Genomic DNA, 72089 nt, shown 5'->3' on the forward strand with positions numbered 1-72089 from the left:
TTAAAATAATATACAATTTCATATTTATAACGAAGAAATATAATGTGTGGATAATATTCTTTATTTTTTAAGCTTTTTATCTTTTTAGAGATAGATTTGACTTCCAAACTTTAGGTTTATTTACATTGAGTTTTAGTTTGACCCTTAGATATATTTATCAAATGCTACATATGATTCGAATGGATTAATAGGTCAATCTAGTAAAGATTGTACTCCATAGGACTTGTCAGAAAAATTGGATTAATATAAACTTTTATAACATAAGTTTTAATGTAATATTTTGAAGTAAATTTTTAACTAAACTTCATTAGGCAATATGTTAGATTGTGTATTTTAATCTTTTTGATTGTATATTAATATAAGAAAATTTTACATAGAGATATTTTGAGTTGGGTTGGATAAAATTTAGACAACTTATTAATTAATCTATTAAAATAATATCGGATTAGATTGAGTTAAGTTTTTAATTATTAGATTTGATTAGTCAAACTTTTGAACAACATATTTTATTACAAAATAATGACTTTCAAGTATTAATTTAATTAAAAAAATAATACAATGTTTTCAAAAATTAATTTAGAAGGTTTTAAACAAGTTAATAAATCAAATCATAAAAAGGTTTTTCAAAGTAATTACATTGTGAAAAGAAAAATATAACATAATGTATTCATAATACAAGGTTCATAATAAATCTATTACGTAAATAAAAGTAGGTTAGCTTAGAGTAAATTAAATTTAACCTAACAGTAAGTGAAATTCAATCTAACCTAACTGAGTTATATTGAATTATTACCTAACCGTACTAATAAAGAACGTTACTTTTGTAAATATATGTATATTTTTATTACATTAAAATAGTATAATTTAAAAATATATAATTTTATAAAGTAATGTCATAAAATAAGTTATTTTAATTATTTATTGTATTAAACGAATACATTATTTTGATTTCTTAAAATGTCAAATTGTTTAATTAAAATATAACACTAAAATATGTATTAATTATTAATTAAATTAAAACAAGATATAAATTGGTTCAATGAGTTGTTAACAACTAAAAATTTGATGGCTACATTGGCAGCAACAAATTTTTTGAATTTTAATTTTCAGCACAAGGAAGCGTCTAAATTAAACTCCACACCACACTATTTTTGCACACACAAATCTATCTTATTTTAATCGATTCATGGTTTCTTGCAATTTGATTAAGAACTTTTGTTTTTAATTAAGAATACAATAATATAATATTAATAAAAAATTATAATATACGTGACTCTACTGACGTATAGATATCAACCTAATTAATCTAAAAAATTATTGAAGTAAACAGAATATAGTAAAATTTCAACTATCACAACTATAGTTTGAAAAGTTTTGCTTGTTATCTCAGATTGTCTTTGCTTATATACGTAAAGAATATGTTTAAATTAATTTTAATATTTTTCTATGCGGACAGGTATCATCACATGATATATATTTGAATTTTCTTTGTATATCTGAAAACGACGCGTTTTTACAATATTTGTTATCTTGTGAAGTGAAATGTATCATAAACAATGCACAAAAAATACAAATATAATAATAAAAGGTTTAAAGAATAATTCTGATGTATTATTTTAAATACTACAGGAGATAAGATCCCATTGACATTAATAATAACAGTTTTAGAACAATTAGAGAAAAAATTAGTAAATATAGAGGATCACAAGTCTTATGATCAGTAGCACCCGAATCAATTATCCAATCACTATTCTTAGTAACAACAAAAAGATTAAGGGCATAGTTAGATATACCTTACTTGGTCACAAATCCGGTAGACTAGAAATATAACTCTTGGAAGCAGCGGAAGTTCTAGAATCATGTTTCTCCGATTGATTGTCATGAAGCCATCAGAAATATTCAATAGAAAAAAACAATGATTTCTATATTATAGAGGATATCAGTGTTTGGTTTTTGATACCATAATAAAAGGTTTAAAGTATTATTTTAAATAGTAGAGTACCATATATATACAGGATCCTATAATTTTACATCTATTAAAAGAATAATATATACATAAATTTGTATAAATTATAATAGTATCTAAATTATAACTAACACAATATTTGATTCTCTAATATTCTTTAATAGAATATTCTCATTAAAAAAATATAAAAGTCGGTAATGGCAACTCTCTCGGATACATGTCGTTGACTGACAAACCCAGGCTGCTGAAACAGTGAAAGAGTGCGTCTATATAAAAAAATTCAGAAGAAAAAAAGAAAACATATTAGTATTTTTATTTGATTATTGAAAAAATTATAAAATAATTACTTTTTAAACTTTTCATGCAATGTTATCATATCATATTAGAAAATATTCTTAATCTAAACTCAAAGTCACAAAAGTAATGGTTTATGAGGCGAGTAAGACGTCAAAACAATAATTATTTTGTGAGAGAAAATTATATAATAAAAAGAGTGAAGTAAATGAAAAATGTAAAAAGATCATAAAAGAAATACTTGATAATAATAATAATAATAATAATAATAATAATAAATAAAAATATATATATATTGTTATTGTAACAGTGAATCTTGATCGGATTAATTGTTAATCTTGTTATATTTATTTATATGAAACCTGAAATTCCTTTTGTAACTACATATATTCTCTGTACATAATTTGGGAATTATGATAAGATGTATTATACTATTAATTTACTGTATTATTATTGTATTGTATGACCATCAAGTTATAAAAATCAATAATTAGTTAGATGAAATAAATCTAATTGTAGCCATAAAATCAGATCTAACAGTCTTGTACTAAAGAGATTATAACAGTCTTATAATAAAATGATTATTCCTAATGCTGAATCATTTAAGATAAAATATGATTATTTTTAATTAAGTTATAATTAGGTTACCCCAATAAATATATATAATAATAATAATAAAAAATGTATGATTTTGTATTCATTTATATTTACTGACAAAGCTTTACTAATTTTAACATTAGTATTCCTTTTACAAATAACTTCCAAACATAACATTGTAGCCTGTAAACCAACATCTATCCTTTTATCGCCTATAAGACACTAAACCTTTCACCTTACACTTGAAATAATAATTATTATTAAACTCTGTATTTTTGTCACTATTATCAAATTTTGGTTTTCGAGCTTGTTCATTATTATGAAAAAGAAAAATTTAATAGATTGGTGGAACATTCAGTATATAATACCTACAACTATGCCGCCTGAAAGATAATAAAATTGATGGTTCATTTTGGGTAACAAATTAGAAAAGCTTATCCTATAGTAATTAACTTTAACCAACAGTTTCTTATAATAATAATAACGACGAGTTATATGCATATATTCATATAATAATTTGTACACAGAAAATCTAGATACTTAACTACAAATTAAATATTTTTGTATAATGTTATATTTTATAATTATTTATCTGTTTGTTACATGTATAATGAAAGAAATAAATACAAAAAATAAAACTATATATTTTATAGGTTGACATAATATATTAGGTCAAACTTGTCATCATATTGGGTTGGGCTAGTGTATTAGAATATGGTCCCCAAAGTTTATTACAATGATTAACACATGCACATTCCTTAAGTTTGAAAACTTTACACTTAGACTTAATAAAGGAAAGTACTAGGGATGTAAGTGTAATTTGAGAAACTCTCAAAAGTATAATAATAGTAATTAATTAGCTATAATTTGAAGTTAAAGACATGGTAAAAGGACATAAATAGGTCTTTGAGATACAAGAAACGTTAGAACCCACTTAATATAAGTTTATAATCCATTTCAAAATATTTAACGTAAACAATATTATTTAAGAATACATTCATTATCACTTACTTTTGTCTTCGTTTTTAAGGTTCATGAAACGGTCTCTAACCCATCCTGCTTCTAATAATTTTATGTATGTCTTTTTTTAAGGATAATATGCTTCTTTAACTTTATATAGGGGAGGAGGAAATCTTACTCCTAAGGTCTATCAAAAGTGATATCCTAACTTCAACATTCACTCGTGACCATTTCTTAATTTTAAAAATAATTAGGTTTATCTTTACTATTTTTTTTATTTTAAAAATTGAAATGGGACAGGATTGTTGTAACATCCCAATATCTCACACTGGATAATTCATAATTTATATATTGTAACATTACATTTACGGTAATATCCCGTAATCTCACACTTATAAATTCACCGTTGATATATTTTAAACTCAGATTTCAACTATAAACTCCTAAATATAACTTGAATTCTTCTAACTTATTCTTCGATCTCTTTCTTCCTTGGTATTGTTTCAGACGACATTCCTTCATCTGCTCCCGTATAACGAATTATACGATCATCGCACATACCCAAACAAAACAAACACAAACAAGTAGGGTGAGCTAACATGCAACAAATCATTTATAAAACATATATAATTACCTTGATATAAACATCATATAATAATTATGTTCGACACTCTCATACCACAATTCCTATTAGACACTCGTCTCACAATACCCAATAGACACCACAATACCCAATAGACACTCATCCGGATGATAAGTTGATGAGCGGTCACGGGAGGTTATGCACTTGTAATGACTTCTACTTCTTCTTTTTTTTTTCTTTCTCTCTTTTTTTTTTTATATACAAATACACTTTCAAAATACTTCATACCATTCACAAGGTTAATCCCCTCACTATGTCCAAAACCGGCACATAGACCAGGACCTCCTGCTCCTCTCACCACATAATTCATCCCTCTCTACTTGAGAATAGATGATTATTAGAGTATCAGGATAACCTCCAACTACGGGACCCTCAACATCAACATATACACAAATACCATAACATTTACTTAATCTCTCCACAAGACTCATACCATACTAATATTCCTCAACTCACATTATACCCCTACAAAATCTCCCCATACTACTCATAACATGTTCAGATGCATAAATTCAAATGCAGTATAATAAAATACAATTATCGCATAAATCACAATTATAATTCATAATTTCATATCTACCACAATAACATGAATTAATCAAACATTTTCATTCCAACAACATATTTTGCATAATAATTTAACAGTACAAAATCTGTTCAATAGGATTTAAGTTAAAAACTTGTCGAGTAGACTTCCAGGAAAGAGAGGTGCGTCACAATGGACAACTTAAGTACCAAATCTTTCCTTAGCCAAAGCGTTCCTCAACTAGTTTTTAACAAATTTCTTATTTACAGATTTAAAACAACAGCATATAATATTAACACCGAAATTTAATATAGATATCAAAAAAATCGAAATTAAGCAATATTAAGATCCCTGAGAAGATACGAAATTAATATCTCTAAATCTGTAACTCCGATTTCAAATCTGATTGGTCACAATAATTCACTATTTGTTATAAACTACATATTAAAATTTCAGGTTGATCCAACGGTTAACTAGATAGATATTGAGGTTTTACCGAGGTAACTCAAGTGCAGAATTTTAAGTGGTTTTCGGTTATACTCAAAATGCGAAACTAATTTCCCTAATCACAGACATTTAATTACAAATCTGAACGGTCAAAATGACTTAATATGTCTTATGAATTACATACTAAAGTTTGGGCTCAATCTAACGGTAGATGAAATATATATGAAATTTGTACCATGATAGCTTAAGAACAACAATACAGTGTTCATCCGATTGTTTCACACTTTCGAAATTTCTTTCTCTAAACATAGACCTTCAATTACAAATCCGATCGGTCAAATTGTATTAATATGTCCTAAGAATCATATATCAAATTTTGAGGTTGATCTAACGGTTAAATAGGTCAAAATCTATATTTTTACCGAGACAACTTAGTAACAGAACTACAGGGTGACTAATTTACTCAAACTTGCAGTATTTATTTTTCCAAGTACAGACTTCTATTTTCAAATCCGAACGGTCAAAGTTTAGTAATAGGTCTTAGGATTCACATACTAAAATTTTAGCTAAATCCAACGGTGAAAACAATTAATAGAAAATTTTCACAACAGTAACTCGAAAATAAGAAATTATAATAATGAAAACTAAATTTATATAAGTGAATAGATAACTACCATTACCAAAATTTTAACATACTCATAACTCATATTCATTATCATAACATGGATAAAAAAAATCATAAACAAGAAGGATTAGCTCCCCTACCTCTATTCCAGACTTAATCTCCTGCTCCGAATTTGTTTCCCCGAAACCCTTCAGAACCTCTACTCTTCTTGCAACTAAAAATTTCTCCCTAACTCTTTCTTCTCTATTTCTCAAGCTCTCACTTGATTCCTCTTTTCTTGGTGCAAAATACCCTTCCCTCCCATGGCTATTTATAGTAAAAAAAAATTTACTATTCATTAATATTTTAATATTATTTATTATTTTAATATTATTTAAAAATAATATTTCAATCATTTTCTCACCAAATCTGATCCTAATTTCTACCTACTACTTTCTTCCATGCTAAGGAATCTTAATGCTGAAAATTTATTTTTACTATTTACTTTTTACTATTTACTATTTACTTTTTACTATTCCATTTAAAAAATTTTACTAAATAAGTTACCAAAAATTTGAACCTCTCCTTCTAAAATTACTATAATTTTATATCCAAAATTTACAATTTTCTATCCATTAAAATTATTATTACTAATAAAATACTAAAATTTACTACTATAAATATATATATATATATATATATTTTTTTTATGGGTCTTACATTCTCCCCAACACAAAAAAATTTTCGTCCTCGAAAATTCAAAAATTCGAAATAAAGTTATGATTATTTCACCTTATCTCCTAGTTTCCTTGTAAATTCATTTACTCTACTTATTTTGTGCATCAAATTTCTAGCATGTCAAATTTGAAATGTATTCACGAAAAAATTAAAATCATAAACCTTCAAAACACTTTTACTTGACACTTTTAGCCCCATGAAAACCACCATTAAACATACCTCACTAGTCTCAAAATAATTCATTAATGTTTTAAAAGAACTCATCACTCATAAACTATTAATCACAAGATTTCATAAAACTTTTCATTCCTACTATAACAAGAAAGTAATTCTCCTTATAGATCCCTATTTAAGACTTCCATGACCCCATTAAACTCTAAGAATCATTTTTTTTTTTTTCCGTAACAACTTTCCATTATTTAATACAGTTTCTACTCCTAGAAATCGTACGCCTCCAAAAGCCACTTATGTTTACCAAAATTTTATACTAGATTGCTCCACCTTACCCTATACTTCTATTTTCCGTAAAATTTCTAATTACTCTGATGATTACACGGAGTCCAAAACACTATTACTAAACAATTCATCCTTATGTTTTCTTTTCTATACCCATTTAACAAGGACTTGTCCAAAAATAATACTTATATTGAGTATGCTTTATAACATCCATAGAAACTCTTCCACACTTAAGATTATGCATCATTTCCTTCACTCGTCCTTGATGAACTTATCTGATTCTCGATAATATTGCATTCACCCTTAACTACACTTAATGTTCAACAATCAACTCACAATTCTTGAAGACCATAAACTTCTAAAAACATATTGTAACATGACCAAACTATCCTTTCGATCATACCCTAGACTACAATATCTATCCTTCACTTGCATTGGTCAGACATCCCTAAAATACTCATCCTCATCCTTTACATCACCATTGAGGTTTGAATACTACCACATAACTATACCTGATGAAATTTCTCCAATCACAACCTACAACTTCTTATTTATTCCAAATTCCCTAATCACATTGCAACCCTCCTTTTTATCTATTTCCAAACTCTTCTTCTTCCTTATCTTGTCATGTTCATAATAATATCAATTCAACCTACACTACCTCAACTAACTTTAATATTCCAAAATCAATAAAATTTATAACCATAAATCATGACATTTTAATCCTATCATAAAAATACCAAATATTTGCATAAGCCGAAAGCCAAAATTTTCGTACCTGGATTTTCTCCACTACTCCTCATACCAAATTCACATATTCTCAAATCTTATCTCTAATGCATTTACTGAAAAAATCTAACCATCTCCTTTTAATCATCCATTTAGCTTAGAATCCTTCCAATACTTCATTCTTCTCTAAAGACATCATGTTCTCTTAACTTATAAATTTCTCCTCCTATTAAACTTTCTCTCAATCCTCTTTATGCCTTATACAACTTCTTATTTACTCTTCTTCGTCTAATATTTGATTTATTCTTAATCTACTTCAGTATTCCTATCCCTTTTTATTTTAAACTTTATCTTCAAATCTTCCACCATTTTCTTTCTTCAGATTCCAATCATCGCTGATACATCAATCCATGTTACCAATCTCACACAATGCCACTCTGTTTCTCATCAATACTTCCTTCTCTTCTGACTTCTAACGTTACTGATATACTAAACCAAACTGATTTCTCAAACCTTGCCACATTCCTGCTTATCCAAAGCTTATCTTAATCTAGCCTTTGAACTCAACTCCTTTTTGTGAAACGTAAGATATCTCATCTATTAATTTTGTTCTAGAAACTTCTAAAAAATTTACTTCTAAACACCAACATCTTCACTCATCCATTGAAACTTAAACTCTAGTATTATATCTCCCTATCAAGGCTTTAACTAATTCTAATATATTTCCTCAAACCCTCAGAATTAAGAAAGGAAAATCATCTATGGTAAAAGTCATGGTAATTAGACACAATACTCTACTATCTAGATTTAGAGGAAATGGTAAATTATACCATTTAGACTCAATTCTTCACAGAGAAGACACGGAAGACCCACAACACAGAGGTCATCCTAAGGACGAACTGCTCTGATACCATTAATGTAACATCCCAATATCTCACACTGGATAATTCATAATTTATATATTGTAACATTACATTTACGGTAATATCCCGTAATCTCACACTTATAAATTCACCGTTGATATATTTTAAACTCAGATTTCAACTATAAACTCCTAAATATAACTTGAATTCTTCTAACTTATTCTTCGATCTCTTTCTTCCTTGGTATTGTTTCAGACGACATTCCTTCATCTGCTCCCGTATAACGAATTATACGATCATCGCACATACCCAAACAAAACAAACACAAACAAGTAGGGTGAGCTAACATGCAACAAATCATTTATAAAACATATATAATTACCTTGATATAAACATCATATAATAATTATGTTCGACACTCTCATACCACAATTCCTATTAGACACTCGTCTCACAATACCCAATAGACACCACAATACCCAATAGACACTCATCCGGATGATAAGTTGATGAGCGGTCACGGGAGGTTATGCACTTGTAATGACTTCTACTTCTTTTTTTTTTTTTTCTCTCTTTTTTTTTTTATATACAAATACACTTTCAAAATACTTCATACCATTCACAAGGTTAATCCCCTCACTATGTCCAAAACCGGCACATAGACCAGGACCTCCTGCTCCTCTCACCACATAATTCATCCCTCTCTACTTGAGAATAGATGATTATTAGAGTATCAGGATAACCTCCAACTACGGGACCCTCAACATCAACATATACACAAATACCATAACATTTACTTAATCTCTCCACAAGACTCATACCATACTAATATTCCTCAACTCACATTATACCCCTACAAAATCTCCCCATACTACTCATAACATGTTCAGATGCATAAATTCAAATGCAGTATAATAAAATACAATTATCGCATAAATCACAATTATAATTCATAATTTCATATCTACCACAATAACATGAATTAATCAAACATTTTCATTCCAACAACATATTTTGCATAATAATTTAACAGTACAAAATCTGTTCAATAGGATTTAAGTTAAAAACTTGTCGAGTAGACTTCCAGGAAAGAGAGGTGCGTCACAATGGACAACTTAAGTACCAAATCTTTCCTTAGCCAAAGCGTTCCTCAACTAGTTTTTAACAAATTTCTTATTTACAGATTTAAAACAACAGCATATAATATTAACACCGAAATTTAATATAGATATCAAAAAAATCGAAATTAAGCAATATTAAGATCCCTGAGAAGATACGAAATTAATATCTCTAAATCTGTAACTCCGATTTCAAATCTGATTGGTCACAATAATTCACTATTTGTTATAAACTACATATTAAAATTTCAGGTTGATCCAACGGTTAACTAGATAGATATTGAGGTTTTACCGAGGTAACTCAAGTGCAGAATTTTAAGTGGTTTTCGGTTATACTCAAAATGCGAAACTAATTTCCCTAATCACAGACATTTAATTACAAATCTGAACGGTCAAAATGACTTAATATGTCTTATGAATTACATACTAAAGTTTGGGCTCAATCTAACGGTAGATGAAATATATATGAAATTTGTACCATGATAGCTTAAGAACAACAATACAGTGTTCATCCGATTGTTTCACACTTTCGAAATTTCTTTCTCTAAACATAGACCTTCAATTACAAATCCGATCGGTCAAATTGTATTAATATGTCCTAAGAATCATATATCAAATTTTGAGGTTGATCTAACGGTTAAATAGGTCAAAATCTATATTTTTACCGAGACAACTTAGTAACAGAACTACAGGGTGACTAATTTACTCAAACTTGCAGTATTTATTTTTCCAAGTACAGACTTCTATTTTCAAATCCGAACGGTCAAAGTTTAGTAATAGGTCTTAGGATTCACATACTAAAATTTTAGCTAAATCCAACGGTGAAAACAATTAATAGAAAATTTTCACAACAGTAACTCGAAAATAAGAAATTATAATAATGAAAACTAAATTTATATAAGTGAATAGATAACTACCATTACCAAAATTTTAACATACTCATAACTCATATTCATTATCATAACATGGATAAAAAAAATCATAAACAAGAAGGATTAGCTCCCCTACCTCTATTCCAGACTTAATCTCCTGCTCCGAATTTGTTTCCCCGAAACCCTTCAGAACCTCTACTCTTCTTGCAACTAAAAATTTCTCCCTAACTCTTTCTTCTCTATTTCTCAAGCTCTCACTTGATTCCTCTTTTCTTGGTGCAAAATACCCTTCCCTCCCATGGCTATTTATAGTAAAAAAAAATTTACTATTCATTAATATTTTAATATTATTTATTATTTTAATATTATTTAAAAATAATATTTCAATCATTTTCTCACCAAATCTGATCCTAATTTCTACCTACTACTTTCTTCCATGCTAAGGAATCTTAATGCTGAAAATTTATTTTTACTATTTACTTTTTACTATTTACTATTTACTTTTTACTATTCCATTTAAAAAATTTTACTAAATAAGTTACCAAAAATTTGAACCTCTCCTTCTAAAATTACTATAATTTTATATCCAAAATTTACAATTTTCTATCCATTAAAATTATTATTACTAATAAAATACTAAAATTTACTACTATAAATATATATATATATATATATATATTTTTTTTATGGGTCTTACAATTGTCTCAACACTTGTACAAAAAAAATTTAAAAAAAAATTATAGAAGGAAAAGAAAGAAAAAACAAAAAATAACTATCTTATGAGTACCTGTCCTACAAGACTAAACTAAAACATACATTTATACCGCAATAGGTGATAAAAGTAGATACCCTTGTCAAATCTTCAAAGATTTAACAATTATACAACATCATAATAAAAACAGCAGAGTTTATTGTAAAGGAAAGACTAATTAAGAATCTATCATTGACAATATTTACTTATATGAAATCTATTTGTATTGGTATTTTTATTAGTACATAGTTTTCAACATACTTTTCTAAGTATAAGTGATAATGAGTATAATGTTTAGTGTAATGATTACTATACTGAAATATTTTTAATTATAATCTCCAATATCGCCACCAACACTATTCCTTCTTCAAAATTCAAGTTTAAATTAAGTTAAAGGTCGAGTTAAGTTAGATTTAAGTCAAGATTCGAGTTAAGATAGATTTAAGTCAAGATTGAGTCTAGCTGACATTAGTTAAAGGTCAAACCTAGTTGTCTTGAAATAAAGTTGACTCAATTCAAAAGTCGAGTAGAGTGAGTCCAGTCGAAGTTCAAGTCGAATTGTTCTAATCGAAAGTCAAACTAAGATAACTTGAGCCGAAGACCGATCTAAGTCAGCACAACCAAAAAAATTAAGAAATTCGAGTCAAAGGCTGAGTCAAACTAATTAGAACCAAAAGTCAAGACATGTCAATCCGAATCAAAAGTCGACTTGAGTCAATCTAGGCTGAGACAGCTCAATTAAATGTTAATTCAAGTCAACTTGGTGAACAAATAAGATGTGTGCTTATTTAAGAGTGGGTTAAGATTAGTCTATGAATCATTAGTTAAATTGACACCTTTATAAAAACATTGTTTTCTTATTTTTTTAATAAATTTCAAATTCTATTATTTTAATTATTTGAAATACATTTTTAAAATTCCTAAATTTTATTTTATTTACTCATCCAAACAACTCATTTTGTTTGAAAAGCAAAATGAAATTCACCGAGTAAATATATAACTTTCTTAAATTTTTTTCACTCAAACTATAAAGAAAAAGTTAGTCTTTTGATATTTTTTTTATAGGAAACTTATGGCGATGTCCTTCTAAATTCTTGTCATTATTTTGCATTGCTACATACCTAGATCTGGTTTTGTTGTGCAACAGGTCTTCATGCAATTTTTTAATAGGATGATTACATTAAATGTTGCATTTTGCTCATGGAGGAGTTACACAATCATAATTCTTAAAAAGAAAAATAGTGAAACAATTCATCTTAATCGGTTGGGCTGAATTGAATATAGATTTGAATAAAATTGAATCAACAAATAAAAATATTTCTATACATCTTTCTTATTTCTTTTGTGATAAACTTTTATTAAGAGTGATAATGAAAGCAGGCATGGAATGGTGAGTTGTTGCAGAGAGATATGTATGTGATTCAACGTGTCAAAGAGTGATGTGGGCATAGTTGGAGGATTATGATGAAGTTGTTGCAGTAGACGTAAATGATGAACTTTAGCTTTTCTATTCTTACATCATACTGCAATAATCATTCTTCTCCCACTACCTTCCATTCTGGCCTCCACCTCCACATATTTACGCAATAATTACTCACACCACCAATTTCTGCTGTCACGGATTCCAAGGATTATTCATTATATATAAAGTTAAATATATTTTAATTTTTAAATTTTAAAAATAATGAATCTAATCTTATAAATTAATTATATTAAATTTCTTTATATATTGTATTAATATTTGAATTGTTTACCATATTATTTGAAAAATCAGTTCATATTATCTAAAAAATGTGTTTAATAGGTGAAAATGTTTAATTTAATTGAGTTAAAATGATTGTTTTATTTATTTTTAAAGTGAATTTCAATGGTATATTAAACTTAAGAGCTAAAAATATATTTAATTATATATATATATATATATATATATATGATTCAGGAAAATTAAAAAAAAATCTTATATATTTGGACCACCATGGATACTGTCAGCTTTTCTGCAATTTACATCATGAATCGATTGCATCTTTTTCTGGAATCGATTTCAGGAGCATGCATAGAGTTTTCAGAACCTTGTAAATGCATTTTCTTCGACTTTCAGGATATCAGCGTAAATGAAGAAATCCGTGTATCCCACAAATCATCATCTCTTATTGCTTCCGAATTCCTCCAAACGAACGCAAATACAATTGTAAATCCGTTTCATCCGATATCTGTAAATACAGTGTTAGTTTTATAACTTTTTCTGAGACATGTATGTTAAAATTGTTTATTGATTATATAAGGAGAAAGATTGTTTGTGTTTTCTTTGTATTGTTTATAATGAATAAGAATTTACTGAAAGAAAAAATTGAATTGTAATATTGTATTTATAATAAATTTCTCTTATAGACGTCCGTAGAAGTTTGGTTATACTTCAAACTAAACCATATTATTTTTGTGTATGATTATATTTTTAGCATAAATATTTTATTTTTTTAATTTATTTAAATTTTATTAATAGTTATAACAATTGAATATTGGTCTTTAATAATTATCACACGGGATTATTGAAAAATTATTGCTCAAGGGATTTGTTTTATATTTAGTGATTGTTTAAGGGCTATTGAATATTAACATCAAAGTTTTCTTGAATAAATAAAGTGATAATACTAAAGACAAAATATGTGTTTTATTACCTTAATTTTTTATAAAGTAAAAAATTAATAAAATTAAAGTTTTTGTAATAATAAATGTAATTTTTTTATTGTACTAATTGACTATTTATCCAAAAGTTTATAATCATTGGAAAAATATTTTCATAGTAAAATAAAAAGTGGAAAATTGTATATAAACTAAATAAACTAAAATTAATTTATGATATTCTTTCATATAATTTTTTGAATTTTTACTTTTAGTTCTACATGAATTTTTAAAAGAAGTTATTATTATTTTTCTTCAGAAAATGCTTATCAATTTATTTATAAATTTTGTATGAAAAAATATATTAGTGTATAAAGAGAAATTAATATATATTTTATCTTCCACACCAATACACAATGCAAGAAGTTCCTTCTTTGGTTATACTTCAATAATTTGAAATGCCTAGTTTACTCCAACCTTTACTCTACTCTACTAATATATTTTTGGCAATTATTGAGTTCTTACTCTTTAGTGATATAGTTGTGGAGGACAGATCACCCTAGTTTAGAAAGTGGGAAAATATGATTCAATAGGAAAAAAAAAACCTATGAAAATACACATTTATATAGTAAAAACAGATGAATAATGACTATAAATTTTGTAATTACACAATTAACCTCTGTAAATTGAAGACTTTTATCTTTTGGGTCATATAATTAGTTTCTACTAATGCCATTTTGATCCACTTTATCATCTGAATGTATAAGAAGTAAAACAGATTAACATAATATGTACAAAAATTAAACTAATTGTTTGAAAAATATGGACTAAAAAGATCAATTTTATTCAATTATAGAAATCAAATGAATGATTTAACCTCAATATTTTAATAAAAAGAAGAATAAGACGATAATTATAATGACACCCATGTTTTTTTTTTCAAAATACATTTTAATTACCTTTATCCTCTTACTAAAATCTAAGTGGTGTTTTTAAAACTAAAAAAAAAAAGTGTAATCAAATTAGGTAATAACTTGATGTTCTACAACAAAAGAAAGTTTCTTCATTTTAAAAAAAAATGTAATTTCGATACGATTTGAGAAAAACATTAATGAGTGGGAATCAAATTTACTCTAAAATGTATAATATATAAGAAATCTATATATATAATTGTTCTAAAATTCTTGATTAGATTTAAGAAAACTGAAGAATCAAAAGGAATGTACATAAGTTTGTAATAACACCAAACCGACCTTTCTATCTTTCAAAATTTAAAGCCATTCCTTCTTAGACACTCACATTACCTCAAAAACATATTTCAAACACGTGTGCTTCATTCTCATCAACCCACTTTTAGCTCTTTCTGTCATTCCTTCTCCGACACACATTTATTGGAAACACATTTATAAGGTTTTAAAGTAACAAAAATAATATAATAATAAATAGGCAAAACCCTAGCACCACAAAATAGACGAAGGAATCACATTAAACCCTACATCATGATTATCATTGTCTATAGCGCAATAACATACATACACTCACGACTTTTTAATTTTTAATTGCGTATTTAACTTCCCCTTTTGTTGAAAACAAGAGATTGAAAACAAAATATATATAAAAAAGGAAAAAAAAATAGCATGTCAAAAGTTAAAATGGCAATGGATTTGAGAATTTGCTTCATAGTAAAAGAGTACCTACGTTTGACATTATTGATCATGAACTTGAGAAATGATGAGTGGGATTTATCATAATTGATTATGACAAGAACCATAAAGAATAGTGAAAAAAAAGCCTTGTTTATTTCCTTGTTCAAAGGGATCTAAAGTGAAAAAAAAAAGGAGAAAGAGATGGAAGAAGCATGAACTTTGGAGAAAAGGCAATGGATGGAAGAAGAAAAGGAAAAAAAAAAGTAATGATAAAATGAAAAGACATGGTGGCATTGATGGTGATAGGTTTAAGCCTAAAGAATAATTAAAAGGCAAGAAAAGAAGGAAGGAAGAAGATGAAAATTGGAAAGAAGTTATAGTGTGTAGTTGTAGAAAAAGAGAAAAAGTTGAAAGGAGTCAAAGTGGAAGGAACCAAAAAAGTTCACACAATTCTTTTATATTGAAGATACGTACTTTATACGTATCCGTTTTTCTCTGGGGTATCGATACAAAATTCATATTCGGACGATAATAAGCTTGTAAAAGCTCAGATTCTGATTCCATTAGTGATAAGGATCTCCGGGAAATTTCTATTTCTTCCTACAAAATCATAACGTCAAGTTAATCACAAAGATTAAGAATAAAATTTAGCCTTTAATGGTCTATATTTCACTAAAAAATAAGTTTATGGTATGATGAAACCATAAATATTGTTCATGTAATTTTTAAAGCAATTATTACAAAAAAATATATTACAATTATATATATATATATATATATATATATATATATATATATATATCATGATTAATAATAATATAGATTTTTTATATGTTCAGTATAATTTTTTTAAAATATATATATTGATGCACACATTTTTTAATGTACGAATGTACCATTTAAACATTCTTAGAAGTTTAATTTCTAATTTTGTTTATTCCAAAATATGGTGTTAGGAAATTGAATGGTTAATAACTTTTTCTTAATATACAATATTTTTACTTTTATTTTTGTCCGGAGATTAATCTTTTAACCAAGAACGTCCAAAATACAATATTTTTTTTAAGGAATAGTTTGATATAAAAATAAATCATGAAACGCAAAACAAAGTTGCATCTTAGCAAGCTTTCCTTCTTCGTTGTCTTGTTTATAGTGTTAGTGCCTAACAAATTTTGTCATTCTTTCTGCATATCTTCTTTGTCATCTGTCGTTACAAATATCCTTTTTTCGCATGTAGCACGTATATATTATTTTCCTCTATATTCTTTTTTCTTATATAAAATTTAAATGATTAATTTTTCTGTGAATAAATATTCTAACATAAATAACAAAATATCTAACATTTATTCCTAAACACATTAACTAGTTCCTTAAGGCAAATGATCATCCATTTCCCTTAAAGATTGTTTTTTCCTAAACACTTATACTTAGAATAAAACACATATCCCCATATATAATGAAAATAGGAAAAACGCCATTGCTTTCTTTACCTAATTATAATAATTTGAAAATGGATGAAGAATGGAATATTAAAGATGGAAGACAATGTGAGATATAATAAACTTCCCCAACAACCCATTTTGAGGAGGCGAAATCCAGTACGAGTAATGATTGAACATCAGAAAACATAAATTGTTGGTTTGTAAAAGTGAGAAACATGTGAAAAATGTTTTTTTTTTCAACCAAAACATTATGAGAAAGCCTACAAGCACTTGTTCGGTTCATTTTTTTCTTCGCATGTGGATATCTGTCTCATTTCTCTTATTTATCATCCATTGTTCCACTTTCTATATACTTTTCGTTTCCACTAAGTAACAAATTCTAATACAACAATTTTCACCAAAGTCACACTCTTATTAATTAAATTATCAAAACTCTGCCCAAATAATGATTTCTCAATCTTGGTGGAGGAATTCGCATCAAATAAAATATATTACTTCTATTATTCTTTCTTTATGTTCTTTCAATGCATTTTTTTATTATTATTTTTGTTCTTTCCTCTAACATGTTTTGCTGAAGGTCGACACGTATATATATTGATCATTTTAATGTTTGATTTTTTGAATTGATAAAACCACACCACCAAGCTAAAGAAATAGTTTTTCTTTTCATGAATATACGACCTACGATATTTTAAAAATAATATTTCGTTATGAACATATTTTTTAAGACATAATATGTAAAGAGAATATAATTTTAGTTCTTGAATTGTTTTGCTATATCAGTGCAATTTTTCAATTATTTTAGTGCAACCCATCAATAATAATTTTTAAACTTCATATTTTGTGCAAATTGCCTAAACCCTACTATAATTAAGTCAACGTGTGGATTTAACATGTGTCGAATTATATTTGTATACAGCAGAAAACGATCGTTGAGGTGATATAATTAAATATGCAAGTTAATATATATACAATATTTAATTAGAAAAACCTGGTTTTATGCATAGGGAAAGCAAAAGAATATTGAAGAAAAAAAATAGAACAAAATTATTTTTTAATGGATTAATTGCGCATAAAAAAAGGTCCACCTAGGATGGGAAAATGGTCTTGGATTAATTTGCTCGTTTTTAATTCTAAAAAAAGTATTATATTATAAAATAAGAGATTTTCATTTAAGTTTATTTGAGTAAAATAGTTTTTTTCTTTTGTCAAAGTATTTTCAAAATTGGTGTTAGTCACTACATTTTCCAAGTCTCTCATTATAAATTAAAACTAAAAGCATGCATTTCTATTAAAATAAAGGGAAAAAAATATATCAAGTTCTTAAAAGAAATAAAAAAACTGTTTTTATTGTAAAAACTTATTTATTTTCACTCTTTCATTCATCCAAATTCACAAATAGAAGCATAGTGTTTCCTTATTATTTTTATATTATTAATCCAAACAACACATCTATTTTATTTGCTTCTATATTGTTTTATCCTTTCTTTCACTTTATCACCATTTCGGTTATAATTTAAACCAATTATAAATAAAAGAGTGTTATTTAAGAATAGTATCATGCTTTTTCATTACTAGCAATTTTAAAGGAAACAATAGCAGTGTACTCTTGAATAATAGGAACATCAAATTGAAGAACAAATACCTTTGGCAAAATTGGAGCCATAAAATTCAAGTCTAGTGAGCAAATAATTCGTGGTGTATATTGTACCAATAGTTTGGAAAAATATTTATACAAAAAAAATTATTTTGGTTTTATAGAAGCCACAACTGCAAAATTTATTTTTTTTATTACAAATACATTATTTTACAAATAATGGCAAACATTATTGATTTATATTTATACTGACAAAGTGACAGCCCCAGATTTGAAGACACGAAGAATCATTACTATAAAAATTTTATTTGAAAAAAAGAGAAGTATTATATTATAAGACACCTTTTATGTAAAAAAAGAAAAAAAAATGTATGTTCGATATTCTTATGAAGTGCATATTATTTTTCAATACTTTATATGGAGATTATTCTTTCTTGGTTAAATCCATTCTTTATCTGTCTTGGTAAGATTTGGATCTTCTTTATCTTTATGTTACAAACTAAGATTTGAATCTAAAGATTCTAAACCCAATTAATGATTTCTTTTCATGAAATGCTGTGCAATATAGGAACACGTAAAATTACTGAAAATTAATCACCATTTATTCGTTTATGTGGTTTTTTTCTCTCTCTTCGAGTATGGAATATTGTAGTTCAGTATACTTCACCTTTATTTCTCTCTTCATTTTTCTACGCCCTTCCACCACTAAATAAAAAATAATAATGTTTTCTACTTTTCTAATTGATTGATTTATATTTTAACCTAATATTCATAATATTGTTTTTCTATTGGTATTGGATTAGGATGATAATAGATGGGACATCGAGAGTGTCTACTCCCAATATGAAAAAAAAATTAATTTCCTAGCATGAATAGTAGTTTAAAAAATACCTATTTTAAAATTGGGTATTTTAAAATTAACGAATATCTACAAATATTTTAAAAAAATATATTTCTATAAATTATTAAAATAAAATTTAAATAAAATTAAAAAAATATATTAATATAATATAATTAAATTAAATATAAATTAAAATTAAATTTTAATTAAATTTAACTTTATAAAATATAAATTAATTTTAATTTTAATTAAATTTAACTTAATAAAATATAAATTAAAATTTTATTTACGGATACGGATATAATATCAGTATTCGATTGTTTATAAACAGATATTAAAATATCTATTATCTGTAATCCGCAAATAATAAATATGTATCGATACCAACTATTCGTCCCAGATTTTATTTAATTGTTAATGCAAATTTTTTTTCATTCCTGTATGAATGGAGGTTGAGGAAAACATGAAGTATTTGTGTAACACCACCACCCTTTATTTTATACAAAAAGTGATTTAAGAATATAACGTAGCTAATCATTGAAATCTAACAAAACTATGAAATCCACGACTGAAAACAGCATTGGGCTTTAGGTCTAAAAGTTTAAACAAATTATGGATCAAATTGATCCCAAAATCCTGTTTCACTTTTTTCCAAAACAAAAGATTTAATAATTTTTTCAATTATTACTATTGTAATTTTTTTCTAATTTTGTGTCATCAAACGTAGGAATCAAGATATTCTGTGACAGCAAATAAATAGTATACACAGACACCCAAATGTTAAAAGGTTATACAGTAAATATACAATGCGAAATCTAACATGCATCATCTTACTCTTTTAGTACCACTACAGGAATTAATTTGACCAGATGATCGAGTGAATCAAACTGATTGATGCTTTTGGTCTGGTACTTGAGCAGACTGAGGACTTGTCTGCCAGAACTTAAAGTTCAAGGATCTTGTTTGGAGCATGTTCTCCACTTGCTCAATTGGAAGTCCTTTGGTTTCTGGCACGAAAATAATGACAAAGATAATGGCTGCAACAGTGATGAATATGAAGATCATGAATGTGGATGAGGTCCCAATGGCTTGTGTCAAGGACAGAAAGGACTGAGCCACAATGAGATTTGAAACCCAGTTGGAGGTAGATGCTATTCCTCCACAGATTCCTCTGTACCTTAAGGGATAGATCTCAGAGTTCACAACCCATGGAACTGTTCCCATCCCCGGTGAGAAGAATATGATGTACAGTGCTAGCCCAATTAAAGCTAGCCACCCATATTTACTAGGACATCCCCTACTGTACCATTCCCTCTCCTCTTTGTTGCACTCCTCTTCTGTTCTCTCATTTGAAATCAAGCATGCACCGGGTAAGAGCTGTACAATAATTCAACTAGTGTTAGGATTTAGGACTCAACAAAACAAGTTCAATCACAAAATCTTAGGGTTTGGTCCAAAAGATACCCACAACTCTCTTGTTACTTGTTGAAGAAGTACACAAAGTCTAAATGTCTATAAAAACATTAATCAAGATCATGATTTGTCTCAATCTTCTATTTGCAAGAGTTAGAGGATGAACTTAATATGAAAGGTTTGTGATACATTTACCTTATTGGCTCTAGAAGCACAAAAGCCACACTCTGGAGAAGCCTTGAGGCACGTCATGCAATCCCATTGAGAAGGGTTCGTAGCTCTGGTGTAACCAGGGCAGGTATTGTTGAAGTGAGAGGTTTCGATTGTGCTAACCATCGGGGAGTGAGTGGTGGTCTCATGAAAAACAACGGTTAAAACAACAAGGGAAACTACTACACCACACAAACTCAACAACACAAGCTTCCTCCTCCCAGTCTTGTCAATGAAATATATGCTCAAAATAGAGCCAAATGCATTTAGCCCTGCAGTGATCAGTGAAAGAAGCAGTGCAACCCTATTGGACGCAAAACCAGCCAACTGAACAATGGTGGGGCTGTAGTACATCACAGTGTTGATTCCCACAAACTGTTGGAAGATTTGAAGACCCATTCCTGCATATAGACCTCTTCTCACCGTCTTGGTTTTCAGTAGTTTCATTATGCTCACTTTGTCAGAACCTGCAGCTTCCCTCACTTCCATTTCAACCGATTCCTTCAGAGCATTTATCTCATCTTCAACATGTTCGGGAGGGTAAATCTTCCTCAAAATTTCTTTAGCTTCTTCTTCTCTTCCCTGTTAAACACCAGAAAGATAGAGAAGTGAACACATAGAATTTTACCAGAAGAAATAAATCAGCAGCACTAATAGTAGTAACCTTTCTGAACAACCAACGAGGTGATTCTGGGAGCAAAGCCATCAATATGACTTGTGTCAGAGCTGGTACTGCTGCAACTCCCAACATCCACCTCCATGTTCCTGGTACCTGAATAAATCATCGTTCATGAGAATTGCTAAATTGGAAATGAAAAATATATGGAGAATATATAGTGTTGTGATCTCACAGTTGTGAAGGCCAAGTTGATGAGATAGGAAAGGAATTGTCCTCCGGTGATGAGAAGTCCATTGAGACTAACAAGGGCTCCTCGAACTCTTGTTGGTGATGCTTCTGAGATGTATAAAGGGGATGCCATTGAGGCCATTCCAACACCAAGGCCAACAAATACACGACCAACAATTAAGGTTGCTGGGTTCATTGCACTAGCCATCACGATAGACCCAATGAAAAAGAGGGTATCTGCTACAACTATTGACTTTTTTCTTCCAAATCGATCGTTGATCCATCCACCAACTGCAGCTCCTATGATTGCTCCAGCAAGTGCCATGCTCACTATTGCTTCCTGTTTCATGAACAACAAAGTTTTAACTGATAACGATTAGAAAAAAGATATTTTAATACATATTTTTTATAACATTTTGAATCTGTATTATTTTTTACTTATTTATTAGTTACTATGCTTATTTTAAATCCAATAAAAAAATGACATGTGTACTATGTCAAATCTTTCAATTAAGTTATATAATATTTTTTACAAGAAAATTATTAAATAAACATTAATAAACAAACTAATTATATTTTTCTATTAATATTAAAGACTATTTTAGATATGAATAATTTTTATTTTATGCATTGATCTCAAATTTAATCTATTGATTTCTAATTTAGTATTGTTATTTAATGATTTTTTTAGTGATTTTTTTTTCTTTGTTCCACTGAAAACATTATGAATGGACATTTATGGGTTTGGACAAATTTATTCATAAGAGAGAAAAACATAAGGAAAATAATTAACTTATAAAAATTAGTTTTATCTAAATTTTTGTTTAGTTTATATATAATGTTTGTTCAACAATGTCGTTGATATCTATTTTAACGATCACATAAATATATATATATATATAATATATATATATATAATATATATAAACACAAGAAAAGAAAAAAAAGGAATTATATGAGTTATTTTCCTCTTGCTTTATAACATGATACTATTTTTGAACTTTGCAGTATATTATCATGGTTTTCTTTATTAAGTTGATTGAATTATTTAAAAAAAAAGCGTTACTACTTTTGATTCATGGTAATAACAGACACTAAGAGAAAAATATTTGACAAGAAAGAAGCTAATTGATTATGAGCTTAGAAATGTCACAACCATTTAGGAAAGTTGTTCATGAGATTAACAGAAAAATTGTTGATGGGAAGAATCTAACCTAAATCGAATTATTTGCAAATCTTTGTCTACAAGCATATTAAGGTTATTTTTTTAATTAGTGTTTTTCCATATAAGGGATGGTGCGGCTTCAGAGTGAAACTTGCAAAAATATTATCACCACTTGAGTTTTGTGTTCCTATAAATTTAGAGTTATTGGGACCACACAATTGTGGCCTATATTCAAAACCACAACCTTCTTTCATTAGTCAAAACCTAAAGTTTAACTCCAATTACTTGTACAAAAAATTAAGTAATAAATACAATTTTCACGAAATGGCCATCAAAAAAATTTTCACGAAATTGTGGCCATCAAAAAAGTTTTGATTTTGTGTAAGTCCATGCTACAATGGAATATACTAGTTCATTTTCTCTTTAAGATTTTCACATTAAGCTTTTGAGTTAATTTCTAATAACGGCCTTTATTACATCCATATTTACCATTTTCCTATTGTTACGTCATCACCCAATTTGCTTTATGAGTTGTCTTTTAGGCAAGTTTTCTGGTTAATGTTATTTGCGCTTAGAATGTGACCACCACCATCTTTGTTTTATGGTTTTCTTATGCAAGTTTTTCTAAAAAAGTATAGTAGAAATAATAGTAAAATAATTATATAATAAATAATTTCATTATTCGAATGTAGGAATAATAAAAAACAAATTATTTCATCTACAATGTATGAAACGTGACTGAATATGTATAGTAACATGAAATAATATAAATAATCTAGATAACAAAAGATCTGGTGCAAAAATAATAACGTAAAATTTTATTTTCATAATTCAAAATAATATCATTAAGACACATTTTATTTTTATTAATGCATACCAATTTTTATTTGTTTATCAGATTTTTAAAGGAAACTAGTAAAATATCTAAAGTTTGAATAAAATCCCGATATAAACTTATTTTAAAAAATAAAATTAAAATCTTATTTTTCTCTCATAAATAAAGAGAAAAAAAATATATATAAACTGTGTAAAATACTTGTTATCCAATCACAAACTATCATGTATATTATCTCTGGTCAACGTATGCGGATTTACTAAATCGAATGGCATAAGAAAATAATAAAAAATGAATAAGTGAAAATGTGTTTATAAAGACTTCGAGAAGAGTCTACAAGAATAAAAGAAGTTTCTTTCTAAGTTAAACTACTTCAACCTAAATTAATATATTTTTTTTTCTTAATTTTATTTTCTCTTATTCTTATTATAAGTGTTTCATAAGATTGAAAGTTTCGTATTAATTAAAAAATAAGATTAATTTATAATATATAAATAATTCTAAGTTTTTTTACAAACGAATATTTTATAAAATTGCTTAACAATAAGATATATTAAAATACTACTTATTTTATAAGACATTTTGTAATTGTTATATTATATTACATTTAAGAAAAACGAATTAAGCTAATACCGGCCGAACAGAAAGGACAAGGAGAAAGTGTTAAGTTGAAAAACGAAATATGGGATCCTAAATACCCTGTTTTGTCCTTATTGGAATGGGTGGCGTTCTGAGTATGGTTAATTTGACAGGGGTATAAAAGTCCATAAAAATAAAGGAAATTTGGAAGAAACTAGAAATGTAGATTACCTGAAGCCAAGTTTTTGTATCGACCTCTTTGAAATCATCTCTGATATACAAGAGAGCTCCAGATATGACTCCTGTGTATAATTTTCTAATTTAGTAAATTAATTTTGTAAATGAAAAATAAAGTTAAATAAATAGAAATGAATTTAGTCACCAGTGTCGTAGCCGAAGAGAAAGCCTCCAATTCCAGCAGAGAGAGCAAGGCGAAGAACGAAAGGGTTTTTCCATGAAAGAGACAGACATTCTCTGAAGGCAGAGACATCGGCTTCTGCGACACCTCCTTCCATCAAACACAACACAATACAACGTTGCTACAAACTTCTGTGTCTCGGAGAGAGAAAGCAATTATTGAAGGGATTACTATTATTATTGTTATGAGATAAGACGGGAGAGTTAAGCAGCATATTTATACACCAACTTTATGCGACAATCAATTTGGACGCACATACAAATATAAAATTTGGAATTTTCTATCATCATAAATAATGTTTATTAATCATTTCGTACCAGTATGTAACAATGTGTTCGAAATTCTACCTATAATATATACACTCAGATTACAGTAAGAAAAATGTATTTTTACTCATAAGTTCAAAATTATTTTTAGGAGTATTTTGATTATTAAAAAATAATTTTTTATTTCTAAATAAAAATGGTAATCTTATGTGGATTGAATATTTTAGTGTATTGGTTCGCATAATTCACCGTTCGTGCACATCAACGTTGATTAACTTACATAATTCGATTGAGTTAAATTTTTAAAATCTAGCATGTTTTATGTGTTTCTTCTGACCAACTTATTCTTTTACGTATTTTTTTTCATATAATTCAAAAGTAGTTTTTTGTTTTGCATTTATTTATGGTTTCAATCCATCTCAAAACTATTTCTATTTTTATAAATTTGTACTTAAAAATTTAAAAATTATGAATATTATTTATTTTAAGATATAAGTTTATAAAAATTATTATTTTTATTAATTTAATTAAATAAAAATGAAGTTATTAAATTTTTAATATAAACTGCAGACCAAAAGCTATATTGGACAAATAAAAATAATTAACATATATTTTTTTAGACTTGATCCATTTTTACGAATCAAATATAAGATAGGCCAAAAAAGAACAGGTTAACCTGGATTGAAAAAATTTATAAAATAAAAAATATATGTAGGAAAAATGTATTTATGTCAAAAAAATATTATCTTGCAATTAATATACCAAACCATCTAAACATTATATCATCTCCATGTATAAATAACTGTAAGAGTTACTTTCAAAATCTATAGAGAAAAGGAAAATAAAATTTGTTAATGGAAAAATGTGAATTTCTCTCTCCCAACTACACATATGTTAATAAAAATCTTATAGAGAACATACTTTATATTATTTACTATAATATCATGATTAACTTTGTAAATATTAGAATTTAGTTCATCAAAAACTGAACTTCAACCCTCTGTTGATCAATAACAACAAAAAGAATTTGGAATTCGAATTTTTGAAACCAAATTCTAAGTATTATTTTAATAAATAAAGGCAAAATGTGGTATATGAGTAATTTTCATTGCCATGTGTGTTAATTGGAAAAAAAAAGTGGAAAAATGTTTTATTAGGAAACTTTAGCCTTCTTATTTAGCCGACATAAGAGGAATACTACGTAAGAATGCAAGGCCCAAAGCAGTATTGTTGGGTACCACTCCTTTTGTCATGTTCATGTAAATACATTTTTGTTAAATAAAATAAAGGGAAAAAAATATAAGTATTATTGATTTTACAATAAAGAAATGTATAAATATGTCATAAAAAATATAGATTTTAATTAGATGCGTAAAAATAAAGGTTTACGTGTATTATTATTTTTTGTGTGGCTTGTATGATTTTAATGATGAGTCCTAGTGCATATATGAGTAATAGTAGTAACAATAGCATGGAAATGTTTATGGCTCGGTTTAGACTATTTTAGAAATATAAAGCTATTTGATCATTATTTTTTGTTTGAATGCGATGTTGAAACTAATTGTGCTTTAGTTGAAATTAATTGAATGAATTATTAAACTTAATCAGATTCAACATTATTTTTTTGCCATTGGAATTAGAGTGGTCATTTGGCTTTTATTCCTTTTAAGTATAAGGGCTCTTAAATAAAACTTTAAATACATATAAAAAATAATTCTAGTGGTAAAATCATCCAAAGCATTTATACATATAAATACATGCCCATATATTAACAAGATAGCAAAAATACATATGTGAGAAAAATTCAAAAATTGGTCTTTCTAGTAGTTTAGTCTCATATTAAGTGATTGTATTTTTTTTTCTAATATATAAACTATATAAGAAAAAATAGTGTTAGTTAGTATGCATACATTTCTTTTATTAAAAGATATTGTTCATTCGTATAATACTTAAAAAGTAAAAAAATGTAGTTACGTTGAGTCTGGTTGACTTACTTATAACTAAAAAATTTAATTACATAATAATTTTAAAAACTATATACTATTGTATTGATGGGAATACTTCCTTGATTTAAAATATTCACATACATAATAATTTGTAAAATAATTAATTATTATGTTAGATTTTAGACTTATTTGGTAATTAAAATTGAAAATTATTAATCATTATATTAAGTTTTGAACTTATTTCATAATTAAAATTTTTAATTAAAATGTTCACTAAACAAATAATGTTACCTTTAATTTTTTTTAAAACATTAATCAATAAAAAAATTATACAACCTTGATTTTTTTATAATGAATAAAAATATGGAGGAGAAAGATCAATTTTTGTTTCATTCAAAATAAATATGTTCATACTTTTTCGTAAAAAAATTAGTGTTACTATGGGCTCATAGCTGACGGATCGGGTTCGGTGACGAACTGGATGGAGAGAATCGAGCGATTAATGCACAAGAAAGCGTCTCACTCAGTCCCCACAACAGTTGAACATAATCAATGCGCAGTTAATATTACAATGACTATTGATGAGTGGTTAAGATTTGCATTAATGATCATTAAGAGGTAAATTAATTGGTGAGATTCTTTTAAACTTCATAAATAGGAATTTAATTTGGAGGTTCTACTCACTATTAAATTACAAAAGACCTACAAAGAGACATTCTGACTTAAAGGTCGGAGTGTATTCTACAGGTCACCCCGAACGTTCGACACACAGAAAACTTACACAACGGTTATCCTCGTTCCATGTCTGCAGAAACAATTAGTAAGTAATTTAATTCTCATTAAAATCAATATTTTAATGTTATCATTTTAGAATAGATGTTGACTACACATGAATATCAACGAACATTTGACATAAAACTAACATATCACCTCTAATAAAAATTCCTAAAATAAGAAGTTTTGTAAGTCTTATTTTTATACTCTTCACGTACATTTCTATTCATAACCAAATATATACTTGGAGTCCTGACATATAAATTGCAACTTCACTGAAAACTTTTCAAGGGGTGAAACAAAGTATATATATATATATATATATATATATATATATATATATATACCACTTTTAAATATCAATTAATCGTGAATCAATGCTTAAAGGTGTGCCAAATTTTTCAATTTTTTAAAAAATTGTGCTTTTTATTTATTTATTTATTTGAAAAGCACATATGGCTCCAGTTACAAAATAATCCAAGCCATATATACCTTTTGGCATTGACTAGTACATAATTAAAGCCGAAAGGTGAACTAAAATTTTCACTAATTTTTTTTTTCGAACAAGACCTATAACTTTGCTTTGGTTATTGTCATATCTACTTTTTGCAGTAGTTCACTAAACAACCAATATATTTTTATTTTATTTTTTCTAGACAGAACATATGGCTTTGATTATGTAAACAACTATTGTCGTATCTACTTTCTGCAACGATTCACTAAATAACCGATGTCAAAAGGTTGATGAAATTTGCAAACTTGTCACTTTTTTTTTCTAAGAAGGACATGTGACCTTGGTTATTTGAACAACCAATGTCATATCTACTATTTGCAACGATGGCCAAAATGTTGAACAAAATTTCAAAATTGTCTTTTTTTTTTCTAAAAAGGACATATGACCTCGGTTATTTGAACAACCTAGATCAAAAGGTTTATCAAAATTTCAAAATTACCATTGAAATTTATGATTTTTTATTTTATTAAAACTTTTTTATCATCGATTTTACAAACAAATGTTGTCATATGTCTTCCTAGGATTATATTGGCAAAGAAAACACAGATTACCATTTTAGAGTTTTCTTCTTCCTTCCTCTACAGACTAGTTTTGTCATCTATTACTCGACTCACTTCGTCTCTAGCTCGAAGGCCACTGTCACTCTTGGGCCACCATCACTCTTTCACCACTATCACTGCTTTGCAACTCGTTTTTGCAGTCACGTTGCGTTTATTGTTCGTTGTCGTATCTCTTTTCTGCACTAGTATTAACTAAGTTAGAAACCATTTTATAAACTAAAAATTATTAGCATCTAAAATAGTCTATTATAAATAAAAAATTATAATTGATTTGTGAATTAAAGTTTAAATTGTTCTCTAACCTTAGTTACCAAAGTTTTAACTACTTGTTAGATTTTTAAAAAATTAATAACACGAACGATTAATTATATATAAAATTAGAACGAATACATTTGAATGTGAAAGTATTTTAATATTTTAATATAATAATATGACTTGAAGAATTTTTTATAGGAATGAATAAATACATCATTTTCCCACGGTTAATACCAACAAATGTCTCATTTTCCATCATTATAATAGAGCATTTGAGGTTATAAAAAAAGCTTGTGGTATATATCTATATACACTTTCTTCCATATGATTTCATTTAAGTCACAAACATGCATAAATATTATTGTATTTAGTAGTTGATATTATAATATTATATAGTATAATAAGATAATGGGGCCGTGCAATAATGAAGTATATATTAGTTCTTCATATATGAGATTATGATATCACCCTTAAGATAAATCTTATGATTTAATATTTATATATTCAATTTTCTCATCTATATTCAATGAACTTTAAACTCATAATTCCTAACATTATCACTTAATTCTAATAACTTACTTAATTCTAACATCTATATTCAATTTTATCACATAATGTTTTACAAGCACACCCACCTGCAATGACAACGACATTAAAGAACGAAGAAAAGTGGAACATGTGTTGTTGTGAAATCTTCCTCTTCTTGGAAGAACATATTACATCTTATATTTATTTCGCTCCAAATTATTACTAGACTAGGTCTCATCTTTAAATACAATATAATATATTTTCTTATTTTACAAAACTAGCAAATTTATTTTTGATTCCCGTAAAATAATAATTCCAACTCAGTTTTGTATGGGACTCAATTAATGTGTTGAAAGTGTGTGTGTGTGTGTGTGTATATATATGGCTGTTATTTTTGGGTGAAATTCATGACGCAATAATTTGAGGCAGCGTGTCCTAGATAGTAGATGGTTTCTTGGCCAATCTTAATAACAAGGTCAATATCCCATGATGTTATATGGCAGGGCAGCTTGTTAAGGATACCAACATTTTAGGTCAATGAGAACTACCACCAGGAAGCAAGATCGTTATACATTTGAATTAATATTTTGTCACAATCAACCCTAATTTTGAAAAGCAGAAACTCACGTGAATCCGATCTTGTTCACATTATTTCTAGTGTTGAAATTGAATCATCTTGTTTCAAGGTGTTGTCTACATGAAATGGACATAACACTTTTGTCTGAAGAGATGGATCAAAATTATTTAGGTCTATGAATGTAACAACTTCCCTTCGTATAGAACTATGCCAATTGTATAGTTTGCATTATGAAAATGTTGAATAAATAGATGAGTTTGCTTCTTGATAGGAAAAAATTAGTTCTGATTAACTTTGAAATTATGTTAAAACATTGTTGTTTTCTAAATCATCATAATTCATCCAATATCTCTACAAGCTTTACTTCTTTTTAGAGCGAGAGTATGAGACTAATATTCAAATTGAAACTTCAACGTATTGAAAGATTTTCCCCTTTCAATAATGTTAATAACAAAATGAGCTAGCTTATGTCATTTTATATGAATCCTTATAATATATTATATGTTGTTGTCGCTTAAAGAGTGGTTATGATAACATATGCGAATGATGTGGACAAGAAATTGAAAAAGAAAAATTACTAACAACTTTTTTTAATCAAATCTATGATTTACATAATTAATTATATGCAGAGGCTAAAATAAATTCAAGCAGTTTATAAAGATAAAATTAAATACTCTATTTTGTTTTTTCCTTTTCAACATCTCTAAAACAGACCCGAATGGGTGGATATAATTTTAAAAACAACAAAAGTTTGACTATTTTCAATAAAAATAAATAAAACTTAAGGTTGATATCTTATCAAGATTTGACCCACGTACGAGTCACAATCAATGCCTAATACCTTTTATATATAAATATGAATATAATTCGTATTTCGAATAAATGAATTTAATTGATATTAGAAAATTTTGATATTATTAGCCACCTGTATTTTCATAAACAAATTCATGAACGCAATGTAAAGTTTAAATATTCATAAAAAAGGTAAGTTATTTTGGTTACTATGTGGACCTGTGAGCATTTATATGTTTCTCTACACATACAAACTATACAAACTATATGTAGATTAAGTTATATATATATATATATATATATATATATATATATATATATATATATATATATATATATATATATACGGCATTGGAAATGTTGATTTCTAAGAGGATTATGTCGATAGTTAAATATAACAAACACATGCATCTTCTTCTAGTAAGCAACCTAATGCATAAGAGATTTTTGATCTCTAAACGCAATTAGCACACAATGATCAGCAGCGTCGACAGTTTCAAGGTTTTACTGGCGTTATCATGCAATATCTTCCGTCATCGACAATCGCAGTTGCACAACAATTTTTCCAACCCCAAAATCCTCAAGTTCAAAATCCGTCACACAAAGATGTTCAACTACAACAACAACCACAAGATCAAAAACCAGAAGATAGAAATGATTATCGAGATTATTAGGCATTTTTTAGAACTTATTTGCATTACTCTTGAACTTATTTATAGAACCTGTTTATGAACTTATTTACACAATGTTTAGAACTTATTTATTGGATACTTATGTATTGATTTTAGCAATACCTATGTATTGATGTACAATGCTTCTTTGAGGATTAATTTAAGTGTATGTGAAATGTTTGTTGGTTCTATATGTGAATTGTGCAATATATAATGTTTAGGTTTGACTCTATATGTGAATTGTGCATGTCCAGGTTTTTTAGTAGTGCTACTGATACATGTAGGACATTTATTTGCCTCCTCTGATATCATTACATACAGATATATCCGTATGTAAATACATAGGAATATATTCATATTTAAGTTACATACGAATATATCTCTATGTAAGTTACATACAGATATATCTGTATGTAACATACATACAAATATATATGTATGTAAGTTACATAGGAATATATTCGTATGTAACTTATACGACTATATTTGTATGTAACTTACATACGACCATTTTACATACGAATTTTTCTTCGTATATAATACGTACGTAACACTATTTTACATATGGATTTTGAGCCTTATATACGGGTTTTGGTCGTATGTAACTGCGGTTTTTTTTTCTTGTAGTAGCAGAACACGTGTGACTTTAGCTGTAGGGGTTTCCTTCCAATGTGAGTTTTCTTTGTGGCTCATGCCTAATGCTTCGATGTCGTATTCCCTAAAATAACTTCTTTGAGAATGAGTCTTCATGGCCTTAGATTCAGTGTTTGAAGTTTCCCTTCAATGCGAGTTTTCCTGTGTAGCTCAAGTCTTAAAATTGTTGCTCAACTGCACCAATATCAATTTTGTCTAGAATTGATTGAATTTCCTCCATTTCCTTTATTTTTTTTATTTTGACTCTATGTAAGCATCAAAAATTTCAAAACAAGTATTGAGATTATATATACATATATTTAACAAAATCAATTTAAATTAAGTATCAAATTTATGTCAAAATTAACTTATCCTAAACACTTATCACTCTTTCATAAAGGAAAACAAAAAAAAAACTTGAGGAACATATTTCTATACCCTTGTTAGAAAAACTATCATATACATATCTTTCTGTCATATTTTAATAAATAATTATATTTTATTTCACTTAAAATAACTTTAAAAAAAACACTGCGTATGCGCAGGTATATAAACACAAGTGTATAATAGAAATGACACGGAAATAAGTTTCTAATTGTTTTCCCGTTTTAAATTTTAGATTTTATTAATTTTATTAAATCAATATTATACTTTGTAACGTTGTTTTATATATTTTCTATTTAGGTGTTATGCTCTATGAAAAATCTAAGTGAATGTGATATTTCTAAACACATGCTTCTCATGATTTTGGAACAGAATATGAATGATCCCATGATTCTCAAAGTGCTTGCTTTTAAAGGAATAATGAGATAAGAAAGTTTTACCCGAAACTCAACCCAAAATTAAAGATTTGCTTCCAACGTTTGCCATATCCTTTGTCATATTCAAAGCATGAAATTTCAACATTCATTTCAAATTCATATATATCCTTTGACTTCGCCATGTTCTTGGTACTCCACAAGAACCACATTTATAATTGCCCATGGAACCAAAATAAAGTGAAATTAATGGTCAATTAACATCACAGAAACTTTATGAAAATTTAATCACGTGATTCTTAAACAAAAAATTGTAGAAATACAATCAAGAACTTTAGATTAAAAAAATAGAAAAAATGATACTGTGTAAAATAATATCGTATGAAGAAAGAATCACCAATATTAGTAAAGACCTTTTTTCATGGATATTATGTTGTCTTAGTACGTATCTGAATTGTTGGATGTATGTGGTCATTTGAGTTAGGTTTTGGTAGAATAACAATCCAAATAGAACAACCCATTCATTTGAGTTAGGGTTTACTTCATAACATATATGTTTAGACAGAACAAGAATAATTTCAAACTAAGGTACCACTCACTTTTGTCTTTTATATTAAAAAAAACATCAAATTGTTTTCCTAAAGTATTAAGTGATATTTTATATATATATTTTTAAAAACTATCTATACTTTTATTTATATATTTATTTAAGTTAGATATAATCGCAGTATATAAATAGTAAAAGTTTTGTTTCTGAGTATTTAATGTGTTTATATATCCGGGAACAAAAAATGAAGACTACTAATTAAAGTTGAATATAATCATACACTTATAATCTTAGCAGTGCATCTTTGAATTAGTTGATTTGTTGCGCTAATCACATATATATGGACTTGGCTATAATAGTAAATTTATATGTTAAATTAGTTTTAAGAAACATTTAAATTGGTTTTTCTGATCAAACTAATAAAGTTAATTAATCTCTATCATTAAATAAAGAATAATAAGATAGGTTTTCATTGATATATAATTGAAAAATAGTGAATAGGGGTTTATAACAAAATGTATAAAGTATATTATTCACTAAAAATTATCCAAGCATACACGTATTTTTATATGATTGGTTAAACAATTTATATAGAGAGAGAATTGTTATTTGATTATTTTTTATTTTTTTTATTTTTTACACAATCACATGTTTACTTATTTCAGCTCAATTTTTTCCTGTTTTTATCGTTTTCACGTTCTTCTTAAAATAATACATGACCATTTGGCTTTCTACCATTTGTTCAAGCTATTGTAATATTCGGGTGTATAAAAAATGAAAATAAATCAGATATAATTAACTAATAAATTATATATATATATATATATATATATATATATATATATATATATAAATTGTCCAGCCAATCATATAAAAATGTGTTTATGCTTGGATAACTTTTAGTAAATAATATATCTTATATATTTTTATAAATATGTATTTTCAAATATACTTGTATATATAATAAATTTGTTTGAAATATTATTTAAAAATGAATAAGGATAATATGGTTATTATATTGGCATAGAGTGTTGTTGTTATTTTTCATAAAAAATTCTTTTGTTTTGATATTGCCAGATCGTTGAATGCATAAAAAAGTAAAATAAAATAAGAGGCTTTCATCCAATTTAGAGATTAAAATATGATAATAATTTTTTTTAGGTTATGCAAGTTCGGATCAATGGACCAAAATATTCAAATATCATTCTATTTCTCATTTTCCCTTCCCGCATTATCGTGTTTAAATCTTTGTAGCTAGTATAAACTAATATCACAATCCAAATTAATCTCTCATAATATAATAATAAAAAATTTACATTCTTTTAAGTAGAGTTAGTTAATGAATTAAAATTTTTATTAATTTTATTTCATCTTAATTTCTAAAAATATTTTAATTTAATATATTTTTATCAATATTAAATTTTTTCACTTTAAAAAATCACTCAAAATTTATTATAATATAATTTACATTAATTAACAATTTAAGTTCAATTACTTTAAAATATTAAAGTAAATTATTAATTTTATCTTTTTAACAATTAAATTATTACTTTTAATCTATCATATCCATCTCATCATTTATTAATTTTCAAAATATTTCCTCTTATTTTTATTCAAATCTTAACTTTTTCCCTATAATTCAAAGGATTCAACTTTGACTTCTATTTTTCTTCCAAATCCACTTTCCAAATTTATTTTCAAAAACAAATACAAGCTTAAACTTTAATTGATGACATCTTTAAAGTAAAACACACACAAGTAAAAAATCAGTTTATTAATTAATTTCCATGTCTTATTACATACATTAGGCAAGGAAGGTGCTGTTTACCTGAAAATTATTCTGAGTATTCTCAACTCGAACATTAAAATTAATTCTACAAGTTTTAGGAGACTAAATTAATAAAAACTAAATTAAATTAAAAAAATTTTATGCAAACTATTTTTTAATTTAACTTACTATATTTTACATTTTTAACTGGATTTTGTTCTCTATATATTAAATTAATTTAATTGGCTAAACTGTATTATTATTATATAATGAATGACAAAATAAGAAAAACCTACACTATATTTATTTTAACACAACTTCATACATAAATTTACTTAATTATTAAAGATTTACAAAATTTAATAATTATACTAATGAAATAAAATAACACAATACAAAATTTAGTACTCACATAATTATAAAAAAAATAAATCACGTATAAAAGGTTTTCAAAACTTAATTAAAACGGAGAAGCAACACAAATATAACAGAAAAGTATTTTGTTGAAGCACAAAATCTTGTACTATGAGTTAAATATGATAAACATAATGAAATTAACAATTCCTTAATCTCTATCAATACATAACATAAGGTTGTTAAAATTATTGTCACACCTTTTGTTTCTGTCCAAGTCAAACATGTTGCTAAATATTTAAAACATTATTTTATATATATATATATATATATATGGAGTTTGCTAACGCGCGTACGCCTGTTTTTCAATTGGTACATTTTAGCAATGTGTACCAGGTTTTAGTAGACAAAAATATCCTTATATATCATGGATTCTAAGTTTTAAGGTTAAGGGTATTTTAATAATTTTCATTCTCAAAACTAAAAAGGAAAAAAAGAAATCCCCCATACCCTTACTCACCTCTCTCATTCCTCTCAACTCTTTCTCTTTCCTCTTTCTCAACTCCAATCTTTTCTCTGTTATCCCTACTGTAGTCCCAATTGAAAAAATCAGAAACACTTGCTGTTAAACAATCTTACAAAAAAATGATTTTATAATGAGTTTTCATCTTATAATTTTTGTCTTATCTAATTTTATCCAATTTTCACAAGCATAAAGGAATTGATAATTGACCTGAAAAAAATCAGAAATACTCGTTGTTAAACAATTTCTTACAAAAAATGATTTTATAATGAGTTTTTATTTTATAATTTTTGTCTAATCTAATTTTATCTAATTTTCACAAGCATAATGACATCAAAGGAATTGGTAATTGGCCTGGAAAAAAATTAGAAACACTTAGTTGTTAAACAATTTCTTACAAAAAATGACTTTATAATGAGTTTTCATTTTATAATTTTTGTCGTATATAATTTTATCTAATTTTCACAAGCATAATGACATCCGAAAGAATTGGTAATTGGCCTGAAGGGTTTTTTTTAGAGATGATGATTCAACAAATACAGATGATGAAATTAGAGAGGTTAGTGAAGATGGTGAAATTGAAGAGATCTTGAATGAACCTTTGCCTTGAAGGTGAATATGTCAATGACTCAACTCTTTACAAAGGAAATTTTTTTAAAGGCATGTGTTTCTGATTTTTTTCGATTGGGGCTACGGGATGACAGAGAAAAGGTTGGAGTGAGAGAGATGAAAGAGAAAGGATTGAAAGAAATGAGAGAGGTGAGTAAGGGTTTGAGGTTTTTTTTTTTTTTTTTAAGTTTGAGAATGAAAATTATTAAAATACCCTTAACCTTAAAACTTAGAATCCATGATATATAAGGATATTTTTGTCTATTAAAACCCGGTACACATTGCTAAAATGTACCAACTGAAAAACAGGCGTACGCGCGTTAGCAAACCCCTATATATATATATATTTTTTTTTTTTTGGCTAACTTATGTAACCTCCTAAAGTCTACTAAATTTTAATTGACAAAAATACTCTCATATATTATGAACTATAGGAGTATTTTAATAATTTTTATTTTTAATTTAAAATAAAAAAAAATTATTCAAATATCCTTAACCTTAAAACTTAGAATCCATAATATGTAAGTGTAACATCCCAAATTCTCACATTGGATAATTCATAATTTATATATCGTAACATTACATTTACGGTAACATCCCGTAATCTCACACTTAAAAAAATAAATTCATATTTGATATATGTCTATACATGTTTTAAACTCAGATTTCAACTATAAACTCATAAATATAACTTGAATTCTTCTAACTTATTCTTCGATCTCTTTCTTCATTGGTACTGGATCAGACGACATTCATTCCTCTACTCCCGTATAACGAATTATACGATCATCGTACATACCCAAACACAAACAAGTAGGGTGAGCTAATATGCAACAAATCATTTATAAAACATGCATAATTGTTTTGATACTAACATCATATAATAATTATGTCATACACCCTCATACCATCATACCACAATTCCTATTAGACATTCGTCCCACAATACCTAATAGACACTCATCCGGATGATACGTTGATGAGCGGTCACGGGAGGTTATGCACTTGTGATGACTTCTACTTTTTCTTACAAATATACTTCCAAAATACTCCATACCATTCACAAGGTAAATCTTCAACACTATGTCCAAAACCGACACATAGACCAGGACCTCCTGCTCCTCTCACCACATAATTCATCCCTCTCTACTTGAGACTAGATGATTATTAGAGTATCAGGATAACCTCCAACTACAGGACCCTCAACATCAACATATACACAATTACCACATCATTACAGAATCTCTCCACAAGACTCATACAATGCTCACATTCCTCAACTCATATTATACCATTACGAAATCCCCATAATACTCATATCATGTTCAGACGCATAAATTCAAATTCAATATAATAAATTACAATCATCACAATTAAAATTCATAATTTCGTATCTACCCCAATAACATGAATTCATTCCAACGAGATATATTGCACAATAGTTCAATAGTACATAATCTGTTCAACAAGATTTAAGTTAAAAACTTGTTGAGTAGACTTCCAGGGAAGAGAGGTGCGTCACAATGGACAACTTAAGTACCAAGTCTTTCCTTAGCCAAAGTGTTCCTCAACTTGTTTTTAACAAATTTCTTATTCACAGATTCAAAATAACAACATAGTTTTATATAACAATATTAACACATAAATTTAAGCATGAATAGATATATAACTAACACATAAACATACACAATAATTCAATACATAAATAGTCAAACAATAATAACATAAGGCATAGAAAGATTAGCTCCCCTTACCTCTATTCCAGACTTCTCTTGCTCCGAATTTGTTTCCCCGAAAACTCTTCAGAACCTCTACTCTAAAATTTCTTCCTACTCCAAAAACTTCCTAATTTCTTTATTTCTCATAATTCTCTCTACTTCTTGGTGCCCAAAAACTCCATTCCTCTGATTTCTATTTATAGGCCAAAATTTTGGCACTATTTGTTTTTTTTTTTTACTATTCCTTATTTTATTAAAAATATTATTTTAATTCAAATTTATCTGATCCTCTTTGCACCAACGTGGCATACTTATCACTTTGACACTATTCAATTTTTTAATTATTATTTTTTTACTATTCACTATTCACTATTCCTTTTTTTTCATTCATTTTTTTTTCATTAAAAAACTTCTAATAAAATGCTAAAATTTATTATTATAATATTTTTCAAGAGTCTTACAAATTAAGCTACCAAAATTTCTTATTAATCTTTCCACATTTTATAAACATATTATATTTTCCATTCACAAAGAAATTTATTACTACTAGTAATAAAATTATTACTATTAAAGTAAATATTTTTCATGGGTCTTATAGTAAGAGTATTTTTGTCAACTAAAATTTGGTACAGAAATTACATAAGTTAACAAACTCATATATATATATATATATATATATACACACACACACACTGTAGGTTTATATATATTACAAAACAAAAACAAATAACATTTAAGACTCTTAAAGAAAAGAAAAGGATTGAAATAAGATTTCAAAGAGATATAATTCTTTTACTAAGAAAAAATTTACTCAAATATTAATTTCACAAATTCGAAAAACAAATGTGAATTTGTAAAGAAAATAATAAATGGTTGAGTAAAGTGATAACGGAAAATTAAAGCCAAAGAAAAACAGATAAAAAAGAATTGTATAATCGTTTGATTGATTTTTAAATAAATGAATAACAAAAGGAAAAAAAAATGAAAAAAAGGAGATGTAAAAAGGTTTGGAATCACGCAACCTTAAATGTAACTAACATAATTGATCTCCTTCTCTATCTATTTGTTAATATTTAAAGGGTATAATTTCTTTTTCATATAACCAGTTGATAGCTTTTTATAATAACGTAATAATAAAATATAAAATATAAAATAACCAATGACATTTGAATAACAATTACTTTAATTTAAAATAATTATACTAATGAAATAAAATAAATCAGCACTCACATAATTATTTAAAAATAAATTATGTATAAAAGGTTTTCAAAATTTAATTAAAACAGATAAGTAGCAAACGAAACAGAAAATTATTCTGTTGAAAAAGAAAATGTTGTTCTTAGATAAAGATAAAGATAGATGATAAACAAAAGGAAACTAATTAACAATTCCTTTTATAAATACATAGATATAGAAAGATATGATAAACAGAAGGAAACTAACAATTTCTTCTATAAATACAAAACAAGGTTAAGATTACCTTCACACGGTTTTACGTCTACTCAAGTCACTATGGCCACTGCGAAGCTTTTTTCTTTGACATTTTGTTTACTGGTTTTGTTGTTGGCCACCAGTGCAATTGAAGTTTCAAAGGATGGAAGGGCCATCAAGATTGATGGTAAACGAAGATTGCTTATATCAGGATCGATCCATTATCCTAGAAGCACGCCTGAAGTAATCACTACTCTTATTTTGATTTCTTGTTAATTTGATATGGTTTGTTCAGATTAATTTAATCTTAGTGTAATTTAATCATATGTAGATGTGGCCCGACTTAATCAAGAAAGCCAAAGAAGGAGGTTTAGATGCAATAGAAACATATGTTTTCTGGAATGCGCATGAACCTTCTCGTCGTGTTTATGATTTTTCCGGCAACAACGATCTCATTAGATTTCTCAAGACCATTCAAGACGCTGGTCTCTATGCTGTTCTTCGCATTGGTCCATATGTTTGTGCCGAATGGAACTATGGGTATATTATTTGATCACCCTTTCTTTTCAATCTCTTTTATGGTATTTTTATGAAATGCAAGTTTATAAAAATTTTCATGTTTCAGAGGGATTCCTGTGTGGGTATACAATCTACCTGGTGTTGAGATCAGGACTGTCAATGATGTGTTTATGGTAATGTTTAATTTTTTTTTATTTATTTTTTCTCTATAATTTTATCCAAAATATATTAGTGTTGACTTTCTTTTTTATTTTGGAACTAAGAATGAAATGCAAAATTTCACTACTTTGATCGTGGATATGGTGAAAAAGAGAGACTTTTTGCTTCTCAAGATGGTCCCATAATTCTTACTCAGGTACTTTTCTCTTTTCCTTTCAATCTTCAAAGAATGGTTCATTGAATTGTTTAATCCTAACGTGGTGAATGATATTTTAGATTGAAAATGAATATGGTAACGTAATTTCACATTATGGAGAAGCGGGAAAAGCTTACATAAATTGGTGTGCAAATATGGGCCGAGTCATTGAACGTTGGAGTTCCATGGATCATGTGTCAAGAGTCCGATGCTCCTCAACCAATGGTATTTGCTTATGCATTTTATGTTATGAGTCAAATACTTAATATGTGAAGTGAAGCTAATAGTTTTTAAATTTCATGTGTAGATCAATACTTGCAATGGTTGGTACTGTGACAACTTTCAACCCAATAATCCTAATAGTCCTAAAATGTGGACCGAAAACTGGGTTGGTTGGTAAGTCTAATATTATTCATTCGTTTTCCAAATTCTTAATTAAAAACAACATTTTTATTACCAGAGCTTATATTTATGTTTTTCTTTTTCGATGAGTTTAAGGTTCAAGAATTGGGGTGGCAAAGATCCACACAGAACTACCGAAGATGTTGCTTACTCTGTGGCTAGATTTTTCCAAACCGGAGGCACATTCCAAAATTATTACATGGTAAGCAATAACAAAAATTCACAATTGAAAACATTAATCATGCATGGTATCGTTGTTTAGTTCAATTATACTAAAGTGCTATTTTTTTAGTACCATGGAGGGACTAATTTCGGTAGAACCGCTGGAGGTCCATATATCACCACTACATATGATTATGATGCTCCTCTTGACGAATATGGTAATTGAATTTATTTAGATATTATATGTATTTATTTTATCGATTATCTCTTCATGGATTGACACTTTGACCTCTAATCCATTTTTACTAATATTTTGTAGGCAACATTGCTCAACCAAAATGGGGTCATCTCAAAGAGCTTCATAGTGCTTTAAAGTCCATGGAGGAAACTCTCACTAATGGGAAAGTCTCCGAGATAGATTTTGGAAACTCTGTTAAGGTATATGAATTCGAAAATAATAAGAAAGTTGGTAACTTGTTTTTTTTTTAAGACTAGAGTTTTTGTAACATGTGTTTTCAAATTTAAGGCCACCGTTTATGCCACGAATGGATCATCAAGTTGTTTCTTGAGCAACACCAACACCACCACTGATGCCACCCTAACATTTAGAGGAAATAAGTATACAATTCCAGCATGGTCGGTCAGTCTTCTTCCTAATTGTCAACATGAAGAGTATAACACTGCCAAGGTGAATGTTCAAACCTCTCTGATGGTGAAAGAAAATAAACAAGAAAAAGAGTCAATAGCTTTGAAATGGACCTGGAGGTCAGAGAATATCGATAATGCTCTTCATGCTAAAAGCAACATCTCAGCACATGCACTTATTGATCAAAAACTCATGGCCAGTGATACCAGTGACTATCTTTGGTACATGACAAAGTAACCACTCTCCACTTAACCTTTTTCTTTGATTTCTAAGTTCTTTTGTTCCTCTTTATTGTTGTTGATGATACCATTTTTTCTTTCTGTAACAGACTTCATCTCAAGCATGATGATCCAATTTGGAGTGAAAATACGACTCTTAGGATTAATGGTAGCGGTCATGTGATTCACGCATTCGTTAATGGAGAACATATTGGTATTATTTGAGATTCATGTGTTAATTAACATTGTATTATTTGTGTTAGAATTTATAACAAGTTCTCACAACTCTTTACTTAATAAGGTTCTCATTGGGCCACGTATGGAATTCACAATGATAAATTTGAGTCAAAGATTAAGTTCAAGCATGGAATAAATACAATAAGCTTGCTTAGTGTCACCGTTGGACTTCAGGTTCTTACTTATAGCCCTTCATGGTTTAAATTTATACAATAATAATAATTATTTTTTATTTGTTTGTATTTTACTGATTTATGTTTTGTAAAATATTGAAATGTAGAACTATGGACCATACTTTGATACGTGGCATTCCGGTCTTGTTGGGCCAATAGAGCTGGTGAGTGTGAAAGATGATGAAATCATCACCAAGGATTTATCATCACACAAATGGTTATACAAAGTTGGATTGAATGGTTGGAAGCATGAATTGTTTAGTGAAGACTTGTCTACCAATTGGGAATCTGAAGAATTACCCACAAACAGAATGCTCACTTGGTACAAGGTAATTGATCTTAATTTTTAAAAATATTGTTTTGAATTACAATGGCAGTTTGGTTTAATTATAACTCAAAATCAAACTAATGTGTGTATAATATGAAGACCGCCTTTGAAGCTCCTATGGGGTCAGACCCTGTTGTGGTAGATCTAAAAGGAATGGGCAAAGGCTATGCATGGGTGAATGGTGAAAATCTTGGACGTATTTGGCCGAATTATTTGGCTGAGGCAGAAGGTTGCAGTGATGAGCCATGTGATTACCGTGGAGAGTACACTGACACAAAATGTGTTACCAATTGTGGGAACCCGACACAAAGATGGTTGGTTTTACTACTACCTTCTTCCACTCATTTATATATATATATATATTTATTGCAAAATATATTAAGAAAAATTATTCTTTTGACACATAAAATTTTTACATTAATTTGACTTTTTTTTACGCTTTATTTCTTTTTCTTAAAAAAATACAAAAATTTATATTTTAGTAACTATTTTACTTCTGTACTGTATCAAATGAATGTAAAATATGTTATGATATCATTATTTATATATTAATTTAGTTATGTTTTCGATCGTTCAGGTACCATGTTCCTCGCTCCTTTTTACGTGACGACGGTGAAAATACCTTGGTTTTGTTTGCGGAGATGGGTGGTAATCCTTCTATGGTGAACTTCCAAACTATCGTTGTTGGTAGTGCATGTGGAAATGCATACGAGAACAAGACCTTGGAATTGTCTTGCCAAGATCGTTCAATTTCTGCAATTAAATTTGCAAGTTTTGGTGATCCCAAAGGAGTGTGTGGAGCATTCACTAAAGGCAGTTGTGAAAGCAAAATGAATGCATTGTCCGTCTTGCAAAAGGTAGAATTCTCTTTCAGTGTTGCATTATTTTCATTAAGATTTGTTTTAGGTGATAACCATGTTTATTATAATAACTTAAACGTTTGGTTTTATAGGAATGTGTTGGCGAAAAAGCATGTTCCATTGATGTTTCGGAGAAAACATTTGGTCCAACCACGTGTGGAAGTATTACCAAGAGACTTGCCGTGGAGATAGTTTGTTAGGATTTAACTTAGATTACTTTAGACTTTTATCATTAATAAACCATTTTATTTATTTTTTAAATTTATTTTAAGACGTTAATTATGATGTATACGATTTTATTTTATGTTATCCCCTTGATATATATTGGTCAGTAATATTTGAGTATTCTTGATATAAAAATTTAATCACGATCGTTTATCTTTATGTGGCATAATTGTTTTGTTTATATATAAATATCATATGGATAATGTACTAGAATGAAAACAAACTGTATGATTTTAATTTTGTACGATGGATTTCTTTATTATGAAACAAGTACTTGTGGATGTAACAATTGGCAGAGATAGGTAAAAGTAAAAACTTTGAATTAAGTAATATTAATATGAGAATATTTTATTTTCTTAAATATGAATGATTAGGTATATATTTATTTATTTCTTCATCTACATACCTTTTGTAACAATGACTGTCAGCTCAATATTTGCTCTTGTTTTCCTATTCATTTATTTAAAATTATTAAAATATCTTCAACTTATTAACTAAACTAAACAAAATTGTATTAAATTTTCTTTTATCTTTTGGTAAATTATTTATAAGGTATGTATTTAATTGTTTTTACTCTTTTTAATAATTATTTAATATTTATCTAATTATTATTTGGCACATTAAAATTTCTTGTATTATACAAGTTTGCATTGACATTTGACTTGAGAGAGAACAGGAAAACATTGAATCTTTAATAGCTTTTGTTGTGATTAACATTTGAAGAAAACATAGTATATATTTATTATTTGATATATATAGAAACAAAATTAAAGATGAGTTTTTTTACTTGGAGAATAAAAAAGTTAAACCACCACGTCTCGTCCATTTTCAAACCAAAGAATGTTTGCATTACAAATGTACAAAAGTCGTGATTCATAATTTTATTAAAACAGTTTGTTCATGCACTTCTATATTAAATTTCTATAAATTCTTGTATTGTAAAATCCGAAATATAATACAATTTTGATTTATTATTTTAAAATATACAATCTAAAGTATAATTTTTTATATTTCATAATATGTAATATGAATTATATATTCTATTTTGTATTATGTAATGTATAATCTAAAATTAAAAAAAATATATTCTAAATTATACATTCAAAAATATAAATAAAAATTTTATGGGGATCAAAGTTGAAATTATGTAAGTGTAAGAGAAATGACGTTTGTTTCATTTACGGACTTTAGATTGACTCGTTAACTGATGAGCTTCTTGCAAATTATTTTTACGTATAACATTTAGATTGTTGACAAGGTTTAGTTATAGTATATTTTCTTATATTTTCGTAAAAATGATTTTCAGTCTCTCAAATTAAATTATTTTGAAAACTTTCCTCTTTTACTCTTTAATTTGTGAAGATTTAGCTCTAGTAAGTAAGAGTTAAACGTGGCCTAAATTCAACTTTATGAGATTCAAACTATCTCTAGAGTTCAAAAATAATGTTGACTTCAAATTGAATAATAAAAGATATCTAAGTCTATTAAATACGAGTTATTTATTGAATTTTAATAGTTTTATAAAGAATTTTCAAAAGTTAAAATTTATAATTTATGATTAAATATATTTATAAAATTATAAATTATTAATATAATTTGTAATATTTCAAAATAAACATATATATATATATATATATATATATATATATATATATATATATCAACAATATTCACAAAAATTCTTCAAATATAATAGTATGAATAATATTCAATTTTTTTTCAATTATTCTTCTCTTTTATAATTGTTTGGCTAATTCAAAAAAATTCAAACATATCATCGAGATATTTTTCTTCTCAAAATTTTGATTACCTTTTTTCTTTTTTTTTCTGTGATTATGAGTGAATAAAATATATTTTAGGTATCACATGACATCATTTTTGATTATTTTTAATATTTTTGTTTATTATTTATTTTTTTAACATCAAAAAATTTCTTTCAAATGTCTAATTGAGTAAGTCATTCATTTATTAGATATAAAAACTTATCTCGCTCTATTATCTTTGATCTTATTTATTTTATATAAAAGAATTATGTTTTGCTAAAACAATTTTTATTATCTTTAAATAGTTTAAGTATTCTAATATTTAGTAAATTTTTTAGATTTTTAAGATTTTTCGTGTTATCATATATTTAATTATATTTTTTTCTATGATGTTATATATCAAGTTTTCTCTTTTTTACTTGTTTTAATATTTTTATTTATTGTTTATTTTTATTACGTAAAATATTATTTTGATGATTTGTTATATACTTAATTTTTTTATCTTTTAATTCTTTCTTATAAGAGTAATATTACCATCACTATAAAGATCTTTCAATTATTCTTACAATTTAATGTTATTGTTATAAATTTTATTCAAGTTTAAAAGCTAAAAATATTTATTTTTAAATTTGAATTATTAGTTGAATATATTTTTTTGTGTGATTTCCTTCAATATAATATTCGGTGTATAAGAAAAAATTAGCAAATAAACATTTGAAATATTTTTAAATTTGATTTTTTTTTTATACTTTTTAACTTTATCAGCTTTTTCATTAATGTTTGCAAAATTTATAGATGTTTTGATTCTGAAATTTTATGTTAATTGTGAAATTATCACTACAAATTATTAAAATCACCGACACATTATTAACGACGACTGATGATTCGTCAGTAAAACACATTTATTGACGGATTAGAGATTGGATAGTTGTCAACGAGCTATAGTCGTTGATAATGGACTTCGCAATTTACCAGTAGATATATATGTCTATAATACCGTCGGTAAATGACATCAGTCATTATCCACGAACAATAACCGTAAGTGCTTCAAAATTATGAAATCATTAATTGAGTTTCTCTTCTCTCATTTTTGAAGGTGCTAACCCTTCTCCCCCAACCTCCCTTGTGTTATAAAAGTTCAAGAAGTAGAATTTTCACTAAATTTTTCTATGAATTGTACAAAGATACACAAATCCCTTAAATATAAATTTCAATACGAAAGTATTACTAGTTTAAATTTCTTTTACATTTTTATTTTGGAATACTCAAACCTGATTATTTTTCTTCTTTTCTCATAAGTCTTACATAGTGTTCCTTTGCATGGATTTGTTATTGAAATGAAATAGGAGGTATCAATTTGCAATTATTTTCTCTTTCTGTTTGGAGTAATTTATAGGCGAGTGTAAATGTGGAATAGCGGATCAACCTCTCATCCCATCCTGTTTCATGTGAAGAAATTTGCAGGTGAAATATGTTGTTTTACATAACTAACCTGGTTTGAGTGTGTCATTTTTGTCACTTTTTGGTGGTGTTAGGTTAGGAGAGTTGTTAGACCTGTGATAGAAATGATGATGGTGAAGACATTTATTTGTTTTTTTTTCATGTTGAGATAACTCGACTATGGAAAGCTCGGTTGTAGAGACAATTAGATGTAGAAATATCTTGGATGTAAAGACAGTTCAACTGTGTTAACAATTTGATTGTGAAAACAGATCAATTATAATTAAAAAATTGTATTCATTAAAAATAATTCTAACTCATCTTAATATCATTTTATATTACGTTCTAACATAAATTTTTTTGATAATATTATTTTTTTTAATTTATAAAAACTTTTTCCAATTTATCACATTAATTAAATCTCTCACATTTACAATAAAATTTATTTTCAAATTTATTTAAATCCATTATTTCTATATTCCTCGAATCATTCCTCCCAATTTTCTTAGAGAGGATTCTGGATGATTCTTGAGTTCGACAAAATTGTCATAATCACTTTCAAGAACATTACTTTACACTTATACACCTTTCCTTTATTTACGTTCTTCCCCCTTTTCTAGATCCTATCATTCTTTCCATACCCTTTTCTCATTCCCCTTCTTCTTACACATCTTTTACTTTTTGACAACAAGATTCTCTTCAAAGAAGGAAGACAAAAAAAATAAAAAATTGAAGCTTTATCACCTTTCAAAGTAGCAACCTCATATTTGCCAAGGTTACCAACATTAACTCCTAACAATCTGAAACGTGGACACTCTTCTTAGGTTTGGTCGTGACCACTTATCACTATGTCTCATTCCTATTAAAAAGTGGGAATGGTTTCAGCACGGTTTTCGACACCAACAATGGATTTTGGGACACGTGTTGCAAGAACAAAAGGAAAAGTTCAGTACGCAATAAAAATGGAAAAAAGAAAGAAAAAAAGAAAAACAAAAAGAAAAGTAAGTGAAGTGGTTTATTTGCCACTAACTAGATAGAATATGATGTGGTGATTTCTTTTCTGTTTGTATTTATATATGTTTTTTGTGTTTCTTTTTTTTTCTTCACTAATTTTTATAAGCTTCTCAAATTATAAACGGAAAAGGGGAGAAATAAAGAAAAATAGCAACACGATAATGATTTTTCTACTCAATCTTTTTAATAATTTTTTAAAAGTAAATACGTTTTTATTTGGTATAAATGATTGTGTTTTGGTTTTAGTTTCTACATTTTTTTTCTTTCTTTTTTCACCCGAAATTGAAAATCACTAATTTTGTATTCTTGTATTATGTGACATCCATAAACTGATTGGGGGTTTAACTATAACAAATCAAGTGATCATAAGCATATCTATAATACTTAAAGAAAAATTCTAAGATCGGTAATAGCTATATTATTTACTAGTTATGAAGTGGAGGTTAGGAATAAAAAATAGTGACTTCAAAACAGGATGAAAAATAAAATAAAAAACATCACAAAAGATTAAATCAAAAACTCATATATAGCAAAGCTTAAAAAATTAATTTTTTATATTTCTTACAAATAAAAAAAGGCAGTTTAATATAAACCGGTCGAAACCAAACTCCCAAAATGTATATAGACTAATAAATATACAAGTTATTTTTTTAATTATCGACTATTTATTATGGTGAAAAACTTATCATATATTTTTTTTATGTTACACAATCATATTAATTTCGGTTCGTAACACTTTTTTGAGAATGTATTAGCTTAGATTATTTATTACAAGAAACAACAACTAATATATTATTTTGGACTATTTTAACCCAAGATTTCTCTAAAATAAGTTTTGGAACTATTCATCTTTTTAAAAATTATTGTTCTTCCTGTGTAGTTTGGATAATAAAGTTTTCTTGTCTTGTATCTAGACTAGACTTGGTCAAGGCTTGTATGCAAAAATAAAGTTGGTTAACTTGTTGTGTAAAAAATCAACATTAGGTAGAAAGTTTTGAGAAAGTTTGGCGTTTACAAAAGATGTCTTGGAGATTCAAATATTTAAAACTTCTCAATGTTTAAGACCAACAACTTGAAGAAGGACAAATGTCTTCTTAGTTATCATAAAATGAATTCTTATTTCAAGGGAGAGCAAATCATACTCAAATCACCATAGAGGACGTGTTGATTATGTATGTTTTGAAAAACGACATCCAAAATGTACTGTCTTAGTATTATGGTAGACAATATCGTTAATTAAGACTATATGTTCTTTTCATGGAGAACAAGCCATGAAAAGAAACGAAGGATCCTTCTAGGAATTAAGGGCAGGAAGAATATGGATTCTATTCACGTTATTTATGACGTTGATTTTCGAAAATAGATGCTAATAAATTAATATATATTATTTTAGATTTTACTGTTTGTGAGATGTGAATCTGACACTGTTTACTGAGTAGTGTTAGTTTTTGTTTGTTAGAGTATACTTTTATCAAATATTAAGTATGAATTTTCTTATAGTTTGGAAGTATTTATGAGTGAGAAATAGTTGGGGATGAAATGCAGGGTTTATTCTTCTGGTAATTATTAAAGCTGCTATTCTGAGAGACATGGGCTTGCTTGCTGCAGCTGAAGCCCTAATGAAAATGATATTCGGAAAGCAGGAGTGATTTGACCAATAAGTTATTATTTGTCTTAACAAAATTGTGAATAATGAATAATGATATATTCAAAATTTTATTTAAACATCCAATCTTGATAACTCATCTAACTTTTTCGTTCTTAACAAGTCTTCTTTGATAAATACTGATTCTATTATGATTTGTGGTACTTTGGGTAGGACAAGGATTATATATAGGCTGTTTGATATTATTATCATATTGTTTTTGTTTTCAAATTACTAATTTTCTTGAACATTGTTTCTATTTACTTTCATCAAGTTACGATCGAGTCAAGGAAAAGGCAGAGACAGAAACAAGCAAAATGGTTTCTGAAACTGAAAAAGTTGTGCAAATGGGTTTGAAAGAGCAAGAGGTATAAACATATGCATACAGTTCAAACCCAGCACACAACAGCTACTAAACGCAGTTGTAACATCCATACCAATATTCAGAACTAAACAAATATTGTATTTTGAAAATTAAGATAGTAATTCACAAGCCTAGGGGTGACTGAACTATATATTAACCAATGCACGAAAGTTTTGTTTTTGAAACGGCAAAGAAATATTGAATCAACATATAGTCCAAAAACTGTCACATGAAACCTCTTCATGACAGCAGCTCCCTGTAAGGTTGAAAGTGTCTTTTGATTTCCACATAGTCTTAACTAATTCTTAGAAAGTTTGAAACTTTTATCTAACTCCATGAATAAGAGCCTGAGCCGAAGAGTGCAGGCCCTCTGATGTCATAAAATACCACCATACCATGTATATTCATAGTATAGGAATGCAGGGGAACGATGAAAATCATGAAGAGAACTCGAAAGGGGTTTTAAACGGGTGGGAAGGGATTACAAATGGTCGAAAGAGTTTTAAACGGTGCAAAACCCTAAAGAAACCAAGGAACCCTAGAATGGATCGATTGATCGGTGGAAAAGGAAATTTAAACGGTGGAAATGGATTATAATCACTAGAATGTGATTGTAATCGGTGGAAGATGTAGCTCGAAGTTGAAATGGTGTTTAAATGAAGTTTCAATCGGTTAAAGATGAGGAAATGTGAAAGAAACCCTAACCTGAAGGTGAGGAAGATGCTTTGTGATGGTGAAGGATGAGCTCTCGCGCCACTGAAATCTCGAGGAAGACAACGCGAGAAATGCTCTATGATGTTCAAGAGAGAAAATAAGGCAAAGAAGATGTGAATGCTCCTTCGTGAGTGAGTGAATGTGAGATAGAAGATGTGACGAACAACTTCAAACGCCAAAGATGAGCTTCATCCAACCATCTCGACGATCAAACGAGAACAATGACAACGAGAATGAATTTTTGCAGAGAAGAGAAAGTATTGTGGAAAAAAGAAATTGAATATGTAAAATATTCCATACGTGTTATAATATTTAACCGCTATAGATCAATAATCTATATTTGTTATAAGGTTAACAGGTATAAAAAAATTTATACCTATTATTTGGATTGCAACTTGTATAAAATATTTGTATTTTATGACAATATTGTCATGGCATCACTTTTTATACTTGTTTTTTTAACCAATGTAAAAAAGTTTTTCATATTTACAAAACAAAATTGCTATAACATTACTTTCTATAGTTGGTGAATTTTAACAGGTACAAAAAATCGCTATAAAAAGTACATTTTCCACTAGTGAAGAAAAATAAGAAGACTGGGAGGAGAAAGAAAAAGACCAAATTATAAGATTTAGGTTTAATACATCATTTGGTCTCTACTTTTAGGGGTTTGGTTCAAAGTGATCCTACCTTTTAAAAAAGTTCAGTAAGGCCTCATATTTCGTGTTCAATACAGTCCTTTTCGCTCACGCCGTTAAAAACATAACGGTGCAAAAGCCACCGTGGCCAAACCTGAGTGAGCTGTGCAGTTTGATGAATACGTGGTTGAAAGAATTAAATGTAGAGAGAAACGTAAATGACTGTTTGAAGAATTAAATGTAGAGAGAGAGAAACGTAAATGACTTTTAATGGTTGAAGAGAAAGATATTGATGTATTGATTAGAGAGAGAATATTTCTTTGGACACTACCCAACAATGCACCAGTTTTATACTCTCACCTCCAAATTCCACCCTATATCACCCTATATACTATTCCACTCAATAATAACTCAAAAATGATATAATTTTCTAAACCCATAAAACTAGGTATTTCACTGTTAGGACAACATCAATATAACTAAAACAAAGAATCCTTGCTTATTAACAACAAAACTATGACCATTAGATAACCTCTGCACCTCTCTCATCATTCTTTATATCTTCAAAGAAAAATTCTTTAGCTTCCCTAGACCTATTTTATAGACCCAAAATTTAAAATCTGCACAACGAAAAACTTAGCCTGTAACCCTTCACCATTCTTATAATCCACTCATGCAACCCCAAAATATCATTTGCATACTTTACCTATCAACAAGGGACATAACAGCACATGCACAACAACAATTTCATGCACTTGATATTAACCATATTATGATTTCCCTCCCAAGGTAGCTACCACGAAAACCATTAAATGTCAATATCAAGAACCCTTTCTAACTCTCTGGATTCCAATGTCGACACTATACAGGAAGAAAATATAATATTTCTCTTCATCTTAGTGTGGCCCCCACATGTATTGAAACTCTTCACTTGCAAAAAGATACCCAGCTAGTGGCTCCCCCGCACCCTCGGGTCTTGTCGGATTCCCTCCAGTACCCACCAGGATACGTCGGTGCGGTTCCCCACCGGTCTTGGTCCGACAGTGGTGGCGACGGCGTGATGAATGCGTTGAGTTATTTGATGACTATTCTCACTTCGAAGGTCTACGACGTAGCAATTGAGTCCTCTCTACAATTGGCGCCAAAGCTTTCTGGGAAACTTGGGGTTAAGATTTGGCTCAAGAGAGAGGATTTGCAATTAATTTTCTCATTTAAGATTCGTGAAGCATATAATATAATGGCAAAACTTCCTAGGGAGTTATTGGAAAAGGGAGTTATCTCCTCTGCGGTGATTGTTATGTGAAGAGGGTTAATCCAAAGGTGAGGATTATTGGGGTGAAGCCTCTGATGCAAAGGCAATGGCGTTGTCATTCTATCATCATCAAAGAGTGATTTTGGACCAGGTTGGAAGATTTGGAGGTGGTGTGGTTGTTGGGATTTGCACCTAACTTACGTCATTTTAATTTTTTTTAAGTATTTACACAGTGCAACCTTTTCAAACGTGTCACATATTCATCAAACTACACAGCTTACTCAGGTTTGGCCACGGTGGCATTTGCACCGTTATGTTTTTAACGGCGTGAGCAAAAAGGACCAGATTGAACATTTTTTAAAGAAATATGGGGTCTTACTGAACTTTTTTAAAATGTAGGATCACTTTGAACCAAACTCCTAAAAGTAAGGACCAAATGATGTATTAAACCTAAGATTTATTGACGAATTTTACTTATGGCTAAATTGATCGCTAATTTATTGACTAATATTTATTAGTATATTTGTGATAGTTATCAATAAATTTTGTGATTGTCAGTAAAATTTATTAATGACCCTTTTATCGATGAAATTTTATTCTTAGTTATCGATCAATAAACTTAAATTATCAACCAATTATATTTATCAATAACAACTATTTTCTTATTATGAGATTGAGAAGATTTAAATGATATATTTTAGATTTTTCTATTGATGGTATAGACCAATTACAATTTAGTCTTTAAAAGAATGTATATGTATTACTTAAATGTGTACAAATTCCTCTAATTATTTTTTAAGGTTTAGTTAAGTAATTTTTAATTGCACTTTTTAAATATCAATTTGCAAAATTTCAAAACAATTTATCAATAGGTATGTAATAATATATATTATGGAACATTTTACTCATTTTGGGAATTAAATCAAAATCTCCACTTAAATACTAAAATAGTATTTTATATGTTAACTTAAAATAAAACTGAAATAATATTATTATTAATTATTTTAAAATACAATTAACATTGATTCTCGTGTTCATGAAATTAGTATGATAGGTAGAAGAATCAATTCAAAAAAAATCAAGTGTTCACATTAAATATATAATCTACTTTTTTTTTTTCTTTTCAAACAAGTTATACTTGTTCATAATGTATTTTTTTTTTCTTATTTACATGTTTAGATAAGTAATTTTGAGGGAAAAAAAGTTTAAAACATTGAGAAATTGGGTTGCTTTTACCTCTAACTCCACACATACTCTCAATACATTTAACCCTTTGTTGTCCTATGGTAATTAATAGTGACATGAAAAAGTATATAAAAATTTGAAATTTCACGATAAGCTTAATTGTTTCCTAAAAATCGAAAAACATAGGCAGAGGTTGTTTGAGAGAGGAATTAGAAAAAGTTAATGAGCAGCATATATATGTGGTATGCATGTGTACCAGCTTTTGTCTTTGCTTATCATGCATGTATGAAGTGTGTCAGTCTCCTCTGAATTCTTGTTTCCTATCTCTTTCTCCTTCAAACAAAGTGTGATTCTCTCTTCTCTTCTCTTCTTTCTCAATATTCCTTTTCATCTCTCCTTATTTGAAGATCACACACTGACGCCATAACCTTTCTCTCTCATTTACCCTCTAACATTCACAATCGATGATCCTCTTTTTCTTTTCTCATTTCCCTTGTACTACTTCCTCGTCAAACTCACTCTTTTTGTGCCTTTCCACTCACTCACTATACTTTGACTCATGCCATACCACCTTACACAAACCTCCATGCAATACTATGTAACAACATATTATCTTATTTTATGTCTCCCAGCATTTCCATACATTAAAATATCTCACCTCAACCATGTCTCGCTCTATATAATCTCCAATACTCCTTTCTTTTTCCTTATCTCCAAAACCTCTCGCCAACATATCAACATGCAAGTCATGAAATCTCTCACTCAAGTCGACCCAACACCGCTCCAACAACCACAACCACCCTCTTCCTCACTCTCCCTAGGGCTCAACGTCATGAGACCCTATGAGATGGTGCACCACTTGGTCTCATGCAACGCCGTCGTCGTCTTCAGCGTCACCGACTGCTGCATGTCAACTGTCGCCAAGCGCCTCCTCTTCAGCCTCGGCGTCGGCCCCATTGTCGTGGAGCTTGATGAACAGGCCAACGGTGCTGGAATCCGGTCTGTCCTCCACCAGCTTGCTGGGGTCCAGCAGCCTGTTCCTGCTGTCTTCATTGGTGGGAAGTTTGTGGGTGGGGTGCAAACCCTCATGGCCAGCCACATAAATGGCACCCTGGTTCCACTCCTCAAAGAAGCTGGAGCTTTATGGCTTTGAATTTACTTGTTTTATGTGAATCTCAAAATAGATAAGGTAGGATATGGAGCAATGATATTGATAGATCCATATTGATATAAAATAGGTAGATGAAAAGGTGTTACACAACTCTATTTGTGTTCTATCAAATGTTTCTGAATATTTCTAGACATGTTTGTAATTTTCAATGGATGATTATATATAATTCACCAATATTTTGATTCACTCTCTCCATCTTTACAAAGTTTTTATTTTTTCTAAGAAATAGTTTTTTAATTAAAATAATACTGTAATCATATGGAAGTAAAAAAATATATGCAAATTGTTTTGAAGAACAAGGATGAAATCGAGACAAGTGAACCAGGCCGAGAGATATTTTAATGAAAAAGTAAAAAATAAAAAATTGATGTATATATGTTGTTTTTTTTTAATGTTTGAATTTTGAAATGATGATTAGTCTATTGTAGTATGAATGGGTTGGTTTGGTGATTTTAAAAACTAATGTTGAGCCAAATTGGGTATTGTGGATTTGTTCACTTTTTGTTCTGTGGTTTGTTATTTTTCTGAGGAAAGGCTGCAGAATGACCTCACTCTGTCATGCATGGTCATGGTATGATAAATAGCCAAATTTTGGAATTAAATTGAATTAAATGTTGTAACATAAATGTGCCATTCAAACGATCTTGAGAATGTAAACTCTCCGTAAAGTATTCATTTTTTTTTTTTGGCTCAACTCATTTACATGTTATATTTTTTTCTTTAGTTAAAATATTTTTTTCTTCTTCTATTACTTCATCTGTTTCCTTTTAAAATGTTATAAGAAATCTCTTTATTTAACAATTTTTATTATAAAATGTTAATAATGTTATATTAATTAATATAGTAACAATCTTATATAAAAACTAAAAAATTAATCTAAAAAATCACAAAAATATTGATTTAATTCAAATTTATATTCAATTAAATCAAGCAAAACCAGGTTGATTTTCAAAATTAATTTCAATCATTGTTTATAAAAAACGAAAAAAAAACTGATTCCCAAACACTCTAACACCCGTCATTGCATGAATTATGCATTTAGTAAGATAAAAGATATAAAATAAAATGAAAAAAATGTCATAAGTAGGGTGAATACAGTTAAAAATAAATATTATTTCAGAAAATATGCTTGTAAATTTAAAATTAATTAATATTTCAAAAGGAAATAACTATTTTATCAAGACAAAACAGATAGTTTTCTTGATTTCTATAAAATAGTTATAGATGAAAAAATAAATAATGACTAACAAAATATTCAGACTCGTAGCAACTCTTAATTTCATTATTTATGACGCTGAAAATGATGGTTTTGCTTCATGCTTAAAGTTAGCACACAAATTTATGTTTCTATCAAGGCATGGAAATACTTAGTTTACATTTTTGTTTTTATTTAAGAGATATGCCATTAAGCATATCATGATGTAGTTCAAAACAATCATAGAAAAAGGGACAAAAATAAATTATGAAATTTATTCAAAGTTTGTAGGGTTTGAATCTGCATATAATTTCCTTTTAGTCAAAATCTTATATTTAAAGTTTTTATTCTTCCCTAATCAGCACTATTATGGTAAAATTGCAATTAGGGTTGGTTAATTGCATTATTGAAATGATATTATATATATATATAAAAAGTAGTCTTCCCTCAGAATGATATTCAAGTTGAGAATTAATGACTATGATCTAATTATCTTCCTAGTTAAAATGTAAATTTTGATTCTTGTTAAATATATATTGTCAACTTTGTTAAACATAGTTCTTTGTACTTATTTAAATTCCTTTTAAATATATAAAATGTTTTTTACACCACAGTGTATAAATCGTCAACATATGTGCGAATTAAAAAAATTTCTCAATGAGAAGGAAGGAAAATTAAAATTTGAATTAATTTGTTAAGAGACATAAATTATTACTACTTGTGCCATTAAAAAAAGAAAAGAAATTAATGTGTAATTTAATATTGAATACTTTTGGAATAAGGTAATTAAAAAGAATATGAAATGAAGTTGCCTGATGAGCCTCTTTTGGAGGGACCAAATATATGAAGAGAAAACGAAAAGTTACGGTGATTGAATAACATACAAAAATATTAAAAAATTGGAAGGATCATGTCATGGCACGCCGATTTCAGCTGTGCACAGAAAATGATTATTGTGATCACTGATGAAACTAAGATTTCATGTCTTTATTGTTTATCATATTGATTTTGACATAACATTTTTAATGCTTTTTTATATTGAGTTATTTATTATATCGATTTTGACATAAATTTTTTAATGCATTTTTATATTGAGTTATATAATATATATATATAATTTGTGGTGATCTTAAACTAGTTTTGTATAAGATAACAGCATAGATTTAACAACAATAAATGCGGTTAAGAAGGGAATTTAGAATAAATCAAATTAAAAAATTCATTCATAATGATGTTTTCATTTAAAATTTAAAATATATATTTTAAATTTGGATATACAATAGAAGAGGTTCACTTATAACATCAGTAAAACCTGAATCTAATTATCTAAAAAATTAACATCTTTCGTTTCTTTACTTAAGACGTAAAGACAATGTATTGATGGGTGTTTTATTTTTTATTTCTATTTAATATTTAGAATTCTAACATGAAAATGGTCTTATATTTATAATTCATAATTAAAATATTTTATTAAAAATGATTTTAGTTTAATTTATTTTTATAAAATTAATTTGTAAATGAAAATGAAATATGTATATATTTTAAATTGATTTTTCTTTAATCAAAATAGAATTTTTAATAAATTTGATTAAAATAGATTTTAGAAAATTGTTATATTATTTTAAGAAATAAATTTGAAGTTTAACTTAATTTATAAAATTGATTTCTAAAATAAAATTTAGATGTATATATATTGATTTTATTTTGGAAAATTCCTAATAAAATGATGAGCAGAGGATATGAAATTTGACCGTGATGGAAATGTGAAGACATGGGAAGCTTCCTTTTTTCCGAATCCCAATCTCTGTTTCTCTGCACTCCGCTTGCGTTTGACCGTTTTTCCACTTTCTTTGACCGTCACTGCTCATTTACTCTCTTTTCTACTTTATTGTTCTTGTTGGTTGGAGTATCTTCAAATGTTTTTCTTGTAAGAAATTTTACAGATATTATTAATTGATTTGTAACATTGTGTGTCAAATGTTTAAAGAAAAAAACAATGTCAACTTAATTAGATTGCAATAAAATAATTTTTGTGAAACTTGAAAATATTTTTTTTTTAAACTAATGTGTTCTTTTAAGGGAAATATGGTAGAAATCTCTTAACTAAGTGAATGGTATGATTATTGAAATTTTACATTTTGGATTGAATTACTGTAAAAGGATTTTTCTATGATAATTTTATACCTTAATTACGTAAATTACAATGTGGTAGCAAAATTGTAATATTTATGAGTTTTCTATATTAGATATTTAATAATTAATTTAACAAATACCATAAAACAATTCTAAGAATATCACGTCTAAAAATAGTGAGATTTTATATCGATTACTAAAGAATCTCAATAAAAGAGTATTTAAAAAACTTTTAGAATAATATTCAGACTCCATTTTTTTTCTCTTTCACACTTACTCTTGCTTTGCAACACTGTATTGTTGCATTCTTCTCAAGTCAAGTTTGTTGCCATTACGTTCTCCTAAATATCTATTAGTTGTCATGTTCAATGATTGGTGCTTATATTACCAGTGAAAACATGTTTTGAACTTCTCTATAGAATATTATGGTGTAGTCTTGATTCAAGTTCATTTTTAATGTCATATGTTTTAAGTTCTTCTTTTCAGTATTCCATTTCTTTTATTTATTGTTCCTTCCATTGATTTTAGTTTTTGGTTTTTAATAGCAAGTTTCAGTTGCAAGGTTAGTGTTGTTTATTATTGTTAGTTTGATTTTTTTTCATTTGGTATTCAATCACAATTATGCCGAGTTTTAAGCACCAACTTAACCATCTTTTTCATTTTAGCTTTTATTCCTTATTTGGATAATTAATTCACTTGTTTTGATTTATAGTTCTTTCAAGATCTTCTTCATTTTCAAGTATGCATAATCCTTAGTTCATTTTCCCTTTCTAATTAACCTTGTTGCATACTAGTTTAGTTAGTGCTCCTTTAATTTAAGTCTCATTGATTTTAATTTAACTTTAGCACATTACATTTTACTAGTTGTTTATTACATCCTATTTTCACAATTATTCTTTATACTTCTTAAATCCCCTAAAACATGTTATTTTGCATTCAATTAATGAACTCACATGACAATGTTCCTTTGACTGACCTAGACTAACCTTTATGTTACATTAGTTAAGGGGAAACTTAGTTTTATTTGGTAAGGTTTGTGCAACACAAAAAAAAAATTATTATCAAAATGATGTTGTTGTCAGGGAACATATTCCATTGAGTCTCATTGATTGATTTTCTTTCTTTTGTTTGTATATAATGTCTCTCCCTTTAAATAATTAGTTTGCATTTGAATGTTATTCTGAGTCTCATAATGCTCAACAACAAAATTTTAACATGCATTGTAATCATTATGAGTTGCAATTTTTTGAACCATATTATGGACAATCATCATTTGAGCAGCCTTTATAGTGAGTCACAATTTTTCTAGCAGCTGCCATAATTTTCTAAGCCTTATTATAACCATTTTGATGAACCAAATTTTGAGCCAATGGAACAATTTTCTGAGACATTATAATCATTCGTTTGAGTCATATTTGCAGCCACAGGCATATAGAGCAATGCAAATTTCTTGATTGAAAAGATCACATGACACATAACTTATAGATGTACTCAGATGGTTGCACATGTTGAACAAAGTGTGGTACCACTTTTCAAGACCTTAAAACCCAAATTGGAGAGCTAGCTATTGAGATGATTGAACTGAAACAACAAAGAATCATGCAACATGTGATTGAAGAAGAGGAGGAAGAGTTGGAACTAAAACCAATTCTAGAATTGGAAAAAGAAAAGAAACAAGATCAATCTAAAAACAACTTAGATTTGGATTTGGATTTTGATTTATCTCAATTTAAAAAAAAATGATATTTCATGTGATCGTAATTCTAGTTTGTACTCTATTTGTGATGAAATTAATCGTGCAATAAATTCACATTCTAACCTCCTTATATGTGTTAATTTTCCTCAAATTAGTTATATTCATATAATGGTGTTAGATCTATTGATGTTGTAGTTCATGCCTTTGATGTACCTACTAATTATTGTGTTGATTTGGAGCCATTGTTGCTACCATAAGCTACCAAGGGTTGTACTTTCCAAACTCCTTCACTAGATGAGATGTTGTTGCAACTGTAGCAAAGTGCATGGGAGAAAAAGATCACTACATGCATGAACAGATTAGCAAAATTGTTGAGCATGAGAATGCTACACTACATATTCAACTTCTAACCTTAGTTTGAAATTTCAGTAGTAGAGTGTTATTTCTTTTTAGTTTTTGTGATTAGTAATAGTAAATTTAGCATAGTGAATAACATGGTAGAAAGTAGGTTGTGTTGTATCAAAATGAAAAAAAATTAATTTTGATATATGGCCGGATTAAGTTAGATACTAATTTTTGTACTTTACATTTTTCTTTTCTTTTTATTTTTAGTCTAGCATAGTTAGTTTCTGTTATTTGTTTAGGATTTACAACTTGACCTACTGGAAGTCGAGTTAGTGTTGCGGGCTGTTAGATTGTTGCCAAGCTTCCGAGCTGTTGGACGACCGTGTTGTTTAGGATTAAATATGTTTATCTTTGTTGTCTTAGTCACGGTTGTTAATGTTGTGATTGAGCCTTGTTTAAGTCTGCACTGTTGCACTTAATTGCAAAGAAGGTTTTTAGCACATGTTTAATTTTGATTCTCCGTCTTTAGTTAGAGTTTTTAAGCCTGATTGACATGTTCATGCATTGTGTTTAGTCAGATTCTCATGAAATATTAGATGATGGATTAGATTTGATGAATGCTAACCTTAGTAAGCTTTGAGCCAAAAAATTTCATTGTGTGATTTATTCATGCTTGCAATGTGATTCATAACTTGATTGAACTCTTTTTTATTGTACTCTTGTTTTATTATTCTCCATTGCCTTGCATTATTCTCTATTGCAACCTATTTTTATCCTAATTGACTTATTTCTTGGTGATTTCTCACCTTGTTATAAGCCTTGGATCATAAAATTGTGATCAACCCAACCTTAGATTTATGAGGAATCTTGGAACTATTTTGAGCCCTATTGAGAAGTCTAAGTGTGAGAGAAGAGGTGCAAAGTATGTTCTTATGCATTGTGAGAGTTTGGAAGGGTGTATGAATGAGAAAAATTGAAAAATATGAAAAAAATAAACTGAAAAAGTGTATGCATTGAATTACAAAAGGGGAAAATGGAAAAATAAGAAGTAGAAATCAAAAGAAAAAGAAAAAAGAGTTTTATGGTTTAATTGATGAACTTTTGTTGAAACATAATTTGCACTTATTCTTCACAAATTTCTCCATTGTTTGCTCACTTCTCTTTGGTTTTTAGCTTTGAATTCCTTTCTTTATCCTATCTTTACTTTGACCACATCACAAGTCACATAAAAGTCTTTTTTATTTTGAGTTGCATTCATTTGAATGGTAAAAATTAAAGGTTTTTCAAGCATATGACATTGCATGCTTGCATGAGGTGCTGAGTGTAAGTCTTCTAGAAACACACGAGAGAATTGAGTGATACACATGCAAAGAGTTTGTAAATTTTGATCCTAATTTTGACTTTGATTGAGATTCTTGTCTTTAATGTTTTAAACATGCTCATGAATGGTTTAAATGATTCTAGGTTTGATGGATGAAGTTTTTCTCTACTCATAATTTTGAAATAATATGCTCACAATGTTTGAACTTTTCTTGGCTTAGTCTCGTCTTGTTTAGTTCATGTTTGTCTTTGTTGTCTTCATGGTCGTTGCCAAATTTTCCTATATTTGATCTGCAGTTCTTAATGGTTGGGTTTGTGCTTGCATGAGTTTAGTGTCATAGGTTGTTTAGATTTGGTCTTATCCAAGAGCGCAAAAGTCTAAGTGTAGGCGTATTTGATAAATCTATTTTCTATACCCTCATATTGAAGCTTATTACACTCATTTAGCATCTTTGTTTCCTTTATTTTAAATCTTAGCTTAGATTGTGTATCTTAGGAAGCTTTAGGTTTTATAGCTCAATCTGTTAAGTGTCAGGGATGTCGACTTGTTGGGTACGGACCTATTTGGACTGTCGAGGTTTTTAGCTACTGACCTACTAAGTTCTCGAGCTGCTACAATGTCGACCTACTAAGCTATCGTGCTTCTAAGCTACCAAGACCATGTTGTCATGCTTTTATGCTATTGAGTTACTAACTTGCTTGCTGTCAGACTTCTATTTTGTTGAGGTGACAAATTTGCATATGGAATGGTCCAAATGGAGTTAAGCTAGGGTTGTGCACTGCCATGGCAGTAGACAAAACAACTTTTGGCAGCTTGTCAAATTTTCATTGTGGAAAATTCTGATTTTGGGGTTGGTGGCAACAACCAAGAGGCACATAAGTTTTTTATGTATTAAAGGAAATGTAATAGTTTGAGAGGAGAGTTTTTGTTGTACTTTTTCTAAGTGTGAACTACTGGAGAAAACTTGTCTTGAACTTCTCTATAGTGTTATTATTTTCATGTTTCAAGTTCAACAATGTTGTTTAATTTGTTACTATTTTTGTTTTCACTAAAACCCCCAAAACATGTTCTTATGGATTCAATTAATGAACTCACTTGACATAGTTCTTTGGACTGACCTAGGTTAACCTATATACTACATCAATTAAAAGGAAACTTAGTTTTATTTGATAAGACTTGTGTAACACAAAAAGTCATCCATCAATCAACCTTACCAATTAGTCAATTACATTATAGAGTTTCATAGCGCTAGGCTTGCAAACTAATCAATTATAGTATATTTATAATCAATTACATATTCTTAAAATAAGTTCTAGAAAATCAATTATGGACATGGCTAGCAAGATTGTTAAACCTAGATGATCTAATCGCTAATCAATCTTATCTCATCAGTTTGATTAATGAATCTAATTTTCACATTAGAACAATCATTTTGATTATAAGATGAATTAATATCTTGTTTTAAGTGTGTTAATAAAAAAGACAACTAAGTCATCAATAGAAAACAAGTTTCATATTTGTTAAACCTGAGTGTTTTGTCTTAAAAATTTTCAAACAACACTTTGAAAACAAATATTGTTTACACAATGCAAATTTATTTATCATACTCTATCTACCATAAAAAAATATTAATCACATCTAAAATATATTTTGTCATATGTTAAAATTAGTATAATCATTACGAGAAAAGGTTGATCAATTCAAAAGATACTTGTAAACATAATAAGTTGACTACCAACTTTTGCTACAATTTTAACATAAAAATAAAAAAATCTAGATACAAATTACAAAAGACGTTTGTAAATAAAAATCTCTCCAGACATAACAAACTAATAATTTTATATAAACTCATAACATACTTTGCATGTTGTAATCCACTAATCTAATCCATGTTATAATTGACTATACTATTACTAGTAACATTTCTTCCAAAAAAAGACAAAACTCAAGTGCAATTGATTACCGATAGAATATATATATATATATATATATATATATATATATATATATATTACATTGTTAAGTGATCATGTAAAGAATAAATCCTTTTAAATAAAACTTGATTAATTTTAAACTTTGAAAAATCTTTACGACTTTAAATTTCTTGTTACTTTATTTTATAAAAAGGATTTTAACTAAAAAAATAATTTTCTCGTAACCTCGAAATCTAAGTTATATACTTTTAAAATATATGACAGATGAGAAAAGTCAAAACTATATTGAAGACTATTTAAGGTCTTGTTTTCTTGAGTGGATTTGAGAAGATTTGAAGATAAATTTTTTTGTCGTTTATTTGAGTCAATTTAAAGGCAAACGAGAGTGAATTTGGAAATAAATTTTTTTAATTTGTCACGTCAATATAAATTATATACTAATTCTCACAAACTTTACTTCCAAATCTACTCTCATTTATCTCCAAATTCACTCAAATAAATGACAAAAAAATTTATCTTGAAATCCACTCAAGAAAACAAGACCTAAAAGTTGTAACTTGATAAAAGTCACTATTTAAAAGTTGTAACTTTAGCTTCTTCTTAAAACACTTCCTTTTTTATTTGCAACAAAAAAGTTAGCTCTTAGGGAAAAAAAAAGCGAAGGTAGAACTTGAAAATTGTTAAACAAACTTTTTGAATTAAAGGTGTTTACTAAAATTATATGTAAAAGTAATTTATAGAGTTGAATTATATGTGTTGAGTAAAATTATATGTAAACGTAAATCACAGAGGTAACATAGTAAAAATAGACTTTTTAAAAAATAATTATATTTAGTTTAACTGATAAAAATATATTATTTTAATGTGTGAAAACATGATTGTCAACTGACCTTCAACTATCACTTTTATCACACCGGAATAAATAAAAATATATTTTAATGTATTTATAATTTAATGTTTTTCAATTAATTTTAAAGTATCGTAATTTTTACTTACGAGTCAACTCATTAATTATATTACGCAGTTTAAGTTATTATATATACATTATTCGGTTATTACTCTTTTATAATACATGAAAATATTTTAATTCATTTTAAATAAAAATAACATAATTAAGTAAATGTTATACTTTCATTGTGTAGACTTGTGTGTGTTAAATTATAATAAAATCTACCATCTTATTTAAATTTTATAATTATGCAAGTAAAAAGTGAATAAATATAAAAAATTAAAAGCTAACATTTGAGGAGTAGTTTTAAAAAAATACCATAAACTAATTAGATTTACTGTTTATGAGGTGAAAGAAATTTTCCATCCATTAAAGAAAAATAAGAATTAGTTGTGAAACCGCAATATCTAAATATTATTTTCATTTCTTAACACTTAGGGAAAAAAATAATGAAATGGACTCCTATTGGTTGAAACACGTAACCACACGCAGCCACCACGGTGTCCGAATTTGACACTGGAATTTTCTTACGAACACTGTTTTGCACAAACCAAAAATCGAAACCAACAACCGCCCATTTATTTCACTCCGACGACCTTGACTGCTGCAAACAGCAAAAACTGCCCTCAACTTGGTACCTTGCAGAACGCTTCCATTTCCCCTTCCAAATTCACGACACTGGGATCCGTCGAAGAACGCCAAAAATCTCGGTGCTTTGTTTCGGAAGCACCGGCATTGGAAACTGTGATGGTGGAAACGAAGCCTAAGAAGAAGGGTTGGGGAGTGCCATGGCTTTGGGTTCTGATGGCTCTCGTGGCTGTGTTTGTTGCTATGGCTGTGTCGTCTAAAACTTCTACCAGAATTTCTCTGTCTGGAGCCATTGATAGAGCTTGTCAGTGTGCCCGGGTAATTTCTATGAACTCTTCTTGATGAAAACCCACATTTTAAGTTTCTTTTTTTATTTTAGGGTTGTGGGATTCTGAATCTTGGACAAAGAGTGTGTCTTTTTATGATTTGTGTTTATGTTTTCCCCCCCTTTATATTGTTTGTGCAATTCTCTCTTTGTTGGTTGCAGGGTGCACCGAAGTTCAGTGGCATGGTAGAGGACTGTTGTTGTGATTACGAAACTGTGGACCATCTCAATGAGGAAGTGTTGAACCCTTCCCTCCAAGAACTCGTGAAGACCCCTTTCTTTCGATATTTTAAGGTTTTCTTCTTGGTGCATCTTATTTTATGCCTACATTTTTCCTGTTGACTAAGATCATCTTGTTTTCTGTTGATACTTATGGTTACCTTAAGTTTGATTAGAGCCTGATAAACTATTAGGTTTTTATTAGGCCCTTCTTGTATGTGTGTTTTTGTGTTCCAATTTTATATTGGTTTCTACTCTATCCCTTCTATTACTTGTAAAGATTTCTGGCATCCTGTTCACACCAGAAGCGCAATTTAGGATTGAGAGGCCTATCTAAAAGAACTTATGTTGGTTCCAAAATTGTGTTCTATTGGTGATTTTTTTAGGTTCTCTTGATCCATGAAATATTTGAATTTGGAATTGATCAACAGTATGAGAAATTAGGGAAAATCACTTATGTTGTTGGAATGAATCAATGCTTTAGAATCAATCAAGTCTATGCATGCTCATTTGCATTGTCAACTGAATTTAGTGGGTGAAATTTTTATAGGTGAAATTATGGTGTGACTGTCCTTTCTGGCCCGATGACGGCATGTGCCGGTTGCGGGACTGTAGTGTATGTGAATGTCCAGAAAGTGAATTCCCTGAATCATTCAAGAAGCCACATGCCTTCTCAATGAATGATCTTGTTTGTCAAGAAGGTAAACCTCAGGCAGCTGTTGACCGTACTTTAGACAGTAAAGTTTTCAGAGGATGGACAGAAATAGACAATCCATGGACAAATGATGATGAGACTGACAACGGTGCGTTATTACTCTATATTCTAATTGATATCTAAATTATTTGTGCTATCAGTTGTTGTTTATCCAAATTAATTGTGTGAAAGTGAAATAGCAGATATTAGCAGTGAAGTATAAAATTTAGGATTCTTAAGTATATTGAGTGACATCAGATTTATACTCCTCTAATGAGTATATCTTTGTGAATCGTTTTGTTTGATATCTTGATCTGCAAGATATTTCTTTCTATGATTAAATTTCAACTTGATCAGCCCTTGGTTTTCAGTATCAGAAAGCAAACAGTGTAGTTAGCATTCACTTCTAGAAAAAGTGCCTTTTAACTTTTTTTTAACAGGTGGCAACACGTTATTCAAATTATTAAATCTTTTTATGATGTTTTCAACATTTTTCTATGAAAAATAAGTGTGTCAATTGAAAGCCATGTTTGCATTTGCAGACGAGATGACATACGTGAATCTTCAACTGAATCCTGAAAGGTATACTGGTTACTCTGGTGCTTCTGCAAGAAGGATATGGGATGCTGTCTACTCTGAGAACTGCCCCAAATGTGAGTTTTCTCTGAAAAGCTTATTCACTTAAATAATTCGACCAAATTATAATATTTTGAAAAGGCCTTGGATTTTAGGTTGTTTGATGGTACCTTTCATATTGTCAAAAATTGACAGTCCAGTAATTTTGAATGTAAATCCAGTAATTTTTCTATCTGTATGCATTAATTATACGTTGTCTTGCTTTCCGTAGGATGGATATTGGTTGTGTTCTTATCATTTGTTTTAGTGAAAGATATCTTTGAAATGTTAATAACAGGGGAGTTTCTTTTCTCTGGTTTCTATGGTTCATTATTTTGAAAAAACAAAATGTCTTCTGCAGATCCGTCTCAAGAGTTATGCCAAGAGGAAAAGATTTTGTATAAATTGATATCCGGTCTTCACTCCTCCATATCAGTACATATAGCTGCTGAGTATCTACTTGATGAAACTTCAAATTTGGTAAATCTCACGTTCCTCTTTCTAGCAATAGCTAGTTTTCTGTTTGGAAAGAAATTTGCATTGGTGGAGGAATTAATATAGCTGTTGCATATTTGAGCCTCAAAGTTATGGGCCGTTCTATACTGTAAAGTAATTTGGATGTAGCTCATTTTAAAGCTTCCTGCATTTTTATTTTTGTGGCATACCCATGTTATTCCAATATATTTCACTGAACATAAGAAAAATATATCTCAATATCTAACTTCTTTCTTTTTTATTATTCCAGTGGGGCCAAAATCTTACTTTGGTGTATGATCGAGTCCTAAAATACCCTGATCGTGTCAGCAATTTGTATTTCACTTTTCTCTTTGTGCTGCGAGCAGTGACCAAGGTGAGTATAAAATGTGATGGTTTAACGTCACAAACTGTGCATCTATATATGGATTAATCTTGCTATTTTATTCTTTTAAAAATACTAGTTAATTATATTCTTGATGCAATCTACGTTGCTCTTTATTCTTCTTTAGGCTGCAGATTATCTGGAACAGGCAGAGTATGATACAGGTAACCATTATGAGGACCTTAAGACACAGTCCTTGATAAAACAGCTACTTCATAACCCCAAGCTTCAAGCTGCTTGTCCGATTCCATTTGATGAAGCTAATTTGTGGAGAGGCCAAAGTGGACCTGAGCTAAAACTGCAAATTCAACAACAATTTAGAAACATCAGGTATTACTGAAAACTAGTGGACTTGGTTCTGGGCTAGCTAAATATTATCCATTTATAATTTCTATGCTTGTTGTGACTTAGTCTGTTGTAGGAAGGCTTCATACTACTAACAAATATGTAGAAAAGACAATTGATTAGTAATGATTCATAGTAATGCTCACAAAATAATATTTGTGGAAGGAATCAAAGTGTGTAGGTTGGATTTTTCCCAAAAAATCCTGTAATTGATAAGTATGATTTTCCTTTTTCATCTTCATGCTTTGGAATTTTAGTCTTTTGAGTTTCCACATACTGATGGATGTGAAGTGGGTTTATCTGGACTTTTTGAGTGCTGATCGCATCTGAACATAACTTTTTATTGTATAAGACAACTAAGTGACCAATCCTTTCACTTGTTCTCCGTTTTATTATTCTACTACTGATTCATTTTACGCTCTTTTTTTATTTATTTATCTCACTGGCAATTGAATAATATATTTTTTGTGGAAACAGTGCATTGATGGATTGTATAGGATGTGAGAAGTGTCGATTATGGGGTAAGCTTCAGGTTCTTGGTCTTGGAACTGCATTAAAGATTCTCTTCTCTGTTGATGGTCAAGAAAACTCAAGTCAAACAGTAAGTACATTTTACCTCAGAATTTATTTTTTCTTCCTCCCTTCACACTATTTTTAATTGACCAACACCTTATAAATTGCACTTGACGATCTTTCAGCTGCAGCTGCAAAGGAATGAGGTAATTGCATTGATGAACCTTCTGAATCGGCTTTCAGAATCTGTCAAATTTGTCCGTGAAGTGGGACCTGCAGCTGATAGTGTGATGGAAGGACATGTTTCTGCTCATAAAACACTGATTAACGCATGGAAAAAAATTTGGTCCTTTGTATCTAAAACTTAGGTAAGATGCTCTCTTCTCAGTATTTGTTGTATCAGTCTATGATGTACCAAACTGAGTATTAGATGTTTTTGCATCTGCAGGCTGGGTGAGTGGTGACAGTTCTGTTTTCTGTGATTCAAATTACTTCATAGGTTATACATAGAAAACCACTGTCATAGTTGGGAAACTAATGTACTTAGAGTGTCTCAAAATGGAAAATAAATTGATTGAGTATAGGGGGAAAATATTAAGTGAAAGTAATAGAAAATATATTACTTGGGAATTTGGGGTTTAATCCCCTTCCCCACTGATTTTGTAGTTCAATATTTCTTGCAATATCTGTGCAACATTTCTCCTTGTGTCTTGAGGAAAGGAAACAAAGAAACAAACACACACCTCCACACTTTTTGGAGTTGTGGAGAAAGAGTATTGACAAAAACAGTGAACATGATGTTTGTTTCCTTCGACATGATAGGTTGGTTATCAACTGAGTGAATCATAAATAAGTATTGGTAAAAAATTGCAATTTTTAAAATCGAAAAAACAGTTTTTCAAAGATGGATAGGCCTATCCAGCTGTCTTTAAGCCCGGAATGACTTGTAAGTTTATGTGTTTGACTTTTAATAACTATATTTTGAAAAATTAAAGGTGATGCTGTTTTATTATGATGTGTTAATTTATATATCAAATTATCATATTTAAAATTTAAAATTAGTTTTATTAATGTTGAAATAAGTTTTGAAATATGTATTTTATTTTTTTTTAATTCTTATATTTAAAATTATCTTCTAAAAGAGAAAAAAAAATAGTTTATTAACCCAACATGAGACTGTGCGTTTACCCTTGACCCATTAATTAAAAAAGCCGAATCATCTTTGATAACCTTAGTCTATATTTGTTCGGAAGTTGAATAATTAAACCTTCGATCTGATTCTTCTAACTACAATATTTTTTAAAGTAAAATGTAAGATTTTTGTACATTATGTAATAAAAAAAATCATGTTTTGTGAAATATTATAATTTTAGTTTTTTATCACTCATAAAATAAGAAATTATAAAATTAATAAAATAAAATATATTTGATAAAATAAGACATTATAAAATTAACAAAATAAAATATATTTGTCTTCACTTATAAATATAATATTAATATAGTTATTTAGAAAAAATAATTATTATAATAAATATATTTAAAAGAGTTAAAGATAACTACTAGATAACTAAGAAGTCCTTCTACATCATCATTGTTATTCATTAAAGATGTTTCAACATTTATCCATTATTGGTTCATACCAATAAGGTGATTACAAAATAAATAAATAAACACCAAAGACATCAAAAAGACTAATGTTCAAAAGAAAATTTTACAAACAATTTAACACATCACATATTAGTTCAACATTTATAACATTATATAACTCATAATTATATAATGAGTTTACTTTAGACTCAATTATTCGGATGCTTTGACATACGTATTCAATATAAGTATACACCCATAGTGGTATATATATCCCCCAAAGTCATAAATGCAGGGGTTATCACCCTATTACTTGTGAAGTTAATCTTTCACACTTGAGACCAAAAGTTTAGGGTGAAGACCTCGTCCCATTCTCTCCTCCACCTTATTCATCTCCATATGAGTTGAATGGTTGGTAGTATATCATGATACCTACTTTCAGAATCCTACATGTCAAAGTAGACACTAACAACATCACCATCAATTCCTTCTTGGATTGGTTCCAATCTTTCTCAATTACACATAAAAGACTAGTCATTATATTATACATGAACAAACGACATACATACTCATAATCATATTATAAACCAAACATTGCTTTTAACATTCATATAATCACACTCATTAAAACATCATAAGAGGTACATGAAAACTCAGTTAAAATTATAGTATTTTCGTTCAACCACCAGATCTGCTCACTCAAGGAAAGCCCATTCACTCAGTCACTAGATTTGTTCGCTCAACTAGTAGTGCATGAAAGCACACTCATTCAACGACCAAATATGCTTGCTCAACGAGAAAACCATTAGAACTTATAAACTTAAATTCTCTAAAAAGTCGTTCAACGAGTATATTCTTGCCCAAAGACCTTTAAGTTAGTGAACTCTCTGACTTTGACTATGTCCAATGAATATAGGCTTGTTGAGTGAGTCTGCACAATTATGTAGAACCGAATTCTACAGATTTATGTCATTCCAATCCTACAAAACTAGTCTAACACCAACCACATATGTTCAAACCCACTAATTCGTAGATCATATGCATTTCAACAATACAATTC

General features: G+C 28.2%; 3 protein-coding genes, 2 long non-coding RNA genes and 1 pseudogene across 5 annotated transcripts; 3 read left to right on the forward strand and 3 right to left on the reverse strand.

Moving 5' to 3' along the window:
- Positions 1–4140: 4140 nt before the first annotated feature.
- On the reverse strand, positions 4141–6660 carry LOC148203323 (uncharacterized). The gene is made up of 2 exons (XR_015784511.1): positions 6199–6660; positions 4141–4339 (listed from the first exon to the last, which is right to left on the reverse strand). It is a non-coding gene; the product is annotated as an uncharacterized LOC148203323 (long non-coding RNA).
- Positions 6661–8894: 2234 nt separating this feature from the next.
- Positions 8895–11411, reverse strand: LOC148203324 (uncharacterized). The gene is made up of 2 exons (XR_015784235.1): positions 10950–11411; positions 8895–9093 (listed from the first exon to the last, which is right to left on the reverse strand). It is a non-coding gene; the product is annotated as an uncharacterized LOC148203324 (long non-coding RNA).
- Positions 11412–20445: 9034 nt separating this feature from the next.
- Positions 20446–25363, reverse strand: LOC148203325 (putative inositol transporter 2). Its single transcript, XM_088105969.1, has 6 exons — positions 25141–25363; positions 24990–25060; positions 22184–22519; positions 21997–22104; positions 21318–21914; positions 20446–21086 (listed from the first exon to the last, which is right to left on the reverse strand). The coding sequence occupies exons 1-6, from the start codon at positions 25271–25273 to the stop codon at positions 20592–20594; spliced, it is 1740 nt and encodes a 579-aa protein (XP_087962095.1). The 5' UTR covers positions 25274–25363; the 3' UTR covers positions 20446–20591.
- A 15118-nt stretch (positions 25364–40481) lies between these two features.
- On the forward strand, positions 40482–44606 carry LOC148203326 (beta-galactosidase 15-like; annotated as a pseudogene).
- A 10654-nt stretch (positions 44607–55260) lies between these two features.
- On the forward strand, positions 55261–55853 carry LOC124846027 (monothiol glutaredoxin-S10-like). The gene has a single exon (XM_047323238.2). The coding sequence runs from the start codon at positions 55280–55282 to the stop codon at positions 55691–55693; it is 414 nt and encodes a 137-aa protein (XP_047179194.2). The 5' UTR covers positions 55261–55279; the 3' UTR covers positions 55694–55853.
- A 9896-nt stretch (positions 55854–65749) lies between these two features.
- Positions 65750–70113, forward strand: LOC124844848 (endoplasmic reticulum oxidoreductin-2-like). The gene is made up of 10 exons (XM_047321862.2): positions 65750–66190; positions 66360–66491; positions 66967–67219; positions 67653–67763; positions 68087–68205; positions 68471–68575; positions 68712–68914; positions 69407–69530; positions 69628–69810; positions 69891–70113. The coding sequence occupies exons 1-9, from the start codon at positions 66032–66034 to the stop codon at positions 69808–69810; spliced, it is 1389 nt and encodes a 462-aa protein (XP_047177818.2). The 5' UTR covers positions 65750–66031; the 3' UTR covers positions 69891–70113.
- Positions 70114–72089: the final 1976 nt, after the last annotated feature.

Source organism: Vigna umbellata, chromosome 2 (genome assembly GCF_029865625.1).
Source record: "Vigna umbellata cultivar VRB3 chromosome 2, Vumbellata_1.0, whole genome shotgun sequence".
Taxonomy (NCBI): Eukaryota; Viridiplantae; Streptophyta; class Magnoliopsida; order Fabales; family Fabaceae; genus Vigna; species Vigna umbellata.

Coding starts and splice junctions, on each gene's coding strand:
- LOC148203325 (XM_088105969.1), bottom strand. CDS start 25,273: ATGGAAGGAGGTGTCGCAGAAGCCGATGTCTCTGCCTTCAGAGAATGT. Junction 25,061..25,140: donor TCTCTTCGGCTACGACACTG/GTGACTAAATTC, acceptor AATTATACACAG/GAGTCATATCTGGAGCTCTC. Junction 21,087..21,317: donor GTGCTTCTAGAGCCAATAAG/GTAAATGTATCA, acceptor ATTATTGTACAG/CTCTTACCCGGTGCATGCTT.
- LOC124846027 (XM_047323238.2), top strand. CDS start 55,280: ATGCAAGTCATGAAATCTCTCACTCAAGTCGACCCAACACCGCTCCAA.
- LOC124844848 (XM_047321862.2), top strand. CDS start 66,032: ATGGTGGAAACGAAGCCTAAGAAGAAGGGTTGGGGAGTGCCATGGCTT. Junction 66,492..66,966: donor CTTTCTTTCGATATTTTAAG/GTTTTCTTCTTG, acceptor AAATTTTTATAG/GTGAAATTATGGTGTGACTG. Junction 67,764..68,086: donor CTCTGAGAACTGCCCCAAAT/GTGAGTTTTCTC, acceptor TGTCTTCTGCAG/ATCCGTCTCAAGAGTTATGC.